This window comes from Aristolochia californica, unplaced genomic scaffold (genome assembly GCF_029961685.1).
Source record: "Aristolochia californica isolate CCGP_79_NKW_82.1479 unplaced genomic scaffold, dmAriCali1.0.hap1 SCAF_4, whole genome shotgun sequence".
Taxonomy (NCBI): Eukaryota; Viridiplantae; Streptophyta; class Magnoliopsida; order Piperales; family Aristolochiaceae; genus Aristolochia; species Aristolochia californica.
Window position 1 is genome coordinate 4,517,368 of NW_027182103.1, and position 70,635 is coordinate 4,588,002.

At 37.1% G+C, this 70,635-nt stretch overlaps 7 protein-coding genes across 12 annotated transcripts; 2 read left to right on the forward strand and 5 right to left on the reverse strand.

Annotated features, from left to right (window-relative positions):
- Positions 1–2,579: 2,579 nt before the first annotated feature.
- Positions 2,580–5,944, reverse strand: LOC137962052 (beta-galactosidase 15-like). The gene is made up of 11 exons (XM_068808768.1): positions 5,789–5,944; positions 5,583–5,678; positions 5,389–5,501; positions 5,231–5,297; positions 4,896–5,132; positions 4,622–4,816; positions 4,447–4,534; positions 4,246–4,364; positions 3,790–4,154; positions 3,053–3,694; positions 2,580–2,967 (listed from the first exon to the last, which is right to left on the reverse strand). The coding sequence occupies exons 1-11, from the start codon at positions 5,942–5,944 to the stop codon at positions 2,580–2,582; spliced, it is 2,466 nt and encodes an 821-aa protein (XP_068664869.1).
- A 10,334-nt stretch (positions 5,945–16,278) lies between these two features.
- Positions 16,279–18,183, reverse strand: LOC137962027 (chaperone protein dnaJ 20, chloroplastic-like). Its single transcript, XM_068808733.1, has 2 exons — positions 17,404–18,183; positions 16,279–16,584 (listed from the first exon to the last, which is right to left on the reverse strand). The coding sequence occupies exons 1-2, from the start codon at positions 18,100–18,102 to the stop codon at positions 16,438–16,440; spliced, it is 846 nt and encodes a 281-aa protein (XP_068664834.1). The 5' UTR covers positions 18,103–18,183; the 3' UTR covers positions 16,279–16,437.
- Positions 16,510–39,770, reverse strand: LOC137962026 (uncharacterized). Of its 6 annotated transcripts, XM_068808728.1 has the most exons (7): positions 39,612–39,770; positions 38,320–39,536; positions 37,061–37,571; positions 33,529–35,851; positions 33,302–33,378; positions 24,818–24,890; positions 16,510–16,584 (listed from the first exon to the last, which is right to left on the reverse strand). In XM_068808728.1, the coding sequence occupies exons 2-4, from the start codon at positions 39,281–39,283 to the stop codon at positions 34,087–34,089; spliced, it is 3,240 nt and encodes a 1,079-aa protein (XP_068664829.1). In that variant the 5' UTR covers positions 39,284–39,536; positions 39,612–39,770; the 3' UTR covers positions 16,510–16,584; positions 24,818–24,890; positions 33,302–33,378; positions 33,529–34,086. The 6 variants fall into 6 exon arrangements, with proteins under 6 accessions (XP_068664829.1, XP_068664832.1, XP_068664831.1 ...); XM_068808731.1 differs by lacking the exon at positions 16,510–16,584 and having other exon boundaries at positions 23,414–24,890; positions 33,905–35,851; XM_068808730.1 differs by lacking the exon at positions 16,510–16,584 and having other exon boundaries at positions 23,414–24,890; positions 33,830–35,851.
- A 7,436-nt stretch (positions 39,771–47,206) lies between these two features.
- On the forward strand, positions 47,207–52,241 carry LOC137962747 (GTP cyclohydrolase 1-like). The gene is made up of 2 exons (XM_068809790.1): positions 47,207–47,860; positions 50,628–52,241. Exons 1-2 carry the CDS (start codon positions 47,647–47,649, stop codon positions 51,866–51,868), a joined length of 1,455 nt encoding a protein of 484 aa, XP_068665891.1. The 5' UTR covers positions 47,207–47,646; the 3' UTR covers positions 51,869–52,241.
- Positions 52,242–57,489: 5,248 nt separating this feature from the next.
- LOC137963795 (uncharacterized) lies at positions 57,490–59,331 on the forward strand. The gene is made up of 2 exons (XM_068810997.1): positions 57,490–57,969; positions 58,102–59,331. The coding sequence occupies exons 1-2, from the start codon at positions 57,895–57,897 to the stop codon at positions 58,348–58,350; spliced, it is 324 nt and encodes a 107-aa protein (XP_068667098.1). The 5' UTR covers positions 57,490–57,894; the 3' UTR covers positions 58,351–59,331.
- A 3,390-nt stretch (positions 59,332–62,721) lies between these two features.
- LOC137963693 (PLASMODESMATA CALLOSE-BINDING PROTEIN 3-like) lies at positions 62,722–64,772 on the reverse strand. Its single transcript, XM_068810861.1, has 3 exons — positions 64,298–64,772; positions 64,095–64,128; positions 62,722–63,203 (listed from the first exon to the last, which is right to left on the reverse strand). Exons 1-3 carry the CDS (start codon positions 64,629–64,631, stop codon positions 62,945–62,947), a joined length of 627 nt encoding a protein of 208 aa, XP_068666962.1. The 5' UTR covers positions 64,632–64,772; the 3' UTR covers positions 62,722–62,944.
- A 954-nt stretch (positions 64,773–65,726) lies between these two features.
- LOC137963512 (uncharacterized) lies at positions 65,727–70,507 on the reverse strand. Its single transcript, XM_068810625.1, has 2 exons — positions 69,879–70,507; positions 65,727–67,281 (listed from the first exon to the last, which is right to left on the reverse strand). The coding sequence occupies exons 1-2, from the start codon at positions 70,115–70,117 to the stop codon at positions 65,883–65,885; spliced, it is 1,638 nt and encodes a 545-aa protein (XP_068666726.1). The 5' UTR covers positions 70,118–70,507; the 3' UTR covers positions 65,727–65,882.
- Positions 70,508–70,635: the final 128 nt, after the last annotated feature.

Consider the following 70,635-nt stretch of genomic DNA (forward strand, 5'->3'; position numbering starts at 1 on the left):
GATGATATTGTCTTAGCCGGTAGTGATCTCGAGGGCATTCAAAAAAACAAAGAAAAAATATGTGAAGAGTTCAAGACAAAAGATCTTGGACTACTTAAATACTTTCTGGGTATTGAAGTACTACAGTCCAAACATGAGATTATATTCTCTTATAAGAAGTATGTTCTTGATCTACTAGAGGATACATGAATGATGGGGTGTAGACTAGAGGAAACCCCTATGGATTCTAATACAAAATTATCTACAGGCACTGCAGAAGATGTGGATATCATAAAATATCAAAAACTTGTGGGAAAACTCATTTATCTCTGTGTAACAAGGTCAGATATATCATATGCAGTAAGTATGGTGAGTCAATACATACACAAACCACAATTTACTCATTGGCAAGCACTAGAAAGAATATTGTGATACTTGAAAGGAGATCCAGGAAGAGGGCTTCTCTATAAGAACCATGGTCACTTCAACATAGAAGGGTTCTCAAATGTAGACTGGGCCGGATCCCCGGACGACAGAAAATCTACTTCAGGACATTGTACAATGGTTGGAGGGAACTTGGTTACTTGGAGAAGCTAGAAGTAGAATGTAGTTGCAAGATCCAGTGCATAACCAAAATACAAGGTCATGCCACACACAATTAGTGAGCTTCTATGGATCAGATCCTTTCTCACTGAACTGAGATTCTATAAAGAAACTCTTATAGATCTACATTGCGATAATTAGGCAGCAATTAATATCACCTCAAATATGGTCTTCCATGAGAGAATAAAACACATTGAGGTGGACTTCCACTTTATACGAGAGAAATTCCAAGCCGGCATATTATTTCTCAAACATATCTCCTCACAAGGGCAAGTTGCAAACATTCTCACCAAACCAGTCACTCATAAAATCTTGTCCGCTATGTGCAGCAAGCTGGGCATCTACGATGATTTCTCACCCCCAGCTTGAGGGGGAGTGTTAGAAGGTGGGACCAAACCCACCATGCCCACACGAGGTGGCATGCCGAGTCATCATACAAGGTGGAATCCTCATCACATGAGTTGAAAAATTTGGCAATCTTCCTTGATTAATGTAATTGATTAATCTTTATTTGATTGACGTAATTTAGTTAATCATGATTGACGTAAATTGATTGAGGCGTTTTCCTCAATATGTAATGAAAATAGTATAAATAAGGGTCTTGGTTGAAGGATTCAATAAAACTCTCCTCTTCTCAAATTCATGGAAGAATCTCTCTTCTAGCCTAAAGTCTCTTTTCTCCCTTTTCTCTTCTTTCTTCTCTACCCGAGCTCTCTCTCTCTCTCTCTCTCTCTTCTCTACCCTTTTCTCTTCTCTCTTCTCTACCCGAGCTCTCTCTTCTTTTAAGTTTCCTTGATCATCATGTTAATAGATGATTTTTTTATCTCCCTTTTGAGTCAAACGAGTTGTATTGTGCGCCTCCTTCCTTTTGATGTATGAGAGCTATTTTTTTATCCACACCCTTAATTCCTCAAAGTAATTTCTTCATTTTGTGTTTGTTAAAATCATTTCAGAGCAATGCCTATAGACCCACTACCTAAAAGTATAGGAGTGTACCCAACATCTAGCTTGAATCAAGTCTATTATTCTCACCCAAGAGGTGATTTGTGTTTGAGATACCCTTAAAAAGTGAGTTGTCTTTTTGTTGTACCCTAAAGTTGTGCTATTTTTCCTCCTTTGAAATTGAGTAGACTTTGACCATTTTAACTGGTGTATAGTGTTTTGTCGTACGACTAGATGTGAAGAAGAAAAAGATAAATCAAATCAATGCAATCAAATTTTTTTCATGCCACACAAGATCTGAATTTCTTTTAAACACACAAGTTCTTAACCAAGAATATTTTTAAAGTCGAGTTACAAGCACCAACTTGACGGGGAGTGTTAAAAGATACCCACGTGTGTAGAGGTGGCATGACCAGTAAATAACGAAAACTTTCATAGAGACCGCCTAATTGACACCAACGAGTAAAATCTGCATAGAATTGTAATTATGCAAGTTGGTGTATGTCCTTTATGTGTCTATTTTCCTCTTCCTTCTCTCTCTTCTCTCTCCCAAGAGCTAGAGTTCCTCTCTTCTCTTATACCTTTAACTAAAAATAATAAAAAATAAAAATAGATAAAATCCTTAGGAGCCTACCTAAGTAACGGATGCCTAAAGTAACTACAATTAACAATATTAGGGGAATTAAGAGCATCAAACAAAGGATTAATAGGTACTCTTTTTACTCACAACATGAGCCTTAAGGAGTATGAGGAATAAGAATCTATGCCTCAAAGAACAAATGCATTGGTATGTGATGACAATGACAACTCCATTGATGATATTGATATGGATGACCATGAAATTGCTATGTTGTTAAAAAATTCAATTTTTTTTTCCATGTTTAGTATTAGGAGATGCTCATCCTTGATATTGCCCAAGACCAAATTTTTATTAATGTTTTGGTTTTTTAATTCTAAAACAATCCAGTCGTCCAAACCTCTATTCTAATTTCTGGCTATGGACACAGTTAAATTATCTAACAAAAATCTTAGAATCCTAAGAAGAACGGAAGTCTTCAGCAGACAGCATGCACCACCAGCCTCTTGTTCACACCAAGGCCGCAGTTGCTCGCCCCCAAATTGGCTTCAGATGCCTCAATCGAGCAGCTTGTCTTCCCCAAGCAGCTCTCTTGCACCGGGGCCATTGCCTCTTCAGACTCACAAGCACCCTTCACGTATGAACCACATGAGCCTGTGACATCTCCAAAGCTGGCAAACTCAATCTTTGAAATGGATCGTCCTCCTGAGCAAGACAACTCCAACAGGCCTCCCTCTGGTACAGACCCACAAGCAGTTCCCACTGTAACTGTCTGGAAGCTAACTCCAGTTGGATTTCCTCCGAATTCTTCGAACAAGGTCAGAATATTGTCATCTGTCTTCAAGAACGATCTGGGTACATGATACCTGCAAAATGTTTCAAATTTAAGTGTGAGAAGAGAAGAGAGAAGAGAAGAGAAGAATGGAAGGGTAGAGAGAGTTGGATCGCTACCATGTCTGAGTGGGTTGCCCACACTCGATAGCACATTTGTCTGGGTTATAGCTACCACGGTAATCACATTCGCCACATCCCTCCAATGCAGATGAGAAGTTGGACCAGAACCTTCCAATGCTGCGTCCATTTACCCAAGCTTCTCCCTTACCCATGGTTTGGAGATTGACCACAACTGGTTCCAACCCAAGAGGAGCTTTGAAGGTTGTTCTGTACCAAGACATCTTTCTGTTGACGGGAAGATTCTTAGAGTGCCATTTATGGTCGGACTCATCAGAGTGAAGCTTCTCATCTTCTCCATCCAACCCAACCTTGTATGTCCAGTTGTTGTTTGACAAATCTTTGACAACTTTTCCGTCGGCGATCAACTGGACTGGACCACCAGCAATGCCAGTTAAAAACATGTCAAAAGCAGCATTGTAGTTGGCCAACCCAACAGTGGCACTAAGCAGAGCCAAGTAATTTGTTTCTTGTGTAATGTGAATTGGAGCCTCGAAAACAAAATCGTATTTTCCATACGCAGGTCCATACTGGGAGCCAACAAATTTTCCATTGAAGAATGCATGCAAGACATGTCCACTGGAGTTCACCCTCAGTGTCACTTCGTTGTTGAAGATTGGATCGCTCTTTTCAATCCGCACACTGCGAAAATCCACAAAGAAAAACCATTAAGGCTTTGATTCGAAACTCTGCCTAAAGAAAAGAGAGAAAGGTAGAAGAAGGACGACAACACTCACGGAGTCATGTACCACAAGTAGTCACTGGCATCTCCGGTGACTGTGATTTGGTCAATGAGACGAGATGCGGTGAAAGAATCACGGCCAGCCCAGCCTTTAAGAACCTCAGCGAGACGTTCAGGTCTCCACACCCACTTCAATTGCTCAGGCTGATCCTCAGCCATGTTAGGCTGCTTGACCTTCACTGAAGTCTGAGTGCTTACCTTTGCTGTGTTGTATACTTCTTCGGAGCAATCGGGCAAAATGCTAACAGACCATGCAGGTACCAAGTATTGGTTTCCATTGAAAGTGATGGTGGCATCAGTTGTGGTGTTCACATTGCTCAAGAAAGCCACACAAGAACCTTCTTCAGTGTACACAGTGGACTAAAGATCCAAACACAGAACCGAACAGATATTAAGGTTTTACAGAGAAAAAAGAAACACAGAAGAAGATAGAAAAGCAGTAATGACTTACAGCAACTCCATTGCCCATGTCAGTGGTTACATTATCACCGTGAGTAAGAACCCTCTCCATGGACTTGATGACTGCATGAAGTTGCTTCAAGTGACCCCATTTAGGCTGATTCAAGTGACCTAGAGAATACATGTAACTAAGTTGAGAACTGTTTGTGAAAATGCCCCAATGAAGTGTCACAATGGTACTAAAGATTATTACCGTATTCATCAAGGGGTGCATCATAGTCATAGGTTGTGGAGATATATGGACCTCCTGCTGTTCGCCCAAAGTTTGTGCCACCATGGTACTGTAGATCATTTGAAGAAAAATAACCAGTTCAGGAATTGAGGTGTCATGAATGTGAGAGAGATCATTCAGTTATTAGAAACCTAACCATGTAATAGTTTTGGAAGACTCCACCAGTCTGGAAGAACCTTGCCACAGCGAAGGCCACATCTTCAGCCCTTCTGTGGGGGTCATTCTCTCCCCAAGCCTTGAACCAGCCAGTCCAGTTCTCAGTCCACATCTTCGGAGTGTTGGGATTGGTCGGAGTGAAGTTGTCACAATACCATCCATTGCAAGTGTTGATCTATAAAATGAACATCACAGAAGGTTAGTTTAATGAATAAGATTACACAAAATGAACCCATATCTTGGATTAAAAGTACCATTGGAACAGGAGCATCTGCTTGCTGGCACATAATCCATGGGATGCCTATATCGAATGATTCAGCCATGGTTGCACACCACTGAAGATACTTCTTCCCAGCTTCTCCGTAGTATTTCTGAACGTTTCCGTATTCGTTCTCAATCTGAGCGAGAATGATGGGACCTCCTTGTGAAGCGAACAGCTGTTCTTGCTTCATCATGTCCACTATCAAAGTCGTGAAGTTTTGCATTTCGTTCTGCGAAAAAAAACACAATGATGGTAAGAATCTTAGCTGTTCAATCGTTTCTTTTCTGGCAGATGGCAATGACAGGAGAGAAAATCAAAACCGATTACCTTGAACATCTCATTGTCTGTTCTAATCACCATACCAGGCATTTGATGCAGCCAAACTGGGAATCCTCTGTATATGTATATGAATGATAAAACCGAATTAAAACACGGAACTTTTGAAAGAGTTCCAAGATATCAACATAAGTGGAGCTTGAAGATACCCGTAATTCCATTCTGCACAGACATAAGGACCAATACGCAGAACAGCGTAGAGTCCGGCTTCCTGCACGGTCTTTATGAATCGGACAAGATCGAGGCGATCCTCGAAGTCATACTGCTCAAAAACGGAGAATTCACTAGTTAGAAATGGAGAAAATAACCTGATTTTCAATGTCAATTAAGTGGAGTATCAAACCTCTCGGCGACGGGGTTCATGGGCATTCCAGAACACGTAGGTTTCAATCGCATCAAGGCCGCCTTCCCTGGCTTTTTGAATAAGATCAGGCCACAACTAAGATCAAAAAGAAATTCAGTGAGGAGAAAGAGTGTAGGCAACGAGTCAATTGTGGAGAAAAATACATGACAAAGAAAGAAAATGGCGTCAAAATGAAGGAGAAGAACCTCAGGAGTGCTTCGTGGGTAGTGAATGGAACCAGAGAGGAGAACCCTTCTCTCGCCATTGATCTTGATGGCTCTTCCATCATAAGACACGTCAGTCGCCAACGATGCACAGGAAAGAAGAGCCAAAACTGCTAACTTCAGAACAAAAGACCCCATCCAGACTTCGATGGGGAAACTGTGTAACACTTGAGACAGTGGAAAGCTGCGTGAGAGCTTCTGCTCTCTGCTCTTCCATTAAATAGTAGGCGGCGAGAGAAGGAAGCAGCTGTGTCAACTTTCAAATTTGATACTCTCTGATAGCATGGGATAACGTATCAGAGAACAAATCTTTCACTATCCGACGATAATTATCTATATCTACTTGTATCCATACAAGTCACAGACGACGGTTCAAATCGCAGGGACAAAAAAAAAAATTTAATCCCGTGAAAATGGAACTGATCCCCACAGTTGCTTTTTCTCCACCTACTTTAGTTGAATTCTGCTCATCCAGTTTCCGGGTGGTGGTGGCGGAGTGGAAAGACGGAGAGGTGACAGTAAGTAGGGCGCCTGGAAAAAAAAAATTAAGAGCCTAGTAAATATTGTCTTGAAGTAGGTGTAGCTTATGGTAAAATATCTCTTTCTTAGTGTTCTTGATTTCTTCTCCCAAATAGATTTTTGTATATAGTTAATATGTTCATGAATCGTGTGAATATAAAATGATTAGATCATACTTAAGATAATGAACTTGTAAAGTTCTCACCGGTGGCCATTTAGATCATCATCTTAGACCTTCAACAATCAAGGACTTTCATCTGGTAGGAGGAGGCTCCCCCGACCCATTTTTTCTCACGGTTGCAGCTTCGACCACCAAGAGAATGGAAAGGCCCTCAACTACTTTGAAATGGAGCACATAGAGATGAGAAACTCCGCTTGACTATTTGTTGGAAGATATAGGCAAGCTTGGGTGTTTTTTTGTCTCTTCTTCACTCTTATTAGGGTGAAGAGTATACTTATAACATTTATACTTTTATCCTCTATAAATAAAGCTAAGGAAGGAGGGTTTGGATTAGTTCCATAACCCTAATTCTCCCCCCCACTCGTCCTCTCCTATCCTTCTCAGTCGTCCTCTCTCATTCTTTCTCTCTTTTCCTCCTCTCTTCTTCTCATTCTTTATTCTCCTCTTTGTTCTTTTAACCTTGAAGACTTGCTAGTAATGGAGTCCAAAATCTATCAAATTCTTTATCTAAAAAAGTATTTGTAAAGTTTTGATCATTTCCTTGAGGCCTTGAAGATGTGGAATTTGTGCCACTTTTATGCATGAGTTTTATATGGATTTATCTTAGATGATACATCCCCCTTATACATGAGAAAAAATGTTACGAATGGTTTGCTCTCTGAAATCTGGTAAAAAGCAAGAGGAGAAGGGGCAGCAATAGAATGATTCCCTTTGTTTGTCTATGTTTCGTCTATTGCTTGTATTTGGTGCATCATTTTTTTGAGTTCTGAATCTAGAACCTTAGTTGGACGTAGATTTCTAGTCTGTAATAATTCAAGAAATGTATTGCTAGTGTTGGTTTGATCTTCCATGATTGCAGTTTTGAAATAGGCAAGTTCCGATATGGAAACTTATCTTGCCTCAATCAAAATTCTCAAGAAAGAAGTTAAAGTGCTTCTCATCATTATTTTTAGCAAGCTTTCTTGATTTAAATGAGATTTACAGATTAAATCTAACGAAGTGGCTCGGCTTCAGAACTTACTTTCCCTCTTTGGTTTCCTTTTGAGAGTTAATTATAGTAGCAGATTTTGTATTTTGACCCTAGTGCTTGATCACAACACAACAGCTAGACACCTTGTCTCCTTCTCTGGTTTGAGGAATCCTTCAGCAGCTCTCGGACCCAGTAGCACTAAGTGCAAATACTTTTTGTTTAAAAGATTGACAAACACTAGGTTCAAATTATTATTGGCAGCTTCTTACTCAATTACAACTTATTACTTGGTGTACATCTTCCTTATTTACTGTTGGACTTGCTGAAAATTATTTCATGTATCCTTATTAAAAAATATTTCAAAGCCTATAACTATAAAGGATAATTGGACAGACTTTTTAGGGGTATGGTGTTGATCTATAAGAAATCATCTTTGATTGATTCAACAAAGGAATTAAGACACGGGATTTTTAGCCATGTTTGTCCAAAAAGCAAGGAATTTGTAATTCAAAAACTTGGAGAACTTGAAAAAAATATATATATATAAATCAATAAAAGATGGCTTCAACTAACAATCAAGTAGGGATTCCAAACTAGAGTGCAGCACACTTAAGCTACCATGCATGCATAAGGGCTGGCCTACTTGGCAATATAAACCTAGAATTTAGATGTTCATAAGACATGATATATCCATGCATGGGTGTACTCTAATTATCAAGAAAAAATTATGTTTATCAGGCATGAAAATATATAGGAAAACTCAACTTCTAGTCATTGAGAGAACTTCATGTAAAAACATATCGTTTGTCAATTTGATTTTTCTAAAGAGAGACATCTACATTGGAAGAATCAAAGGTATGTTGGTATCTTGTTGCATGTAAAGATCCGAATTTAAGTCGAATTTTTTGCTTCACTTTTTGAGTTGATAATGTTGATTGAGTTTCCTATTTGTTTTCAAAATCTACTCTAGATTTTACTAACTTTAGTATCTCTCCTTCCTTAAAAGTTTCTTTGTTTGATCTCACATGACATTAGTTTCCTAAAGAGAAGTTTTTCCCATAATGAGTTTAGTTTCCTTTTTGACAAAGTCTACAACTTTTTAATTAAAGAGTTTTGTTTCCTAATTCTAGATTCCAAATAAGTGTCCTAAATCTCCTTTATTCCATAATTATCTCTTGAATATTTTCTTTGTAAATTGGTCAAGTTGTGTTAAAAAGTAATTGCCTTATATGAGAAGTCTTTTTATAGAAAGTTTTCATTACTATATTTCATCTCAAAACTTTCTTATTGGGGTTTTTTTAAGGTGACTTAATCATCATGTTCATAGAGGAATTATATTTTTTACCTCCTTAAGCAAAACCTAGTCACTTTTTATCTATCTATTGGTCTAAAAGCGCATCCTTCTTACTTAGAAGTGTGAAGAGCTGCATTGTGTGCCTCCTTCCTTTTTAAGTATGAAACCTGTTATCTGTTTATTCACACCCTTAATTCCTCAAAATACTTTCTTCAATTTATATTTGTTAAAATCACTTAAAAGCAATGCCTATAGACCCACTACCTAAAAGGTATAGGAGTATGCCTAACATTCAGTTTGATTTAAGTCTTTTTATTCTTCACCCAAGAGGTGTTTTTTGTTTGAGATACCCTTAGAAAGTGAGTAGTCTCCTTATTGCCCTAAAGTTGGACTATTTTTCTGCCTTTGAAATTGAGTGGAGTTTGTTTCAGACTATGACTGTTTTAACTAGTGTATGGAGCTTTGTCGTATGGCTAGGAGGGATTTTTATTCTCTCACCATTATGTTGTGCAAGTTGGGTCTCTTGGTAAAGGAAAAAGAGATCCCCAGCTTGAGGGGGAGCAATAGAAGAAGAAGTATAAGATAGAGTAACCAACAATGAAGAATTCCACATGTTGTGATAATAAAATTTTAAGCGACTAAAATATCCAAGGGGGAGAACAATATAAGAACAAGATGAAGACTACAAGCATGATGTGAACAAGAAAAAGATGAATCAAATCAAGGCAATCAAAATTTCTTTTTTGAGCAAACAAGTCTCTTGACCAAGTTTATTTGCAAAGTGAAGTTACAAATACCAATTTGAGGGAGAGTGTTAAAAGGCAACCACGTGTTTAGGGGTGGCATGGCTAGTAAATAGGGAGAAATTTTATAGAGATGGCATAGAATTGTAATTATGCAAGCTGGTGTATATCCTCTTGTCTTTTTCATTTTGAAGCATGTAGTCTTAATGGCATTGTAGTCATTATAAACACTTTCACACAACTATAAATACAACCTCAAGGCATGGAGTAGAACATTCAAGCCTCTTCCTTTTGGCTCAAATTCGTCCATACACCTTTCTCTCTTTTCCTCTTCCTTCTCTCCCTTGGTTTCTTCTCTCCTCTCTCCCAAGAGTTAAGAGTTTATCTATTCTCTCATTCCCTTGAGATCTTCTGCGTTTATGTTTCAACCCTAGAAATTAACAACATGTTTAGTGAAACAGGGATGTTGGGGTTTCGTCTTGCAAGCACTCCTATGGACACTAATGTGAAATTATGTTCTTGTTCTAGAGAAGATATAGACATATGGAGGTACCAAAGGGTAGTAGGAAAATTGATATATCTCTAAGTAACTAGACCTAACATCTCATTTGTTATAAGTGTTTTTAGCTAGTACATGCACAACCTCAAAACTCTCACTAGCAAGCTCTAGAGCAGATTCTCTGATACTTAAAAGCTCCTAGATAGGGACTCTTATATAAAGACCATTTGTGATATTAATGTTGAAAGTTTTTTAAATATAGATTGGTCAGGCTCTCAAGACAACAAAAAGTATACCCCTTGCTACTGTACTTTGCTTGGAGGAAACTCGGTAACTTGAAATAGCAACAAAAAGAATGTAGTTGTCAGATCTAGTGCAGAGGCCGAATATAGAGGTATGACACATGCAATAAATGAACTAATATGGATCAAGTCACTCCAGACAAAGTTTGGATTCAACAAAGACACTCCAATGAAACTCTATTGTGATAACCAAGCAGCCACCATATTACCTCTAATCCGGTCTTCCATGAACGAACAAAGCATATTGAGGTTGATTGTCACTTTGTCAGAGAAAAACCACAAGCGAGAAATATAAGACTTGAGTATGTGTCATCCCAAGGTCAAATTGTTGACTTATTCACAACATCATTTGCTTCAAGGATGTTGATCTCTACATACTCCAAGCTAGGAGTGTATGATCTTTTTACACCACTAGCTCGAGGGAGGTGTTCGAAGATTAGAAGACTGATGACATATATGTAATTTTTGTCATGTTTTTTGTTCTTTTCCCAGCCCTTAGGTTAATGGTATTTATGTAATATTTATATAAGGACTCGATATAAGCCCTAATCCTCTCCTTCTCTCAACCCGTCTCTTCTTCACAACTTCTCTCTCTCTCTTCTTCTCTCACACTTACCTCACTTAAAGGTTCTCAAAGTGTTTGATAATGGAATCCTAAAATTCAACGCTCACGAAGATAACCATTGATAAAAACATTCTTAACATCTAAATTATGAATAAACAAATTGAAGTTGGTAGCAACAAAAATAAGAACACGTACTAAATCTAATTTGGTCATTGTTGAGAAAGTTTATTTCTAGTCAATGTCATTTAACTGAGTATATCTTCTTGCAACAAAATGTGTTTTAAAGAAGAGCAATGTTGCCATCAAGATTGTGTTTGATAGTTAAAACCCAATCTACATCCCGTGGGTTTCTTACCTATTGGAGGTTAGATTATCGTACATAGCTACCATATCCTCTTTCATAGCTACTTTCCTCCCTGGTTCTTATAGGGCCTCTTGATAATCTTTAGGAACATACACAAATGTCAAGTCTACAAAAAGTTGAACAACAACTTGAAGATAATACATGATTTAAAAAAAAATATTAGAAATAGGGTGAGAATTTTTAAACTTTTGTTGTACACAATAACAATAAGATTTCCATATAGTAAATAGTCAATCAAAATAATGTGGGCCAAAGGCAATTATAGATGAAGGAGAGTTAACCTTAGAACTAGTAGATTGCACTAGATAGTTGGTCAACAAGTGGAGAGGAGGATTTAGATAGTAGTTCATCCAATGGTTATCGTAAAGGCCGGTCCGATGGTACAATCGATCTATACATACCTACAAAAGAGTTAAAAGTTGGTGGAGAGGTAGCATGTTAGCAAAGAAAGTAAAATCATTCAAATGTAATGATAGATGATACCACACATACCCTTTTTTATTTCTAGAGTGCCCAAGAACATACATTTCAATGGTTTCAGATCAAGTTTATTTTTGTCAAGTGAAAGGTTTTGAATAAATCAAACACATTCGAATACTTAGTTGAAAGATGAATAACCATTAGAAGTAGACAAAAAGAGATGAAAATGGAGTTTGGTGACCAAAAACATTAGAAAGCATAGGATTGATAAGATAACATGTCAATGTTGACTCTCATCTTAATTTTGATGATAACAAAACTTAATTGATCTAATATTGGCAATTTTTAGCATTTCAAATGCAATCTTTCACGAGACACAAAAGTCAAGGTTTATGCAAATAACCAAAAAAAGCTTCTCAAAGACCTCGAACTACACAACCATGTTTAAGTGTTCTTGAATAAGCACCCTCAAAAGGAAGAAGTACACAACTAAAGGCTAAAGTCTAGGAAGTCTTGGGAAATTACAAAAACTTAGTCTATGTAAGAGAGCAGCCTCAAACCTTCTCACTTGAGGTACAATTGAAATTTTTAAGAGCCTTAGGACATAATTGTATCTTTACATGTTTTACTTATGCATACACAATTTTAAACATTGTGGAATCACTTAGGATCATTTTTAATCATGTTTTGAAATAACACTTAGAGAAATGGTACTGGATTGATTGATCAACATCTGCCAATGATCGATCAACCAAAAATGCATAGTCGATCAATCATGGTTGATTGATCAATCAACCAGAACATGGCCAAAATGTACTTCAAAACATGATCAATCATTACCTATGGACTGATTGATCAATGTTGTCCAAGCAATGTAAAATTATGTTTATTGATTGATCATGCACTTGACATTGATCGATCATATAGAAGTTGGCAAACCAAGGACATAAAGCATGATCAATCATATCAATACCAATAATCGATCATTCTCAACACATTGATCGATTAACTTAAATTGTTAGACCCAATGGAAGAATGTTGATTGATCATTGCATAAATAAATAAGTCATTTTTGACAAAAATATAGTTATTACACTTAATTGTACTTGATTAGTTGATCGATATTTTCCACTAATTAATTGATGTAAAGTTAGTTTTTTGCAAGCAGGCAAAAAAAGACTAGTTTTGCTTGGAAAACTTAGAAAATACCCCACTAAATGTTGTTTTTAGAAGTTAATGAGCATTTATTGGCATGCACAATGCATTCAATACTTTCAATCTTACTTCTTTAATTCTTTTGGTCAAGCTCCAAATCCATTCACATTGTGCACTAAGACTAAAGGCATGGTTAAATCCAAAGGAGAAGGTTGTCTCTCCAAAACTCAAGCGTGTAAGCTTTTATCTTTTCCTGTAGTTTTTTTATTTTATTTAACAAGTTCATCTAGAACCTTGAATCTAGATTGAAGAGCTTGCTAGAGCTAGGATCTAGCTCAATCTTAAGGGAGATTGTTTTTAATTGTGTATTTGAGCATACACATGTCGTAAAAGAGAGTCGGAATCACTTTTGTGTAATTCCAATGTAATAGAACTCAAATTAGTCAAACTTTCCAAGCACAAGATCTTGGGCGATGAATATCGGTAGGGGAACATAGATAACAAAAAAATTAGGTATTCATTTATTTAAATTTGTGCACACTTGTTTGTTTTTTGTTTGTTTAAAACTCAATCACACCCTAGGCCAACAACTGGTATCAGAGCAGGCTTAAGCACAAAATCAACTTGATTTTTTGAATATCTATTCAAATGGCATCCCAAGACAAATTACTCCTTCTCGAAGGACAATTAACCAACCGTCCCCCTCTATTCAATGGTGTAAACAATGGTTATTAGAAGGTAATAATAGAATTTTTTTCTCCAATACATGGATTGGGACATATGGCATTGCAAAGAATTGCCCATTTGAACCACAAAACATAGAGAATGGCCACCTTGTCATAAAGGAGTTCAATGAGTTGACTAGGGAATATAAGGAGAATATCAAAACAAACTCCAAAACCATCAACTTGTTGTTGTATTCCTTAGGACCAAATGAGTTTAACTGGGTCCCCACATGTAACACTGCTAAAGAAATTTGGAACAAACTTGAGGTCACACATAAAGGGACAACTAGAGTCATAGAATTAAGAATTAGTTTATTGATTGCCTAATACGACAAATTTAAAATAAACAGGTGGATCAATAGCTAAGATGAACTCTAGGTTCACTCATATAATCAATTAATTGAACATTCTAGGAGAAGAGATCTCCCATTATAAGCAAAATGACAAGTGTCTCAAGACACTTCCAAAATTATGGGACATGAAGAAGACCACCATTCATGATAATGTTAACTTTAGGACCATGAACTCGGAAGAACTTCTAGAAAATTTTCTAGCATATAAGATGAAATTTGAAGAGAGAAAGGAAGAGCAACCTAAGAAGAAGGCTCTTGCTTTAAAGGCCAAGATTAGAGTTGAAAATGACACTAGTGAAGGAAGTTTGGGTGAAGTGGGTTTCATCACTAGACATCTTCAAAAGATGTAACGAAAGAAGAAGAAAAAAATAAAAGAGGCTAATTTAGAACTCAAAATGACAATTCATTTAAGAAAAGTGATGTTTGTTTTAAGAGTGGCAAACCAGGGTATAGAAGAAACAATTACCCTAAACTAGAAATGAGAACCTTATCCCCAAGCAAGGATCCAAAGAATAAGAAGAAGAATTTTTTTATCTCTGTGCATGATGTTATGAAAGAGGAATCCAACAATTCCAAGGAAGATGATAGTGATGCGACTCATGACAATTGAAGACGATGACGAATCCACCACTTCAAGAGAGGTAAGTGACTCAAAACTATGAAAATGAGTTAGAATTATTTTTAGGAAAATCTATTCATAGTCTAAAAAAATACGAGAAAAAAATGAAATGCTCAAAAACATGACATTGCAAAGCTCGAGAATGATATCATCACCTTGAAGGAAGCAAATGAAAGTCATGTGACTAATGCTTCAAGGTAATGTGGCGTAATAAACAAACTATCATGTGATAGACTATATATTGAGAAGAAGAGCATTGAAGTAGAACAACAACTCAAAGCTCTATCACAAAAAACCACACCTAGGAGGAAAGTTGGGAAGAATAAGAAAAGTCAAAACAAGAAGTTCACTCTCATTCTGCATATTTGATGACACCATTGCAACAAAGTGGGATACTATGCCCACATTTTCCAAATTAAAAATGGAAATGGCATAAAAAAAAATGATGGGTAACCAAAACATCCGATAGGGTTGTGGTAACCCACAAAACCTTGGGCAAACCAATTTGGATGCCCAAATCATGTAGCACTTCAAATGTCATCCCAAAGGGACCCAACATAAAATGAATCTCTAAGGGTCAAATATCTTGTGATGTAGGTTCATCTCCGAGCCAAGCCACCAAAGAATGTATGCATTTTGGATAGCATGTGCTCAAGGGGATAGACGGTGGTCATATAACATTTGGAAACAATAGCAAAGGTAACTTAAAAGGAATTGATGAAATCAGTACCTCAAACTCTTTCATATCCTATGTCTACTATGTAGAAGGGTTGATGCATGACTTACGTAACATTAGTCAATTTTGTTATAAAGGAAGCTAAATTTCATTTGAGAAGGACAAGTTCTTAGTAAAGAATGAAAATGATGAACTAGTTCTAGAGGGACACAGAAATAGGAATTTCTAAGTTGTAAACATAGTTGATTTATCAACTAGTGCCATCTGTTTGGGTGCAAACATCGATGAGTCTTAGTTATGGTATAAGAGATTAAAACATATAGGAATAGACTCCATGAACAAACTAGTTCAGAAAAACCGAGTGAAAGGACTGCCAAACCAAAAATTTGGAAAGCAACACAAAAACTCTTTCAAATCCAAGAACGTAGTTTCAACCTTTCGACCTCTTCAACTAATCCACATGGATTTAGTTGGACCTACTTGAACCTTAAGATTAAACAGAAAGTGTTTCACCTTAGTTGTGGTGGATGACTATTCTAGGTTCACATGGGTAGATTTCCTAGAACATACGGATGATGTTTTTTCGGCTTTCACAAAGCTATGTGAAAATGTCTAAAAAAAACAAGGTTGTAGTATTATCAAAATTAGGAATGATAATGCAAAAGAATTTAAAAACTTACAATTTGATTAATATTGCGCAAAGCATGGTATACACCTTATATTTTTAACTCCCCAGACTCCTCAGTAAAGTGTTGTTATTAAGAGAAGAAATAGAACCTTAATTAAGATAGTAAAAGTTATGTTACATGCATACAATTTGCCACATAGATTTAGGGCCAAAACCGTCAATACCATAAACCGAGTAAGCATAAGGCCCTTTCTCAAAAACATTTCTTATGATTTGTATACAGGCACCCTTCCCAACATAACTTATTTTCGAACCTTTGGATGAGAATGAGAAGCATTTATGTAAGTAAAAACATCAACATTAGTAATTTTAAATGAGGTGTAGTCATATTAGAATTTAGATAAATTCATGTATTTACCTATGTGCAACCTTATTATATAGAACAAATAGAGTGAAAGCAATTACATATCTGGTCTACATAGATATAAAGGGTCTACCCCCAACGCATAAAAAAAAAAAATCTTCTCCTTTTTTTTTATGGTTTTGATTGACATAATGTGTTCATCTGTTAAATGAAGAAAAGCAGATATGTACAGTTTGCATTCCAGAAGATGTAATTTACTCTTCGAAGGATTGTTTTCTCATCCTTCGCATTCTAGCTCCCCATGACATGTTCACTTCTGAAGCTTTGCGCCTGCTTCTCCACTTCAAACCTGCAACTTGATCTTGCCAGCGGTTCCTCCATGCTGTTTTCTCCTCCAGTTGCTATCCAGAAGAGAACCCAGTTCAGATGGAGGAAATAAAGAACACAGAAAACCAGGAGACTAAACTATATATATATAAGAGCAGTGAAGAACATCTGAGATGAAAAACAAACCAAGTTCTATGGAACTTCAAACAATCTAAAGAACAAAAACCCTTTACTATGAAAAACACAACCAAAGATGTGACTAAATTTGAAAGATTTGGTGAATGAAAGCCCAGGATTAAATGTTCTCCATTTGAGAAGAAACAATCAAGTGGTTGTATTTCTTCAAGTTTTCAACTTGTTTTATATCCCAAAGTATCAAAAAAGACAGGAAGTTTAGTTTACTGGGATTTTGCCCTAATTAATTAGTTTGTCTTCTCAAACATTACAAACAAATGATCTTAACTCTGGGATGCAGGAGCAAAACAGATTACCCTGAGTGAATGAATTAATTAGGTAGATGCTCTAAAATATCCGTTCCAGGAAAAATCAGCATGCTAGATCTAATTCCAGAGGAATTATAATCACTGTGATCTGGGTAGACTGCAAATTCACAAGAATGGAAGAAAGAAAGCTTCAAATCATTAATAAAAAAAAGAAAAAAGAGAGAAAGGGAACCCCCCAGCAAACCATATTAATTCAGAGAAATAGTGAAAGAGGAAAGCTGCAATAGCAAGAGAAGCCTGGAATTTGCTCAATCGAAGGGGCACTTCAACTAATTGAAATTGAAATTGAAATTAAGAAATTAAGAAATTAAGAAATTGAGGTTGGAAAATTCAATTTTTTTATATTATATTCCCTCCTTTGAAAAGAAATCTCAAAGATCACCATGTTACCTGATCGAACTGCTTCCTTACGGAGAATGCGCAGTGCAATCCCCTAGCCAAATCTCTATCGTAAATCTCTCTTTTCCTGGCATCAGAGAGCGTCTCATACGCCTGCTGCAATCGAATGAAACGCTTCGTGTACTCCTCCGTTCGATCAGGCGGGGAGACGTCAGGATGATACTTGAGGGCCATCTGCTTGTACGCTTGCTTTATTTCCGAAAAGCTCACATTTTCTGAAATCCCGAGGAGCTCGTAGAAGCTGGCATCGGAGCTAAGATCGGTGAATTCGTCGCCACGGATGGAGAAGGTTTTGAACTTGGCCGATTGGGGAGGCGGGTAATTGAAGAACGTGGACGCATTAGGCATCAAATTTTTGTGAAAAGCATCAGATTTCAGCGTAAACACCCGGACATCGAAGACCAAGGAGAAGGACCCATTGCTGATCGAGCTCACCGGTGAAAAACCGGATCTCGAAGACAGATGAGCGCAACCATGGAGGAAAACCGAGAATCTCCGAGTCGAGACGGAAGCACGTTCAGCGGCTCTGGATGGCAGAAGGAGTGGAGAAGCTTTAAGGGTCGGTTTCTGCAAATGGGTGCCGAAGGAAACGATGAGAGAGCGCGTCGAATTGGTGGGGAGATTGGTTTCTTGGGAGAAGAAGTGGAGAGGGTTGTTGCTAATGCCGTCCGAGATCAGTCGGCAGCTCATCTTTGCTTTTTCTCTGTTCCTTGCTGAGAGAACTCGAAGCAGGAAGAAAAACGAGACCCACGTATCAACCTTTTTTTCTTTCTTTTTTAGTCCCAGTTCTCACAGTTTCCACAGTGTTCTCACCTTCGTCCTAAACTTTCATATTATAAATTATTTATTTATGAAAATATATTTATAGAGAGTTTTGGTCGACTTAATCACTCTACGACTTGCTCGTTCAAGGTATTGAAAAATTTCATGCTTCAATGGTTTTGTGAGTTGATTGTATATATTCTACATCATCAACTTCTAATGGAAGACATATTGAAGTGGTATCAATGTAATTACCTTCCCCACATCAAAGAGGTCGCAAAGGAGGTAACTTAAATGCTTTCTCATAAAGATGGCACAAGGGTATAATTATCTAAGAAGATGTATGTTTACGTATGTCTTTTCCTTTTCAAAACTTGTAGCCCTAAAGACATTATAATCATTGTAAACTTTATTCCACAACTATATGCAGAGGCTCAAAGTATGGGGTAAATCATATTAAGTCTCCCCTCTCCTCTCTCAAATTCTTCCTTAGAATTGTCTCCTCTCCCAAACTCTTTCTCCATCTCTCTAGCCAAGTTCCCTCTTCTTCCTCTCTTCTCCTTTCCTCTTTCGCTACCTTGGTCAAGGACCATGTCATAAGATCCTAAATTCAACATGATATCAAAACATTGGATATAGGGTCCTCACATCAAGATGAAAATTTTAAAAGCTCTATTGATCAAGCTTCATATAGAGTTCTTCTTGTTAATGAAGCAGTTTTCTCTTGAAGTTGAGTCAAGATAAGTTTTTTTCTTATGAGATTATTGTTGATAGTTCTTTATCTCTATAAGATGGTTTATGGATGGCTTTCTCATCTACTCTAAATAAGGAGCAGGTGATTATATTCTTGGCTTTGAAAGTGGCTCGTCCATGGTGATTATGCTCAATTTTTATTCTCCGTGCAAGATCGATTATGTTATTGCTCTCTTGCATAGTATGATGATGTTTGTGACTAGAATTTTTGTATTAATGAAGGTTCACTATATCTGTTATTGGCATCCAAATTTATTATGAGTTAAGCTTGTTGTTCTACCATTTTTTTTTAGTTATTATATCGATTACTTGTTGCTCCTCTTGACTCTTCCCAAAGAGCTCAGCAAAAGATTGTATGAAAGGGTGTCAAGAAGAATTTTTTTTTATAAGGTTGTTGATCTTCACAACTGTTTTTTGGTATTTCATTGGTTGTCTTATCCACTCTGGCATCTTACCTAAAAGATTTGAGGGAAAAAGAGAAAAAAAGGCCAAAGAAGGCATGATTCTATCATCCAAAGCAGTTTACTAATTGAGGTGATTAGTCTTCCATTCTTGTTTAAAACTGCATAGTAATTTACTTATTGTCTTCTACTAAATCTCGAGATAGAGGAGCTTGGGAATCTCAAGCTTTCTTCATACCTGAAAGCTCACACACAGTCAAACAGCCTGCTTACGTTAACAAATTCTGGTTAAAAAATAGATATCTCGGAATTCAATGGGCAGTCAACAACCTGCTTACGCTAACAATTCTCTTAAATAGAAAACTACAAGGAAAAGACATTAAGAAAGCCACTCTCGTGCATGAAGAAGACAGGAACAGAGCCAGGAGAAGTGTAGATGAAAGCTTCCCCTCCCCCAAGAACAATTCAGATAACAGTTCTCGAACGAAAAGGAACTGCCTTAGAACTGCTGCATCTTATAATTAAATACAACGATTTGATGTAATGTAAAATATAATATCATCATTCGTAGTGCTGATGATCTTCCGGGATTCGCAACCCGATGAATTCAGTATTTTTATGATGAGGATGGAATATAATAAGCATGTTTAGGTGAGATTCAGATACAGCTGTGGGCGCTGAAGTATGCCCATTAAACAATGAAATACAACAATAAAGAAAAGACTATACAGTTTGACAATTCTGCAGCTTTTGTAAACCAAGTGATGGACTCAAATTAGGGTGGCCTCTCTAACTTGGTTCTTGCATGAGGATTGAAAGTTGTTTGCTTCAATTGGAGACAAATCTTGCTTCAATATAGATTGTTTTCTTCTACTAGTCAATACCCATTGGTCTGATGGGATGATAGATGAACCTTAGGAAAACTTGGACTTATAACGAGGGGTGGCATCGATTCGAGCCGGTTCGTGAGCAGCTCGACCTCGGCTCTACTCGATTCGATTTATCTCGAACTAGAGTTCGAGATTCAGATCAGACTCATTTAAGTTAAAGAGTCAAACTCAACCGAACCTTGGTTCAGTTCGAAAGCTCGCGAACCAGTTCGTTAACTTAACGAAGGCCTAGGAGGCGGGAGCCGGGAGCAGGAGCTGTCTTCGACTCTTCAAGTTCAAAACAACTCTTCATCGTTGGTGGCGGAGCTAGGGCGGGAAGAATTGCAGGCGTTGGTGGCGGAGCTAGGGTGGGAAGAATAGCGGTCGTTGAGTAGAAGGATGTTGCAGGTGAAAGAAGAGGAATCGTTGGAGCTTCCATTGGAGTCCCTCAACTCGGTGGTGTTGGAATGGGAAGAAGACGAAGAGCTGGAGGAAACTAAGAGAGTCTGAACCATGTCAAGACGTGAAAAAATATGGAGGGGTAAGAGCTGACCCTTGTAGAAGAGCTCATCTTCGGGGCAGAGATGTGAAGGTTTCTTGGAAGTCAGGGAGAAGGAGATGGTGAACTCGAAGTCGGAAGAAGAGGAGGAAAAGAAGGCGCAGAGGAGAGGGAGAAGGGATTGAGGTTTGGATCTATGTTGCCGATGGATTTAGCCATCTTCTTCATCTTCTCCTCGTTAAAGTTCCATGGAAAAAGAGAAGAATCAAATGAAGAGTAGAGAAACATGTTCTAAATTCAAGATCATGTCCTATCACAAGCCTTGTTCCGTATTTAAACCATTTTGGTTGACTCAAGATTCAGGCAACTCAACATAACAAAGACGATGGATTAGAGACGGATAATAAATCGAGTTCCATGTGTAACATGCCAGAGCATCGGGCCCACCAATCTTGCTGGCCTAGTTCATTTCAGACCCTTCTCCAACAAAGAACCTTCACGTAATGAAATGATGACTTTGATACTCAAAATTGCTCAGGAAATTTTTTATAAACTTGTTTGAAGTACAAATTGGTAAAGAAACTACATGATGCTGGATGCAACAGCAATTTGTCATTCCTCTTATTGTTTAAGGCGCTTTCTTAATGCTAACTCCACTCAAGTTTTTCAAAAGAACAAATTAGTAGTGTTTTATAAATGCAGCTGTATGAATCCATCCTCCAAGAAAAAATGAAAAAGGGCATGCGATTAAGTCATCCAAAACCATTTTTTTTATACTTTTTCTCTGTCTCGATGATCTGGTTTTCCAATCCTTGAATCAGAACTATCTGATTGAATACAAATGGACAAAACTAACGTTGTTTTTCAAAGAAATATTTTTGTGTTTGATTATTGAATAAAGATTATGCATAATTATGCAACTTTTATGAATAATTTTATGCATAGTGTATAGATAATTTTATGTAGGGTTAATATACAAAAGTTATGCCCAATTTTATGTAAAATGTATGCATAATTTTATATACAATTTATTTGACATGTATTATATGCAAAGTTTTAAATGTAGGTTGGAGCTCGAGCTCAAATTCAGTTAAAATTATTGGGCTCGAACTCAATTACAATTTTTGGCTCGAGGCTAGGTTTAGCTTGAACTCAAATTCAAAATATTTAAATCAAGCACGACTCGAACATAGGCAAGTTCGGGTTCGGCTCAATTCGATGTCACTCCTACTTGTAATTAAGTTATCTAGAATATGAGGAGCCAAGGTAACTTGTAACTCAAGTTCAAATAGCCCAACAACTTATTCAAGTAAGATGTTTACTCTTCACTTCTCTCGTGAAGGTGGGAAACCTATAGCCACCAAAAATATGCAAAAACAAATAATATATTACCCTCCAATTACCTAAATGTTATGTGACTAATAGATTGAATCTTTGGTAGCTTGTATGAATTGTCTCAGGAGTCGGAGCAATTTAATGAAATCAATTGCGGTTGTGTATTTCTTGTTCTTCAAGCTAGCTTATTTTACCATCTCGTTAATTTATCACTTTAAATCCTAATATTTTAATACTTGTAGATATTTTAGTTCTTAGTCACTATAATAATTTGTCATATCATTTTATTTTTTTAAATATTAATAAAAAAAATTCATTTCTATTTTTCTTGTGCATTCAAATAAAAGAAACTATTTTTCTCTTTTGTTTTCTCTCACATTTTCCATGAGCATCTAAGAGAAAATAAACTTCTTTCTTTTCTCTTCTTTTTCTATTTCTTTCCCACCCCCCGTGATGCACCCCCTCATCCCTCAACACGATGGAGCTCTCCCTTTGTGTTGGAGGGTGAGGAATTCCCACTGCCTTCTTGGTTATACTATTTTTTTATTGTAACATTGTTATTAAAATATATATAAAATAAGTAATTTTTAATAAATATTTTATAGTAATTTATTTTATTAAAATCTAATAACAATTTTACTTCAATTGTCTATTCGTATTACAAGGCCATGTTTAAAAATGCAACATTTTAATAGGTCATATTAGGAAATATGAAATTTAATATAGTTGTATTTAAAAAATCCAAAAGAATAATCAAAACAACTAGATTAGAAACAAGAGATTTAAATTTTAATAAGAAATATTTTTTTTTTGGAATTCCCTCTAACAATACAATACATTACAAGTATGATCAATCAATGGACTTTTCATGATCAACCATGTTTTATGTCCCTACTAGCAAGTTTCTATTTGATCGGTCAATAATGTAAGATAATAATTTATTCAGTGTAAATTTGGCTTACCTAGACAATATTGATCAATCAATCCAAATGAGATGATCGATCATACTTTATAGCATCAAACCATTATCTAGATCATCGATCAATCGACTTACAATTGTGGCATGTGCACTTTTGGATAATAAATCATTCTAATGTCAATTCATTTAATTTAACTTTAAAAGCATAAGAGCGATTAAATCTAAGTGTTCTAACATGTTTTAAAAGATGTGTTTAACGTTTTAAAACACATACGAATGCAATGAATGTCCTAGTGTCAGTTCATTTTATTTAACTTTAAAAGCATAATAGCGATTAAATCTAAATGTTCTAACATGTTTTACAAAATTTTGTTATCATCAAAAGCAAGAAGAGGGTCAACTTATGGTCAATAAAAGTTCCAGTGATAGAAATAAATTTTATAAAAGAAAAAGAAAACTGGTCACTAATGTCTTATTTCGTTGTTAAACCAACTTATATTGACGAAGAAAAACATGCAGTGGCTAATACCAAGTTTTTGGGAAAAATTCCCACCTCCACCCAAAGACCTTTTAGCGATAAATGCAAAACTTCACCACTAACACAAACACAGGCAATATAACAATAGAAACAAAAACAAAAAAAAAAACATTTGTTGCTACATGTCACATAAACATCAACTTTAATATTTTTTGTTAAAAAAGCTACTCTTCTTAATGACAAAGTGTCATGTTTGTCACTAAATTTTTCCCCTCCCACCACCACAAAAAAATTTCCCCTCTACTTTTTTCTCCTCTCCTTCCCTAGCCCAAGTATAAGCTTTCACCCATGGGTGAGTTACTGCCTTAGAGATCCTCCTAGCTGCCTCCATGTTCGTAAGAGAGGAAAAGTGGGAGGAGAGATTTGGTAAGGGAGAGGGGAAGAGAATAGGAAGGGGAAAGAGGGAGGGAGAGAGTGGGAGAGAAAATCTACCAAGGGCACTAATATATTTAGGCGTACAATGCATGTCTTGGTTGCTATTTGGAAGGAGCGACAACACTCAATTTCTAAAACATAAGCCATATTCTGCAATTCCGAACTCTTCAGCTTAAATAATTAAAATCAGTGTCTTGATTTGAAAAGTTTACTGTGTTTCGCAGCCAGACGAATACATTGGCAAGAAGATAACACAGCTGTCGTGACGGTAAAAAGAATAGCACAAAAAACACGACCTTAAAACGACAAATTAAAATCACTTTTTGATGAATCCAACCTTAAAATGTAACCAGGGTGCTTCAAACAACACGTTGGAACCTACTCTTTCAACAAGATTCCAAAATAAATAAATACTAGGTACAACCTAAACAAAAACACGCAGAGAAAAGAAAGGAAGCTACAACTTATCAGACAAGAGGTCTTAAACTATTACGAAGAGATAAAAAAATTGAGGATCAAAATAAGGTGGGTTTCTGGCTACTGAAGCACCTAAAGGCAAGTTCTAATGAAGTGATCCCTCCTCATGGTTTCAGTCAAAATTTCTTATCAAGTACTAATTTTTTTAACGCATATTAGGTACTAAATACATACATTAAATGGAAAACAACTGGGAAATGGAGCAGTGGCATGTAATATAGCTGCCAAGATGCAGACGAAGGTATTTGTAAATGCATCTTTTGTTTGCAGTTATGATGCCAAACCGATTGAAGAAGACTATGTACCAAAGACATACCCTTGACTAATGAAAGCAAGAACAGCTGGTTTTTGTCATCATAACCTAAATATGAAATGGGCAAACGAGCGAGACCTAATATCTTTGGTATCCAAGGCAAACTTAAATTTCAACTTTCAGCAACAAAGAAGACATGGCCAGAGCTCCAGAGCTTTTCGTACCTGGTTCAGGGACCAAACTCTCAGCTTCTGCTTTTGATTTGTACCATCAATAGTTTACCCTAACGAAAAGCAACTGAAACAAGGGACCAAAAAGACAAAAAATAGAAAAAACCAACAATTTCAGGTGATAAACATTATAAGTTGTAAAATATACAAGGATTTCCCATAATCATATTTTACAGATAGCAGAACAATCAACAGAAACCAAATAAAGAACAGAAGGTTTTCGTAAAACCCCTTCATCCTCATTCATTTTTATCCTCATTTAATCAATTTTTTTAGATCAAATACCCCATACCTAAGATATAGGTCCCTCTCAGATGTACATCATAATGCAAACTAGAACTAAAGAATTACTATTGTTATTATTGCTATTATTATTATTATCACCATCATCATCATCATCATCTTCTTCTTCTTAAAAAAGATTTAAGTTATTATGTATAGTATGTCAACAAGTAACATTTAAGGAGGTGACAAGAATTCAGGTGGTCCTACAGCCAAACAAGGAAATACAAACCAGAAATGAACATAATTGAATTAGAGATGTTGCACTGACAAACAAGAAGATAACAGAAATCATTTGACACCACCTGAACTGTGACAACAGCTAAAAGCAAATTATTAAAAAAATTCGTCTATGTGGAACTTAACAAAGTCACAACCAAGCAATGGAACCTAACGTTGTTGTTTCACATTTACTGTTACTCAAAACTGAGTGAATTCAACGCAAAACACATAAAGCATATTGAAGTTACTTTCTCTTCTTCTTCTGTTTTTTTTTTTTTTAGAAGATCGTGTCTTGGAGCATTTTTGTAAGGAGATGAGGCTTGATTGTGTAAGTGAAGGCATTTTTGTAATTTATTGAGACTACTTAATTAAATAGAAAAGGGGTCATGCAAGAAGATCTAATTTTGAGCTTTTCTCCATTCTCTCCTCCCTCTCTCCCTTCTCTCCTCTCATCTACTTCTCAATCTTCAATTCTCACATAGTATCAGAACAATAGATTGTGTCTCGAAGCGTCTTCCATCAATCATCATAATTTTTTTACGGGAGTAATCTCTTAGAAGAGGGATTTTATCAAATCTTTTGGTTACTGGCTGGTAAAAACTCAACCTTTTTCCCTTTTTTCTCTGCCATAACCCTAGGTTACTAGTTCTACCAATCATTGAATGATCTCTTATGATTTGATTGCCCTAAGAGGGTTTATTTGTCTCCTTGGGATGTGCATCACCTATACCTATGGCATCCTCCACTAGGCTGATGTCAGCCCAATAAAGGGATATTTGGTATTATTTTCTTGGAAATTGGTGTTTATGCACTCAGTAGAGGTGTTTGAAGCGAGCACATCCTATTTTTTGCCCTAACCCTAATTTCTCAAGGTGGGATGAACTACTTGGGAAGTGTTCTTGTGTAGATTTGTGATCTCATACATATAACATGGCAGATTCAGGTGAACTATACCCCATCTGGAGAGGTTTCAAGGTATGATGGAAAGGGTACAATTACTATTACTTCTGAGAAATTGATCCGGTCAAATTGTCTCAATTGGGCCAATTAGTCAAGATGTACTTGAAGACCAAGAAGAAGACAAAATTCATTCAAGATGATCCCCCAATTCCAGCTGATGATGATTGAGAAGTTGAGAACAGTCAAGTTATGACTTGGATCGCCAATAGTATTGATTCTATACTGAGAAATCAGGTAATGAATTGTGAGACTGTAAAGGCTATGTGGATGTCCTTAGAGTCTATGTATGCTTAGAAGAGCAACCTTTCACGTGTGTATGAATTATACACAAACTTCTTTGGATTGAAAAGGGGAAACAGAACAGTTATAGAATATTATAGTGCATTTGTGGGTATTGGTAGGAGATCAATGTTTATTATCTATTCACTACGGAAGAAAGAGAATTAAGAAAGCAACAAAATCAGCTAGTGGTAGCAAAATTTCTTGATGGTTTAGGTGCCCTATTTGATTGAATCAAAGCCCAAATACTAGCCTCTGATGAGATGATTACATTATCCATCACTTTTAACATGATTATGAGGGTTGAGAAGACAATTGTACCTAACGTGGGTAAAAATGTTAAGGTGGTGGAAGCTACTGCTCTTAATACCTTAGATATTGTATCATGCTCAGTAGACTCCTCTAGACATCATACAGGTTCTAGCAAAGATAGAGGTAGAGATGGCCCAGGCCGAGGTGATGGTAAATCTGAGAGGAAGTGTGTCTATTGTGGACGTAACAACCATTACTCAGATTAGATGGTGACTTAAATTTAGGAACCTGCATGGACCAACTCTACTCTCCATGGTGGCAATGGGAATGTATCTAATGTTGTAGCATTTGTTACACCGGGAGCCACATATGACATGCAACAGTTAATCTAGCAGCAACAGCAGATTGCACAACGTATGGCTTAGATTTCAGTTGCTTCCTCTTCAGCGTATGTGGCTCATGATTTTGTTCCTACTCCCACCGGCACCAGTTTAGGTATATCAGCTTTGCATGTGCGTTCATCACCATCCTGGGTTCTCACTTCAGATGCCTCTAAACATATGTCAGGTATGTCATCTCTGTTTTCTGACTTGAAGGAGTCCTTCAATATAAAGCATGTTAATCTTGGTTTTTTTATAAAGGCGTGTTAATCTTGTTGATGGGTCTATTTCATCAATTTAGGGAGTGGGTACTATCACTTCAGTGTCTTTCATGTCACCTCAGTCAGCCTTACTCATCCCTAATTTTCCTTTGAATCTATTATATGTTAGTCAGTTAGCAAAGTCTATGAATTGTTCCCTAACATTCTATACTACTCGTTGTGTTTTCAAGATCTCATGACGAGTAAGACAATTGGTTCCATTGGTGAGAGAGGCGGGATTTTATTATTTTGAGAGCCACCTTCCAAAAAATATTTTACATGCATTACACTCAATAGACTCACCTCTACAATGGCATATGAGATGAGGTCATCCATCCACAGCAAAATTGATTCAAGTATTTCCAAAATTTCCTTCCAACATTTCTTTTAGTGTGAGTCGTGTCAACTAGGCAAGCATACAGGAGTTTGTTTCCGGTCTCACATCATAAATCCAGTCAACTATTTGAGATTGTACATTCAGACATTTGGGGTCCTTGTCTTATGACTAGTTAGTTTGGCCATAGGTATTTTATTTCGTTTATTGATAATTTCAGTAGGTGCACTTGGATTATCTCCTTAGGGAGAAGTCTATTGGTTTTGATGTATTTCAACTTTTTTATAATGAAATAAAGAATCATTTTGTTGCTGCAATCAATACTTTGCATACTACCAATGGTCTTGTGTTCATGAATCAAAATTTTCATATTTTTTGTCCAAGACAAGTGATCACTCATCCTTGTGTATTTACTCCTCAGAAAAATGGAGTGGTTAAGCATCAAAACCGTCACTTACCTGAAATTGCTCATATTATGATGATTCATGTGAATGTCCCCAAGTCATACTGGGGTGATGTCGTTTTTCCTACATATTTTTTATTAATAGGATGCCTTCTTTTGTTCTTGAAGGAAAGATTCTTATTCAGGTCCTATTACCATATGTTCCTTTGTTTCCTGTATCACCCCGTGTGTTTGGTTGCGTTTGTTTTACTAATGTTTTGGAGTCTTCCAAGGATAAATTGTCTCTTCGGACTATAAGTGTATCTTCTTAGGGTATTCTCAAACACAAAAAGGATATAAACGTTTTTGCCCATTTACTAGAAAAACATTTGTATCTGCAAATGTTACATTCTTCGAAAATGTTCCCTTTTTTTAGTCTGATTCTTCAGGGACGGTACCTACTATTCCTCCAAACCTTGGATCGATTATTATACACTCCCAATTGATGAGTGCATTCAACCTTCGCAAGGTGTCACTATTGAAACACCTTTGCAGGTGTATTGGCTTAGACAGGCGACTTCTTCTCAAGTTCCAGATCCCTCTCTCACATCGGACCATGACTCTGAACTGTTTAAGGATCCTTAGGTAGACTTACACCTTCCTATTGCACTCTTGAAGGGTGTCAAAAAAGGTACTCAATAACCCTTGTCTCACTTTGTCTCTTTTAGTTCCTTGTTTGATAGTCACAAAAAGTTTGTCTTGTCCATCTCTACTTGCACTATTCCTTCTTCGGTGCAGGATGCCCTTTTGTTCCCCAAGTGGAAGCAAGCCATAGATATCAAGATGGAAGCATTGGTAGACCAAGGAACCTAGCAGTTATTTGACTTACCTCCAGGGGCTGCAATTGTTGATCGCAGATGGGTATATACATTGAAGTATAACGTAGATGGGTCTATTGAGAGGTATAAAGCTAGACTGGTAGCTCAAGGGTACACCCAGACACACAGTGTTGATGTCTTTGAAACTTTTCCCTTGTTGCTCGACTATCTTCTATTCGTATATTGATTTCTACTGCAGTGAATCAAGGATGATCCTTGTACCAACTAGATATCAACAATGATTTCTTGTATAATGATCTGCAAGAGGTGTATATGGAGCATTCTACAGGATATGTTGTTCAAGGAGAGACATAAAGAAAGTAGACTCAAGAAAGCTATTTATGGCTTAAAACAAAGTCTACGGGCCTGCTTTGAAAAATTCAGCCAAGTTATGGGATTCTCTAGAAGCCAGTGTGACTACTCCTTGTTTGTAATGAAAAGATCATCTAGGATTATAGTATTGCTGGTGTATGTGAATGATATTATTTTATTTTTTTAGAAGAGGTGTGAATATATTACTGAAGAAAAAAAATTACATACCTTGAAGCTAAAAAGACATTTCCTCCACAGCAAGATGTTGGAGGGTAACGCCTTTTTTCGCTTGAGCATCGGCCAAGTCATTAGCAGATCTTGGAACATGTTTCCAAGTGCATTGTAAAACAGAAATTAACTTAGAAATTTCATCAAAAAGCTCCCAATGACGCCAAGGAGGTTTTGATGGCTTCGAGCACCAGTTAATAATGACTTGAGAATCCCCTTCAACCAAGAGAGCACCCTCCTTTTTTTGCTTGAAAAGTTTCAGTCCGTTGAACAGCCCATGCAATTCCGCGCAAGTAGAGTCAGATACTCCAATTGGACCCGCTTATGTGAAGAGAAGATTCGCTTGATCATCGTGAATTACTCCGCCAAACCCAGCTGGCCCCGGACACCCGAGAGCACTTCCATCAAAATTTAGTTTAAAATGTCCAGGAGGAGGTTTGGACCATTCAACCATTACAGGGGCCTTCGATGGAACAGACATACCCGCAACATTTCGCCAATTTTCACGCATGTTTGTCGCTTTTAAATTACAAAATTCTTTGCGAAGGAGAACCCAAGAGCTAACTTGACCGATGATCTACTCACAAAGAATATTCCGAGGGAGGGCTTTCTGATTGAATTTACGATTGTTTCTTTCTTTCCATAAATTCCACGCAATGTGTCCAACATAGCAAGAGATCAAAATTTTCCCCAACTTTGGAAGATGCGAGCTAACCAAAGTTAAGATAGTGTTATGTAAATCTTGCGATGGGCAATATAATAAACCGATTTTGTCCATTAATTCGGTCCAAATCTTATGAGCATATTCGCAATGTAGAAGCGTGTGATCTGCTGTTTCGAGGGATGTGTTGCAAAAAGGGCATTCTATATTAGGAATATTAGTGCCACGTCTTTGCAAAGCGTCAGAAGTTAAGATTTTCTTACAACATACCGCCCAGATGATTAACTCGAGGAGGAATCAGGAACGACCATGCAAAGGCAGCAGGATGTTCTGCGTGGGGAGGCGGATACGAAATCATATGATGGTACGTAGAAGTTGTAGAGAACATACCTTGTTTGTTCGGCATCCAGATGAGTGTATCGGTAGAGCTTTTTAAAGTCACATTAGAGAGCAAGTTGACCAGGCAAGTGGCTTCAACAGCTTCGGAGTCATTCAACGCTCACCTGAGATGAAGACTCCAGCCGCCCAAAGACTACCAATGGTCGGAAACCATTGTGCTACAAGATCTTGACAGTTGATATAAACGTTGATGACTTTCCTTCAAAACAACTTGACCCTATCCACCAATTTCGTCCAGAATAGAGTATCTGTACCGCTCCCAATGTAGCATTTGACGGCAGATTTGAAGCTAGGTAAGAGTTTGGCAATTTTCTTCAAATAGGGGATAACATGTAAAATCTTCCCCCGTCCGTCCACCAACCATTGTCTGTTCCAAATTTTATTGCAACCATTCGGCGCCACAGCAGATTGGGTTGCATGTTGAACTTCCAAATCCACTTTAAAAGCAGAGCCTTGTTTGTGGTAGCAATGTCCCGAATCCCGAGGCCCCCATTACAAGTGGTTTACAAACATCTATCCATTTTACAAGATTAAACTTTTTTTCCCCATTTGGCCCATCCCATAGGAATCTTCTTTTCAAAAATTCGATTCTATCCCGAATAGATGATGGACAATGGTGCAAAGATAAAAAATAAGATGGGATACCATGAAGGCATGATTTGATAAGAACCAACTTACCAGGTTTGGATAAAAATTTCCCTTTCCAAGAAGCTTCTCAAGCCGCTCAACAACCGGAAACCAGGAGTTTTTCGTAGGCAGGAGAGTCAAAGGTAAGCCCAGATATGTGCTCGGAACGGACGCTACCTTACAACCCAGATAGTTCGCCATTGAGTTGAGAATAGAGGCTTCGATATTAAATCCAAAAATTGATGTTCCCAGCTTATCTTTTGACCGGAGGTCAATTCAAAGATGTTCAAAATTGCTTTCATGTGTTTTATTCAGTCAGGTAATGAAATACTTTATGGGGGTTGAAATAGCAAGAAGCAAAGGAGTTGTCTTGACACAACTGAAATATATAACAGATATGTTACAAGAATATGATCTTGTAAGAGCTAAACCAGTTGATACTCAAATGGAGGTTGGCCATGATCTCCATGATGATCAAAGTGCATAATTGAATGATAAGACACTATATCAAAGATTAGTGGGTAAACTTATACATGAAAAAGTCACTAGACCTGATATCTCATTTGTAGTAAGTGTAGTGAATCAATTTATGGAGCATCCACATAAAGTCCACCTAAAAGCAGCACCGAGAATTTTAAGGCATCTAAAAGGGGCACCAGGAAAGTGTCTTTTCTTTAGACCTGGTGGTCATTTGAAAATTGAAGCCTCATTTGACACTGATTATGCTGGTTTCAAACTAGACATGAAGTCTACTGGCTATTGTGTTTTTCTAGGGGGTAATTTAATAATTTGGAAAAGTAAAAAGAAAAATGTGGTTGCTCGGTCTAGTACTGGAGTTGAGTATATGACAATAACTCACGCTGTCAATGAGTTGATGTGGGAGAGATCAGTCTCACAGAAGTTAGGCTTCTACCAGAATGAACCTATTACAATGTTCTATGACAACCAGGCGGTATCTTTACTGCTAGTAATCCAATCTTTCATGAGAGGACAATGCACATAGAGGTGGACTATCACTTTATTCAAGATGTCATGATGGAGGAAGTCACCCCATATGTTCGATCTGGAGACCAACTTGGAGATATTTTTACTAAGGCACTAGGAAAGCATGATTTTTAACTTTCTATAACAAGTTGGGTCTCTTACACATATACTGCTACTTGAGAAGGAGAGTTGGAAAACAAGTCCAGGGGTATTTTGGTCATTCCATCTCATCAATAGATTTATTCTTCTATGTAATCTTGTTCTACATGTTGAATTGTCTATGGTTTAAGTTTCATATACATAGGGCATATAGAAAGTGAGGGCATTTTTGTAATTCATTGAGACTCAATTATATAGAGGGGGCCATGCACGACCACCAAGAAGCTCTAATTTTGAGCTTTTCTCCATTCTCTCCTCTCTCTCTCTCTCTCTCTCTCTCTCTCTCTCTCTCTCTCCCCCTTATCTCCTCTCTTCTACTTCTCAATCTTCAATTTTCACACATTGCTTACATAGTTAAATGAAATTTAAGAGATCTGCTAATTCGGCAGCAGATGTGCTTGCCAAGGAGGGAGCTTTCCTGCAATCTCTCGTTGTAAAGGATTTGCGCCCTCCGCTTTTGAAGTTTTGTAGTTTTTTCTTCCTTCTTTTTAATAAAATTACATCTTCAACAAAAAAACAAAAAAAAAAAGTTAAATGAAATTTATTTATCTTAAAAAAATTGACATTGTTGTATAAATAGTAACTATCCGTATATTAAAGATAAGCAGAACTGTTGAGCACTACACGAAAAGGAAAAAATAATCAGAAAGAAAAAGGAAAATGATTGTCCCCACATAAACAATCTATTGAGCAAAACTAGTCTAAAAATGTATTGGTAAGCTCAAGACCATTGAATCCTGAGTCTATCAGTTGCCTAGTAGTAATACCTAGACAAGAAATATTGAACAGACTAAAATATGAAAAAGAACAAGACAGACTCATAAGCCATTCCTCAACAAAATCTCCCATGTGACTTTGAGACTTAGCGGGTCTGCATACCTTCACAAAATAAACGATGATGAAAACTATGTCAAGTTGTTCAGGATAAGCTCCAGACAGAGGATCCATGTAAAAACCTGCACAGGTTCCAAATCAAAGAGACCATAACCACATCAAGGGCAATTTATGAGCCTACAAGTTTGGCATATCATAAAAGCCCTAATTCTATTTAGGTAACCAACATAAGAAAAATTGAAATTAGAGAATCTAAAGTGTGAAGGCTTAACCACCATATATTCTGTGCAAAACTAATCTATTGTGCAGGTTAGCCTTGTCAAACATCATCTTTGAAAGTTATGAACGCAAACAAGATCAACTTATATAAAATGAAGACAATAAACTCCTGTCCCTCATATAACAGCACCCTGTAACCCACCAAAAAAAAAAGGAAGGAGAAAAAAAAAAGGAGAGGAAAATAGTGATCTTAGCAAGATAACAAGGACAGGAAAAACAATAACCTTAGTAAGGTCACAAAAGATATAACAAGTCCACCCATTCATTGCCATATGGAGAGAGAAATAAAAAAACCTCTGCAAAGTTGAGACTTTGGGAATTCATGATATGCAGAGAAATGACAAGCAACTCAGCAACAGTCTCACTTACAACTGGAGGCCAAACTCATGTCACAAAATACTTGGCCAGCCATAAATGTAGTGTTCCCACTTCATAGCCTGCAAAAGCGACCAACCACAAACACAATTATGAGATGTCAAAACTAGAGTAATCTTAGGTCCTTGTTATAAAAGCTTTTTTTGGGTAGCCAAATTCCACTGTTTGGCTTCTTCCTATTCTGAGGAGCTCTTCATATGTTCCTTGGGAGAAGATTCAGTAATTCCCACTTCCTTTGATTTCCTTGAATCCCTGGACGAAAGACCTAGTGCTTTAATCTCCTTGGTGTTCTCAGACCTCCTGTGCCTTGACTTCACTTTCTCAGGATTCCTGGAGTCATTTTTATCATCAGAAAGATACATATCATCTGGAGATCTGGATCGCCTTCTGTGACGAGATGAGCTAATGTGTCTATCTCGTTTGCCTTCAGATCGGTACTTATCCTCAAGAGATTTAGATCTGGATCGCCTGCTTCGTTTATAGGAAGACTGTTGTCTACCTTTTCCATCCAAAGAACTGTACCTGCCCTCAGGAGACTTAGATCTTAACTGCCCTCTCTGCCGAGAGGTCTCTCTGCTTTCTTTTATGTCAATATAGCAATAACTGCCCTCCATGGATTTAGATCTTGAACGCCTTCTGCGATGAGAGCCATTCCGACTCTCTTTCCTATAACCAGAGTAGTGTTCATTCTCTGGAGATGCAGACCAGTCGTGTCTCTTCTTCATAGAAGAGACCGTTCGGGAATCTTCTCCTGTATCACCATCATGACAATTAGCCTGTGAAGAAGTGGAATTAGACTGCTTCTTAATTTTAGCAGCAGCCCCATAAGTATTCTCAAAATCATTAACCTGAAGCATAGCCTCAGGAGACCTGGATCTCAAGTGCCTACTGCTTTTAGAAGATTGTATATTAGCCTGGCCTCTTGTATCATCAGGTGGATTCTTTGCTCCTAAAGAACTTGACATGGAATGCCTCTTGTTTTCAGTGACAGTATCTCGAGCATCTTTTGTCTCATCCATGTGATGCTTAACCTCCGGGATCTTGGCCCTGGAGCCCAAGCTGCTTTTTGAAGGTGAATCACAAATAAGATCCTCGCCATCAACTGAAAGACATTTAGCCTCCACGGATTCTGATCTGGAGTGCCTTCTGCTCACTAGAGCAGGCACACTGGCATAATCTCTTTCAACATTAGATGGATGCTTAGTTTCAGGAGATTTTGATCCGAAGTGCCTTCTACTTTTTGAATCAGACCCATGGTTAACATCTCCTGAGTCATCAGAATATTTTGCCTCTGGTGATTTAGATGCGGTGAGATTACCGAGTTTGGAGGGAAGCTCCTGGATATTACTCTCCTTATCATCAGTCAGCAGCCTGTGCTCTGTGGATTTGGAATGCCTTCTGCGATTACGAGTCTCATGAGCATTTTTGGTATTCCTATCTTCAGCTGACTTTGATCTAGCCCTTCTACTTTGTTGAGAGATGGCTCCATGACTGCTTTTCTTATCATTGGATTGATCTCTACCTTCTGCAGATTTAGATCTGGACTGTCTACTGCACCTTGGAGATGATTGAATTCCTCTATGATAACTAGGGGACTTCAAACTAGCCAGAGATGATTTTCTCATTTGAGGACTTGGGCTCCTACTTTTCTTTCTCCTTGAGGAGTGGCCCTCACCTGATTTTCCTCTTCCCCTTGCCCTCTCCCTCTCCCTCTCCCTCTCCCTTTCCCAGTCCCTTCTTCCAACCCTGCTATAGCCATCTCTTGGATCTCTGTAAGATAATCGCCGGTCATTGAAGTGATGGCGAGATCTTGGTGGTGATCTGGATCTGCCATCTCGGGAATACCATGAAGGTGAGAAAGAGCGGGACTGCATTCGACTTCGGTACTTCACAGGTGATCTTGACCTGGAGTCCAAATGATTTTCAGTAGGAGACGGTGACCTGTTGATGAGTAAAACTAGTTCAGTTACCACAATGAGAATGTGATTAGAAAAAAACTTAAGTAGTAGTTGATCATTTACTACAAAAGAAAGATTAACACTTGAAGACTACAAATGAAGAATCAAGGACACTGCAGTAACTACTGACTACTGATTGATCTGTGATTATTTCACTAATAATTGTTCAACATTGGGAATCCCAATACCATGATAAGATCCACCAAGGTGGTCCAAACCTTGCATATCGCAATATAATGGAAAAGTTGCAGGCTGTTGAACTAATCCATAAAATATTTGTTTATGTGGTCAGGCGCCTACAAGGCCAGAAAAAAACAAGGCTAAAATCAAGACATGCCAGGCTGGTAACAATATGTAAATCTGGAAAACTATGCTCCAAATTAGCTAATCACCTCAGTTGGCAGGATATCCAGGTAGTAAAGTGAGTTAACAACTAACAAAAACTATGCTAGCCAACTTCAGTGACTGGATGTTCCACCACACAAAAGTAATAAGGCTATTCTAAAGGTGCATTTGGTACTTTACAACATATGGCAGCTTGGCAAGTGCAATGAGATCTGGTAGTTCACTGTTTACAATTGGTTTGTCATAGCTGAGGACTAACATATTTGGAAGACAACCCAGCAATGGAGGATGATCCGTCATGTTGTCCCATATCTGGGACAAAGCTGTGATGATGATGAAAGAAGTTTACTAGTCCCGTGTACTCCCTTCAATTCATATGTTTCAGAGTTCCATTGTTAGTGTGACTTTCAAGCTATTGAATCTTCAAACTGAGGCAACTTAAATGAGTAGCAAGTACCATATTAGTTTCAAAATGCTGGGCATAAAACATTTGTCCAAAACAGGGCAACACTAACAGAAGACATTAAAAAAGTTTAGAAAACATACAAATATATGAGAATAGAAAGCATATCTGGGAAACTCAAAACTATCATAACAGAGGAAAGCAGAAAGACATTACTACAAAATAAAGATTCATACACCTTAGGGAGACAACTCTAACATCCATCACGAACCCATATCTCAAATAAATATGTGATATAAAAAAATTTAAAACAAAAACATCACAACATCATTTCAGAAGACTTTGGAAAACAATGATAAAGCACTATTTTTTATTTATGCATTTACTGAAAAGGTAAAAACATTCACAAGACATGGTATGAAAAATGGCTTGCAGATTAGATACCTGGACTTCTGTTTCACTTCATTATCTTCACTTCCCAACCCATCTGCTTTCAGCTTTTTACTTATTTCTGCCGCTCTGCTTGATGCCATCTCTATCGCAGACTTCATTGTAGCTGCTCGATTTGCAGCCTGCTGCGATGCCATTGTCTGTTGCATAAGCAAAGCCTGCTGAAACTGCATTTGTTGCATAGCGACGGCCTGTTGCATAACCATAGGCAGCGCAGACTGGCTTGTAGAAACACCAGGTTTTGAAGGGAGAGACTTTGCCATTTCAACATTTAGAGGACGACCCCCAACATCCATATTGTTTAGTGCCAATGCTGCAGTTACTTCTTCAGGCTTTGAGTACTCTATGTAAGCAAAATGCTTTGAATCAGTAATGCTGCAATCCACAACTGTACCACAGTAGCTGAATAGTTGTTTCAGCTGCTCTACAGTGAGAAGAGGGCTGAGATTACTGACTTGCAGAGTCCTCTTCAGGGTATCAGATTTCTTCGCTTTATCAGGTGAGCCTAAATTAGGACAGTAAAAAAGCTGAGTAATTCATCACTCCTACAAAATAACAAGTAAATCCTGGCAGTGCATCGCAGCAAAAGAGTTTCAGTGATGTTTGTAGAGAGATAGAAAATGCAGCAAGAATGTGTTTTCTAAAAAGTAGTAAGCATTTGAGGGAAATCCCTCCCCCCCGCCCCCCCCCCCCCCCACAGGGGCAAGCAACCAGCCCTACATATAATATCTCAAATATATTCATTGAGTTTGTTATACTTTATAAGGGGCTTAATTACCTAAAAGTAAATTATCGCCAAAGTTATGCATGATAAGATATTATATTACATCATACAAATCAATTATTAACTCAAAAAAAAAAAAAAATAGGAGCAATAAGCCAGCGCAGTTCTTGTTTCACAGTGTGAGAAGGGGTTTATTGTTGCACAGCACATCCCTATCTTATGTACAGATAAAATATAGGAAAAGGCCAAATATGGCATGAATCGAAGTGGTGCAAAAGACTAAGAAAGTAGATCCAGCACCAAAGATAAAGAATGACAGAGCAGAATAGAAGAGGAGTCCTGCAGCCATCCCAATGCAGTTGGGACAAGAAAAGGCAATGATATTATATAGAAAAAAATTACAAATCAGATACAAAAGCAGCATAGGACTTACAGATATAGAAAATCACAAGTATTTATTTTCTCACAACTAAAGAGACAAATCAAACATAACAAAATGCTGAAAGAAAAGCCAGGACAGAAGTCAGACCTAAAGAATCATTTGTAGACTGTGCTTGTGCTTGCACCTGTGCTACATGAGCTTGCAGAGCTTGTGCAGCCACAATAGCTTGAGCAGCCGCCATTGCAGCAGCAGAAGGGGCCATTGGAACTTGACTTAAGGTTCCCATTGTAGTTGTGGCCGCCAAAGCAGCCATCAACAAATTCTGAGGCGGATGGTTAAACTTGCAATCAGTTTTAACGCACCTACCATTCAAGAACTCTCGACAAACTTCCCCAAGTGAGGCTCCAACCCCAGGTAAAACCACTCCTCCAGACGCTCCCGGCATGATCCCAGGGATCATCCCCAGAAATCCAGGAAATGCTCCTGAAATCGTTGCAGAGTAATTTGGCATATTGGGCATAGTTTGGTTAACGGGGTTAGGATATGGAGACGATGTGGAGAGACCCACTAATCCCCCATTAGGCCCTGTACTGAAGAACACCGGAAATGGGCTCCCCATGATTGACTTCCCGTTGCACTCGACATGCACCATATAGTTCCCACGTTTTGGAACAGCGTAAGTCACAGTATAACTTCCATCCTTCATGTCCTTCACCATGCCCTCCTGGTCAGTTCCCCCTACTCCTACTCCAGGCGAGACCTTGACTTTGAGTTGCGCACCGCCAGTTGCGATTTTCCGGCCATCAGAGTCTTTAGTGACAACCACAAAGGAAGACAGTGCACAGGCTGTTCCACCAGCAATACCGGCGCCAGCGGCACTGCATTTGGAAGGATCAACTGGTCCGATAGGCTCGTTACTGAGGCCCTCCGACTCCTCGACCTCACTGTCGGAAGAAACAGGTTCCTTTTCCGCAATTTTATCCACGTCTTTGAAAGTCGCTTCGAAGGCGGCTTTAGCTGCAGCAGTCTTTTCAGCTTCACTCTTTAATTTCGCCTCTTCCGCCTGTTTCATCCATATTGGACGGGATACAGTTACCGCGCGATCTGCCATCACCGCTTTTTTTTCGCTTCTTTTGCAATTGAAAATCTTAATAAAGAACAAATAATCCAATCATCTAACGAACAACTTCAATAAAAAAATTATCTTGAGCTCGCGCCAAATACTGTCGTCGCAGTCGGGATCAAAATCCTACAAGTCAAGCTCAATTAGAAGAGCCTTCTCGAACCTAGTTATGTCACGAATCGACCTCGACTAGGGTTTTTCAATCTACGCCCAAATTTTCCCCCGAAGCCAACCCCAAAACCTGCAAGAAACTGAGAGAGTCTTATGACAACATAGAAAACTAAAAGTCGAAAATTCTCCACCAAATTGCCGTTACCTTTTTCGATTCTAGGTTCCTCTCCACAGGTCCGATCCGACAGGGCAAAGGGACGATCCGAAGAGGCAAGACGCACGACGGTGTACTAACGTGAGACGATATGGCAAACCGCAACGAGATCCGGATCTGTTGATTCGTCAATCGCTTGACTAGGGTCCTGAAGTGTTGACACAAATGAGCTTCAGCAACGGAACCAGTATGTCATGCCTTACTATCTAGTATGTCCAACATGTTTCGGCCTGCTTTATGTTTTAGGATTGAATATATTACATGCAAAATCAGAAGCTCTAATAATTTTTAAAATTTTGTAATAATTAAAAATATATACAAGCCTATGAACTAAAATATCTATAATTATTGATATATTATCAATAAATTTTTATTTATCAATTAATATCAATATTAACTATAAAATGTTATTTATAATTTTATTATAATAGTAATTATTATTATTATTATTATTATTATTATTATTATTATTATTCTAAAATAATATTCCTAAATAATAGTTAGAGGCTCTGATTATAAAATACCTCAATCTAACCTAAAAAGTAATTACTAAACATAAAAAAGTTGCAAGTTGAAAGTTCGAGTCTACTTGGCACAGGTCAGGTTTCTCAAAACCCGAACACGACCTCGATCCCTAGTTAAACTACCCAAATCCTAGTTACACCCAAACTACAACTTCTAAAATAATTAAACAATTGTTACATAAATAGAAAACTTATAAAAGTAAAAATCTTCTTATTTGTGACTTCTTTCATGAAACTCATAAAAGACTATAATATTAATCTTGAGTGTGAGACTCCTTTACGATGAGAATCACATAAGACTTCTATATTTGTTTTTTCAACAAACATATACCTACTAAAATAAATTTAAAAAATTATATATAGTCGACCCCGTCTTAATTTGGAATAAAAATTGGAGTCAAGCTCTATTTTGAATTTGTCAAGGAGTCAAGCCTAGAGACGAGTAGTCGACCCCGTCTTAAAGAATGTTGATTTCTAGAACCAACACATAAACATAAGAGATCTCAAGGGAAGGAGAGAAGAAAGGAACTCTAACTCTTGGGAGAGAAGAGAAAATAAAGCAGATGAGAGAAAAAAGAGGAAAAGAGAGAGAGGTGTATAAAAAATATTTAAGCCAAGACGAAGAGGTTTGAATGTTCTACCCCATGCCTTGAGGCTCTATTTATAATTGTGTGAAGGTGTTTACAATGACTACAATGCCTTTAGGGTTACATGTTTTAAAAGAAAAAAGACATAAGATGACATACACGCTTGCATGATTATGACTCTTATGTTTTCTCTGAAAGTTCTCCTTATTTACTAGTCATGCCACCCCTACACAGTTAGGTGTCATTTAACACTCCCCTTTAAACTGTTGTTTATAATTCCACTTTGCAAATAATCTTGGTCAAGAAACTTGTATTCTTGAAAATAAATTCCAATCTTGTGTAGCTTGAAAAGAATTTTTGATTGCTTTGTTTTGATTCATATTCTTCTTGTTCACATCTTGTTTGTAGTCTTCATCTTGTTTTCATCTTGTCTCTCTTATTTGGATATTCTAGCCACATAAAACTTGATTACCACAACACATGGAATTCTTGATTGTTGGTTATCTCTGTCTTGTACTTCTTCTACTTTTCTCCTCAAGTTGGGGATCTCTTTGTTCTTTACTAAGAGACCCAACTAGCACAACATAATGGTGAGAGAATAAAAATCACTCTTAGTTGTACGATAAAGCTCCATACACTAGTCAAAATTGTCAAAGTTTAAAACACACTCTGCTCAATTTTAATGGCAGAAAAAAAAACCCAACTTTAGGGCATAACAAAGAAACTACTCACTTTATAAGGGTAGTTCAAACAAAAAACACTTTTTGAGTGAAGAATAAAAGGACTTGACTCAAACTAGATGTTGGGTACACTCCTACACTTTTTAGGTAGTGGATCTATAGGCATTGTTCTGAAGTGATTTAACAAACATAAATTGACGAATGTATTTTGAGGAATTAAGTGTGTGAATAGAAAGATAGAAGCTCTCATACTTCAAATGTAAGGAGGCGCACAATGCAACTCCTTCATACTTTCAACTAAGAAGGAGGCACTTTTAGACCAATAGATGATAAAAAGTGATCAGGTTTTACTCAAAATGGAGGTAAAAAAAAATACTTCTCTATGAACATTATAATTGTGGATACTCAAAAAAAATTCTCCAATAAGAAAGTTTTGAGATGGATCATCATAATAGAAACTTTCTAAACATAAACTTCTCATATAAGGCAATTACCTTTTAACACAACTAACCTAATTTGGAAAGAAAATATTCAAGAGATAATTTCTGGAATAAGGGAGATTTAGGATACTAAAATAGTTGAAATTTAGAACAAGGATACCAAACTTTCTAATTCAAAATTTTCAGACTTTGTCAAAAAAGGAAATTAATGTGATGTGAGATCAAATAAAGAAAACTTTTAATGAAGTTGGTAAAAAAAATTGGAAGTTTAACCAACATTAGCAACTCAAAAAGTTAAGCCAAAAATTCGGATTTTCGCATCCAACAAGATACCTGCACAACTTTTGATTCTTCCAATGTGGATATCTCTATATAGAAAGAACATATTGAGAAATGGTTTATTGTGATAGAAAGTTTAGATATAATTCTCAATATAAGTTCTCAGTCATGTTGGTACAAACCGTTTAGAAAATTGAGACTTTCTGTTGCTATGTGAAACTTTTCTGCTACTTGACCTTTGTTGCTTTAGATGTTGATTTCTTTTTCTAGAAAAATTCGATTTCAAAGATTCTTGTTGAGTTGGAAAATATACTTAATGATCTTTCCAATGGTATATAATTTTATATATGAAACATATGGTAAAAGAGTGCAATATCTAATGAAAAACAAGAATTTGGAAAGAAAATCTTAAGGAAAAACAAGAAATGACTATTTTTTCTTTTTCTTTTTCTTCTTCTTCTTCTTCCTCCCTTTCTTCTCCATCTTCTACTCCTTTTCTAGATCAGATCTTTGCCCACTCTGATGTCATGTTGATTTCTAGAGACAACACATAAACACAAGAGATCTCAAGGGAAATAGAGAAGAGAGGAACTCTAACTCTTGGGAGAGAGGAGAAAAGAAACCAATGGAGAGAAAGAAGAGGAAAAGAGTGAGAGGTGTATGGACGAATTTGAGCCAAGAGGTAGAGGTTTGAAGGTCCTACCTCATGCCTTGAGGTTCTATTTATAGTTGTGTGAAGGTGTTTACAATGATTACAATGTCCTTAGGGTTACATGCTTCACAAGGAAAAAGACATAAAAGGACACACATCAACTTGCATAATTACAACTATATGCCATCTCTATGAAAGTTTTCCTTATTTACTAGTTATGTCACCCCTACGCACATGGGTTATAAAACTAAAAGACTTCTTTCCATGAAACTCATAAAATACTCTACAATATTAATCTTGAGTGTGAGACTCTTTTACCATGAGAATCATATAAGATTCTCCTATATTTATTTTTTCAACACACATATACCTACGAAAAGAAAATTTTAAAATTATATATAGCAAATATATTCTTAATTATTAAATTAATATTTTATTCTCAACAATTTTATTCTCTATTAGCTTGATCAATTGAAATCTAATTGATTGACATTGTTGTCCCTAACTAACAAGATTTTGTCTAATCGATAAATCGTGTGTGATGATTGATCATTCCGTGTAATTTTTGCTTACCTAGATAATAATGATCAAGCATGCTTTATAGTATGAAATGATTATGATCTGGATAATGGATCAATCAACTTAGGTAGATCGATCATGCTTTATAAATTTAACATGTGAACTTCTTGATGATCGATCAATGACAGACGCTGATCAATCATTCCAGTGCCAGTTCAACTAAATTGACTATTAAAGCATGAAAATGACTACATCTAAATGCTCTAACATGTTTAAAAAATGTATATGATGTTTTGAAACATGAGTACATGCAATGTATGCCCTAAAGCTCCATGTTTAGCATTGTACCTTAAGAGAAGAAGTTTGGAATTCTCTCTTACATAGTAATTGAGTTTTGATATACATCAATGACTCCTAAACTCGACTCATCCCATTGTCTTCTTCTTTAAGGGTGCTTCTTCAAGGGATGTCTTACAGTGATGTTTGAGGTCTTGAATTGGCATGTTCGTTTTGAAGCGTTAGACTTTGAGATGCATGTCTGTTGAAGGTAAAGTATCTGAAATACTCACTTTAAATTTTTTTAGCTTTATTAAGTTTTGTTATCATCAAAAGCAATAAGGGAGTCAACCTAAGGTTAACATCATGTTTGTTGAAATCAGTATAACTCAAGAAAAAAGATGAAATACTTGAAATTTTGGCCATTGAAAATAAAACCACAAGGACTTCCATTTAAAGAAGACATACAAACATACTTTGGACTAACCTAAGGGTAAAGGATCAGTCTGACTCAATTAACTAGACAATTGCACAACTTATAGATTGAATTCATGAAAAAACACAAAACCATACATATACAAGGCTTATCAATGTAAGGGCACAAGTATGACTTAGCTTTAAAAAATCTTTATACTATTAAACCAACACTCTAAACAGCCTTAGAATATTAATAATTAGGCTGAATATTTTAGAAATTTTTTTTGTTGATTTCAAAGATAATTCCCAACACTCCATCAACTTCAAACCCCAACTTAGGGTTCCATGAAACTAGAGAGCAAATAACTTGAGAAACGAGTGAATATTTAATCCAAAATTCTAGAGGAGTTTTCAAATTTATCGAAGTGAATTTATGGCATGATAAACCATTCAAAACAAGGTAGCAATAAGGACTTTCAGAAAAATTCGAATTCAGCCATGATTTGGGCCAAATTGCACTCGATTTTGCATAGATTGTAGAACTGGTTCTAAAAACAAATTGTGATTGATTCTAAAATTTCAATAAATGAGCTTAGGCAATAAAAAAGGGATTTAACACATATTTAATGTAGGGCCATGCTGAAACTTCCTCTAATAGCTGTAATTTATCTCCTTTTTGCATACTTCAACACCTTAGAGCAACTCTGCTTTAAGAACCTAAAAGTTTGGATCTGATACTATGTTAAATTCTAGGGTTTCATCACTAAAAATTCTAGGTTTAAGGAGGAAAAGAGAGGAGAAGAGAGAAAAGAGCAAGGAGAAAAGAAGAGAAGAGTGGGGACGAGTATGAGGGAACTAGGGTTTCAAGAGGGGAATAATGAGAACACATATGAAGCTCTCCCTCTCACCTCTTATTTATAGTTTGTGAGGGTAAAAACCCTAATACACGAGTAAAGAAAAAGAACTTAAGTTATTACATAATTATCTCTCATGTCACTCACTCACTTAATTACATACAATGCCACTATCTTCTTTAATAGTTTATAGGTCTCCATATTCTGTAAGTGACCCACTAACATATTCAATAGTTAAAATAGGATTTACTGACTATTTTTGTGAATTTTGGAGCATATTTTCACCTGTTTTTATAAAAATACAAAAATCAACCTCTCCACTCTAATAACTAGTTTTTGAACATTGAGAAACGTGTTATATATGTGAAACTTGATCCAAACTTCAAGATATTATTGTTCACACAAATTTCAAAGCTCTCGAGTGATTTCTCAAAGTACTAGTGCCTTTAAGAACAAAAAAAAAAGTAATCTATGTTAGGAACTAGACACTCTAATTTAATACTATCGAGAACAATAATAATGACAGAAGAAGAAATAAACAAGCATGAATACACAATATTTATATAGGTTCACATCAAGGTGAAACTACGTCTTGTCCTTCCGCCATTGCAATCATTCACTATGATGAAGAAGAAGTTTACAAGAGAAAATCTCTTTGTGTTTTTCTCTAACCTCTCTCACACCAAACTCATGATCGTGAAATCGCCCTAATAACAAAGCCCCCAAATGCTAGGAGAAAACTAGAGCAACCGAGATACAAGTGTGAAATCCTTAAACTTCCCTTATAGATCCACATGTTAACTCTACGTAAGACATTAATTAGATCCCACAACTTAACAATTTACAGCAAGTTTGCTATTGAAAGCTAAGTATTTATATTCTTTAATTTTTAACTATATTTTGAATACTTGCTTTTTTGAACCGTGGTTGGTGGTTTTGTTTTTTAATGCTTAAACCATTTTAAGTTTGATCTTCATATCATTTTATTAAATTTTAGTAATCCTTCCATATAGCCAACTTTTCTAAAGCATTCAAAAGCCTTGACCTTTGAAACTCATCATTAGTATTGTTGAATATTATTGATAGATTCACCATAGGATTGGTGTAATCACTTTGATTCTTAATTGTTAAATCTGCCTTTCGAGAGGTATATGTGTAGTTTAAATATTTAAGTAAGTAACCCTTGCAAAATTTGTATAATTTGATTGGAGCTTGTACCTAGGAGATGTTGACCATAAGTCCTAAGGGATTTGGGTTGAAGTTATATTTGAGTATCTTGAAGTCCAAGCTATAGATGTTGTTTGGCTTTTATAGTGGAACATATTAATTATAGGGCAAAGGTTCCTTAGAAGTGGAGTAACAATTTGAAATATTGATACGTGAACCACTATAAAAATCTTCGTTGTAGTGGTTAATTGACTTATCTTGTGTATTGATTATTTCATGTGTCATCAATTTATACATTAGGCATAAAAATTTTAAAAAGCGATTCACCCCCGCTCTAGGTTTATCCTTCTAGGGCCTATCAATAACTTATTTATAGAACTTGTAAGTCATTAAATAAGTGTATAGATTAAAAACTTATTTATAGAACCATTTTTTCTTGCCATACACAAGGATAGGTTAAAAACCACAAATTATCCTTCTCTTTATTCAAGCGATCGAGTACAAAAAATCATTTATCCATATATGATCTACTTAGTCAATAAACAATGTGTGGCTAAACAAATAAATTGTTACATGGCTAAAGATTTTCATTTATATTCATGTATGAACATAAGGCTAAAATATGAAAACAATAATAAAGTAAAATCGTAAAGGGTGGTAATCAAAGATAGGTTAAGCGGGGAACCACCTAAACCAAGGAGGGATGATTATGTAAAAATATCCCATCAATTAGGAATTAGGCCACTCTAAAATCCCCATATGGTTAGGAATTATTTTTCTATTCATTTATGAACATAAGGCTAGAATATGAAAACAATAATAAAGTAAAATCGTAAAGGGTGGTAATGTTATGGTCCTGGATTAAGTACCTATACCTTCCGCTCCTAACAGGCCGGGTCTTTTGGGATGTATTGGCTAGGTGCTTATCAGGTAATAAAAGATAGATTAAGTGAGGAACCACCGAAACCAAGGAGGGATGGCAATGTAAAAATATCCCATCAAATAGGAATTAGGCCACTCTAAAATCCCCATATGGGTTCAACCTTAGAGGGATTTATTTTGCATTTGTTCATTATTTTCATCTAAATTTCACAAAGGCTAAGGCAAGGAGAAAGTGGATAAGGATAACCAAGCCTTGGTCACATATAGAATCATGGATCTGAGAAAGAAAATATTAGATCCGCACAAAAAACACGAAAACCATGGATCTTTTATCTGGGTTCACATCTCACTTCCTAACTCCATTGCTTCCGCCCTTCGTCTGCCTCTTGTTTGGGAGATAAAGAACTTGTGGTCTGCTCCAAGTTGCAGATAAAAACCGCCCACGAAGCGGGCGCTGCCCCTTCCTGCACAATCGTGGGACAGGAGTGGCGAAGCTTCCATTCAAGAGCCACGAATACCTAACTTATAGCTTCTTAGTCACTCGTTGTTGTCCGACTATGTATCAGTAATTTGATCGTCTTCCTTATTTAGTTGTTTTCTGATCCAGAGCCTTTCGAATATTTCCTTTGAGTCCTTTTATTTCTACGTCCACAGGTCGTGTCTTCTAACGACCTTTCCTCTTTGTCTCTTCCTCGGAGATTTGCTTCTAGATTTCCTTCATTCGGTCTTTTTGTCATACTACGCTGTCAATGGGTGCTTTGGATGTTGAACATCTGGATGCAGAGCTAGAGACAGTCTCTAAGATAATTCCTGTGGAACTGGGATTGGAGGAAACGTTGGAGACAGGCATCATCGAAGAGGCTGTGAAAGTTTTGCTTCAAGGCCTCGAGGAAGATGTAACAAGAGAGGGTCTGCTCAAAACTCCATTACGTGTTGCGAAGGCCCTTGTAGAAGGAACTACAGGTAATTTCCGTTTACTATTAATTTACTTCCACAATTTATGACTAATCTAAGAAGTTCTTTCAGTTCTTTTAGTTTGATTCTACTGACGATTGCTGCTTCTGAATAGTTTTTTTTTTTTTTTTTGTGTGTGTGTGTTGGTTTCATTAGGTAACTTGTAACTTATAATTAATAATTTGGTTCAAATGGAAGCATTTGGTTATAGCTTTGTTGTTTAGTACAGAAGATGTGTGAGTGGACTTTGAGCAATTTCTTTGCTAGAATTAACTCGCTTGAAGGGATGACCATTTCTGATGTTTCCTTACTTAGTCAACTAATATCTTCAATGGATTTGTCTGCTGCTAACTAACTTTTAATTTCTCCGTTTTATTCATATCCCTGAATTGTGTCTAAGTTTTCAGTTTGTAGAATTGATCTTGTGAACTTTCTCGATTATAGGCAGTTTCAGGTAAATGTCATTTTATTTATTTATTATTTTTTCCAAACACTTTCCATTGGTCTTGTAGAAGAAGTGGAATGTTTCCTAGTGGGCTATGGGGGAGTTCTGTTTTATCTTTGCAAGGTAGTTTAGAAATGAGGAATCGTAGCATTTAGGGAGAAAGAATAGAAAAGTAGATTACTCTGCTAATTGTTGGAACGCTTATCGATAATTCCAAGAGCACAGGTTTTTTCCTTAGTTTTGCCACCGATAATTTGCTTTTTACATGTAGATTATTTTCTTTTTAAGAAAGTTGTATAAATTTCCCTTTGCTGCTTGAGTTCCACGGTATTTTTTAGCTACAAATCCTCAAAAAGTGGGGGGGATACCAGTATGCCACCAGTTACCCGAGTTTATACTCAGAGGCATAGGGCCCCATCAGGACCCACGACATTGTGGTTGGGTGATTCTGTGTTTTTGTAATTCATTTATTTTGTTTTGTTTTTATCTTCCTAATTTTACAAGATTTATCAGTTAGTGATTTTATCTCTTTTTTGAATTTTGAATTTGAATTTCAATATCTCTCTTATTAATGGGTTGTAATCGGATAGGAGATTATTGATGATGATAAGAAAATTTTCCTCCTTCCTGTGTTTCCCCTCCCTATCTTTCTCTTCTTCCTCTCTATTCTTCTCTTCCTTCTCTTTCTTCTTCTTCTCAATTCTTCTTTTCCCTTTCTGTTTCTATTACTTCCTATTCCAAACTCCACGATCAGAACCAGAAAATTAAAGGATGTGCCTCGTTCCTCATCAAAAAGACTTGACAACTAAGAGCACATAGCCTTCGCTCAGTGGCCACATCTGGGTTTCTGTCAATGAAAGGCCATTGTTAGCTATGTAATTTAATGAAACCAACCTCACAAATAACTAAAAATAATAAAATTAAAATACTTTACAACTGATTAAAAAAATTACAAGTTCCATATAAATGATATAAAGACTTAAAGACTTAAAGAACTGCTAGCATTACTTCATCAATTTGTATTGGAAACAGACAGTTTGAAGAGAAACAATAAAAACCATTTATCTTAGTTAATTACTCAAGGTGAAAAATTATTTAGCTTGGACAACTCTTTGCTTCAGATTACTCTGTATGTAGTTCTTCATGTTAAATGACTCAGTGGATGTTCCTATTGGTAAGGAATGGAAATCATTTATTGTCTCAATAGATCTTTGACTATTAAAGTTTTTCAATGTTATGGTCTCCTGAGAAAAGAACATGCATGCTATAGGGTCATCTATGAAATGGGGCTACCATCTAGCTTATATGACCATTTCATCTACCATATGCGATCCATAGCATCATTTAAGAGTCAGGCAAAGGAAATAATTGCTCTGGATTTTTTTTCATTAATGGTTGGGGTACAGGTTCGCTGTTACAACCAGCATCTGTTAGTTATACATGCAGGTTTTTTTCTTTTTTGCAATTGAGTTATACATGCAGTTTCATTGCAGTATTCCATGTAAAAAGTTGTTAATTTGATCCTTTAATTAAATCTATGTTATTATTTTATTGGTGTTGTCAATCTAGTGGGTTTTTGTTGTAATTGTCCCGAATGCTTGCCAAAAGCCTCATTTTGATTAAAGGAAATATGGCTTTAGATAATCTGGTGCCTTGCAAGTGTATTATTGATTGATTATTTTTCTTTGCCTGCTCTTACATCATGAGTCAATATGCAACATCTTGGTTTTATTTGGTTTTGCTTTATTTCTAGATGCCCCCTTGAAATTTCTGCAGATGTTTGTCTTCCAAGGACTTAGGGTTATTAAGTTATGGGAATTAAGGTTGTTCAGAAACAAAGAAAGTTTTGCGAATAGTACTTTGAGTTTTACTATGTCTACTTTTCAAAAAGAAAAAAAGGTTTACTATGTTTACTCTATTAAGACAAATATAAAGTGCATTATTCAATTTTGGATTTAATGTCAGATCTTTTCGCACTTTTCATCAACAATTTCTTCATAGTGCTTTGTAAGGTTTATCTGTTTCAAAAAAAAAAAAAACGTTCTTTCTTTTTCCATCTGTCTTACTAATCTTTAACAGGCTGTATATTCTTCTTTTATTTCTATTGGTTCTGATGCCAACTATTATTCTTTTGTATGATATCCTCTTTTGGCATGTAGAGCTGAATTATGGAGAACAGTGATGCCATCTATCTCTAGCTCTTCTCTTCTTCTGTTTATGTTTTGACTCAAAAACCTTTTTTGGATGGTTGGACCTTTTTTTTTCATCCATTCCTTTTTCATTTTATCAATAAGAATATCGTTTACTCAAAAAATACTTCTCTTTTTCTAGGTTACAGACAGAAAGTGAAGGACATTGTTCAGGGAGCCCTATTTCCTGAAGCTGGTTTGGATAATGGGACTGGTCTTGCAGGTGGAGCAGGAGGACTTGTAGTTGTTCGAGATATTGACCTTTTCTCCTATTGTGAATGTTGCTTGCTCCCGTTTAAGGTCCAATGCCATGTGGGTTATGTCCCTTCTGGCCAGCGTGTTGTAGGTCTAAGCAAGCTATCTCGGGTAGCTGATGTTTTTGCAAAGAGGTTGCAGGATCCTCAGAGGCTGGCTAATGAAATATGTGTGGCTTTACATGATAATATTAAACCAACGGGTGTCTCTGTCATGCTTGTTTGCTGGCACATTAAGTATCCAACACTTGAAGAGACAACTCGTAATCCTACTCACCCTACGAAAGACCCCATGCAAGGATGGGTTCCTATCTCAGTCTTTTCAGGCTCTGGTGTTTTCAAGAACGAGACCAGTGATGCTTGGGATGATTATTTGGCTCTTCTTAAGTTTCAGGGTATTAAAGTGGAGAGAAATGCTACTCTAGAGCAGTTCTGGTGCCCTTCTGGGTCTCTCGAATTCCCACTTTCTAATGGACATTTCACGAACAACTTATTCAATGGTGGTCCTCTTTCTAAGGGACCAACCAGCTATCCTCCCATGATAAATGCTGTGGTTTCAATTCTTCATTCCCTTGGTGAAGACCCGTCAAGGAAAGAGCTGGTGAATACCCCCCATCGTTTTGTGCTGTGGCTGATGAACTTTAAAAGATCAAATCTAGAGACAAAAGTTAACGGTTTTAACCTAATGGCTCTTGGAGGAATTTGTGGCAATGTGTCTTACAATCAAAAGAAGGTCCAGACTGAGCTTAACTTACCATTCTGGTCACAATGTGAGCACCATCTTCTCCCATTCCATGGTGTAGTTCATATATGCTTCTTTCATAGTGGAGAAACTGAAACTGTTGACAGATCCTTTTTGCAATCTATTGTACACTTGTATGGTTGTCAGCTTCAAGTGCAAGAAAGGCTGACTCGGCAGATTGCAGAGACAATTAGTTCCATTTTTCACTTATTAGGTGTGATGGTAGTGGTGGAAGCTAGCCACATTTGCATGATCTCCAGAGGAATTGAGAAGGTGGGAAGTAGTACGGCAACTATTGCTGTGATGGGTCAGTTTTCTGCAGACCCCAAAGCAAAAGCAGCTTTTCTAGAGGCCATTTCAAGCAGTACAGCTTTTCAAGGACAATAGACATTATATGTATGTCATAAACTGATATATTTGCCTGCCATTACTGCGCCATGGAGGAACAAGTACAGGAAAAATCCAGTTTCTGTTTAGATTTTGAGAAGGAAGCAAGACTGCAGAAGTTCCATTTCACAAGCAAGTGTATTTTACAACACATTATTCTTGGGTTGATATCAAGAGCAATCTCCCTCTCAAAGAGAATTTTAAGGGAAAAGTGGGTTCATTTTACTTGTTTTAAATATACTTCTTATTTAGAATTTTAGATAGAAATCATTGCCCTCACAATATCCATGTAATAAATGAAGAATAATTGAAGGAAAATAAATATTTGAGGCATGTTTCATTGATGAGGTATGAAGTGTTTATAGATTTACATCTCTTCAGTTATGTGTTGTAGTTGGATGCAAATTACAATTTGAGTCTATCTCTATCTTGTATTGGGATCATCTTTTATCCTTTTTACTATCATGCCCTCGCAAGATGGAGTTTTGAGAGGAGAATCAAATCTTGGTCTTTAAGAAGATGAAGCGTATTCGTGGAAGCAGTTTGTTGAGAGCATCTACTAACTGATAAACAAAGGAGACACGAGTAAACTGAAGAACACCACTCTGAACTTGTTCTCGAATGAAGTAATAATCTAAATCTACATGTTTCATACGTGAGTGAAATATTGGATTGGAACATAGATTTATAACATTGATATTGTCACAATAAAACACCGGTTGGTGTGGAAGAAAAACACCAAGTTCAGTGAGAAGAGAGCAGATCTAACAAATCTCAGTTGTAGTAGTTGCAACAGATTGATATTCCATCTCAGTAGAGGATCGAGCCATAGTTTGTTGCTTCTTAAAACTCTAAGAGATAGGATTGCGACTTAGGTAAACAAGATAGACACTTGTGGAAGTGAAATCAACCTTGTTTCATGCCCAATCATCATAAAAAAACGCATGGAGAGACAAAATGTTGTCAATGTTATATAATACCATGATCTAGAGTTCCACAAAGATAGCACAATAATAGTTTGACAACATCCTATTGGTCAGTAGTAGGACAATGCATAAATTATGATAATTTACTCACCACATAAACAATGTCATGTCGAGTAAGAGACAAATATTGCATACTACCAACAATAGTTTGATATTCAGATGGATTAGAGACTATTGTGTTAGACTGAAGCGTGACTGTAGATGATGTGGCAAGAGGCGTAGGTACATGCTTTGTATTTGTCATACGTGTGCGAGCAAGTAGATCAGAGATATACTGGCGTTGAAATAGAAGTAATCCTTAAGAATGAAGAACAACTTCAATTACGAGAAAGTAAGTCAAGGAGCCAAGATCCTTAAGTGAAAATCCTTGAGCAAGAAGGTAGATGAATGTTGTCATATCTTGATCATTGTCTCTTGTAATAATAATATCATCCACATAGACCAAAAAATACAACACAACAATACCTGTGTGAGACAAAAATAAAGAGGAGTTTGCATGAGAGTTGGTGAAGCCAGAGGAGACAAAAATAAAGAGGAGTTTGCATGAAAGTTGGTGAAGCCAGAGGTGATGAGAAACTGGCACAACTTATGATACCTAACACGTGGAGCTTGCTTGAGACCTTAGAGATTCTTGCAAAGTTTGCATACATGATGGAGATGATCACGATCAATAAAACCTGGTGGTTGTGCCATAAAAACATGCTCAAACAGGTACCTTGAAAAAACACATTATTGACATCAAGCTGTTGAAACAACCAACCACAACTTATTGCAAGGCTAAGAACAACTCAAATAGTGGTAGGCTTGACAACGAAACTAAAGGTTTCATGATAATCAACCCCAAGACGTTGGTGAAACCCTTTGGCAAGCGAGCCTTGTACCTATCAATAGAGCCATAAGAAAGATATTTACTACAAAAAATTCATATGCAACTAACCAAATTCTGCGAGTGATCCGAGGGAACCATTTCTCATGTCCCATTTTGAATAAGATCATCATACTCATTGGACATAGCCTAATGCTATCTGGGATCGGTGAGAGCTTGAGTCACGGTTGTTGGTTTGCGGTTGGAAGATCTAGGAAGCTGGGCTGTGAAGTTTAATTTTTGGATGGGCTTGTAAATGTTGTTCTTGGATCTAGTGACAATAACACGGGGAGGGAAGGAAGTAGGTAGGGATGATGGGTGTGACTTGGCTAATGAGGGAGATGTGTGAGTGGGGTTAGGTACGAGGTTTTGAATGAAGCTTGTATAGGGCGCAAGGATCGAAGATGTGGTTGATGTGCCGGTAGCCGAAAGTAAGAACACAGAGGAACACCGGTGGGAGAGTGTGTTAAATGAAGGACGGTCAAGGTGAGATTGAAGTGTAGTGGAGAAAAAGATAGACTTAATTAATTTAACGTGATTTGACTTATAAAGTCAAGAGGTGATGAGTTCAAAACATAGATAGGCACTTTGACTGGTAGAGTACTCAAGAAAGTCATATGGGGATGAACAAGGAGTGAGTTTGTGGGAGGAATATAGCTTGAGCCATGGATACCATAAGACAAACAAATCTTTCGAAGTTTAAAGTAGTTGGGAGGGGTGCCAAAAAGTTTGGCATATGGGGATATAATATTAAGCATGGGAGTAGGTAGATGGTTCAAGAGATACACAATAGTGGAGAATGCATATGACCAGTAAGATAGAGGTGTGAATGCATGAGAAAGAAGACACAGACGTATTTCGATAATATGACAATGTCATTGTTCGAAATACCCATTGTGTTTAGGGGTATATGAAGGAGACGTGGGATGAGAAATACCATTGGTAGCCAGAAAGGAAACCATTGTTGTATATTCTCCCCCATTATCAGAATAAAGTGTTTTAGTCCGTTTACTAAAGAAATTTTAACAAGAGATTTAAATCATTTTCTTACATATAAACAAGATACATTCTTCACATAACTCCAAATCAACACTCTTAAAGCTTGGTGGCTTCCCCTTCACCTTTAACACCTTCATACCCTTCTCTAACATATGACCAAAGCGTCTATGCCACATCTGTGTATCTACTTCATTTGATGCCATTGAGATAGAACTTCTACTACAACTAGCCAATAGCTACAAAATATCAATTTTCTTCCCATTAGCTACGACCATAACTCCTTTGCTTATTTTCCAGTTATCTTTCGAAAATTGCGTGGATATACCGCTCATAGCCAATTGGCCAACATATATAATGTTCTTAGTTAGACAAGGCACATGTCTAACATCTTTGAACAAGAACACTGAACCATTCTCCTGCAACAGTATAATATCACCCTTGCCAATAATTTCACATGCCATGTCATTCTCCAAATAAATTCTACCTAGATCCCCAAAAATAGTGTTCCAACAAATCCTTTCTAGTTGTAGTATGAAAAGATGTACCACTATCTACAATCCAGGAATCACATTTATTTTCTACTGACAAAATCATACATTCCTCACTATCTTGACAACATTAACAGTGTTAGTATTTTTTCTACCCCCTAATTTTTCCAATCACATGTGATGTGACCCTTCTGTCCACGGTTATATCATGTAATATTTTTCTTCTTTCCCTTAGACTTGCAACGTCCCTTTTGGGACTCCCCCTATTTCCATATTTACCACGTTGTGACTCATCCCCTAGCATCTAGGGCTAGAGCAGAACTTGATGGGGATGCACTACTTTTTCGATGAGTTTCCTCAACCAACAATAAACTACATGCCTCATTCAATACAAACTTCCTTGTCGAGTGTGAACTATGTACCAGTCTCTTAAAAGATTTTCAATCAGGCAGTAATGACTTCAACAAGGCAATTGATTGAATATCCTCATTGAATATAACATCGATAACCACTAATTGATTCAGTAAATAGTAGAAGGAATTCATGTAGCTAGAAATACTATCACATTCTGTCATCTTTAAATAAAAAATTGAGTGACAAGATGTAACTTATTTGTAGAAGAGGAATTTGCATACATCGACTCTAGCAAATCAAAACATTCTTTCGTAGTCTTTGCTTAAATAATATTTGAAGTGATTGATGAGGAGATTGAAAGTCGAACTGCCGCTAATGCCTTGCGATCTAGAAGCTTCTTGTTTGCATCTAACATCTCCTTTGATTGCTCACCAAAAATAGGAAGATGCAAATTCTTTTGGTAGGGGTAATCTTCAATTTGCATTCGCCAAGATCATAATTTTGATTCATAAACTTCTCAAATTTTTATCTTATGTCTTCTGACATGTCTTCGGTGATGAATTTCGGTGTTTTTCCAATTTTTGGTGATAGAATCCGGCGACCTCCTAGAGTTCCGATGACTAATTCTAGCAATGTATACAGAACCGGTGACACGTGGCTCCTCTCCTGTCATGTGCAATCACTTCTATGGTGTAGAACCCTACTCTGATACCAATTGTTAGGGATCGAACTGTTTGATAGAACACAAGCAATCAATCAACCCACAATGGAATAATGGATCTTGCATTATATGAGATTGTAATATAAAATTTAAAGAGAGATCATTTTTTTTTATGTGGTTCAACAATATGCCACTCTATGGGATCACAGTAGCTTCACTATCTCTTGAGTGATTACAGAATGCATCAGTGATGATGAGAGAATGGTCAGGGGCATTCCCCTTTAAATAGACTAAGAGTAAGTATGGTTACACAATTAGAAGACTTCCAAGTTTCGGATTTTTCCTAGAATAAAACTCCTTAATTAGAAATCTATCCCAAATTAGGACTCCTTCCTGAATAGGACTCTAGTGGAGTAGGGCCTACTACAAGTGGTATTCACTTTAATAAAAAAGATTTGTCATATTTAAATATTTCAAAGTTCCTCAATAAAGAATCAAAGAGTGATTTTTTAGAGTGTCATGTTCATGTTTGTAACTGAAACCTGTTATTTTTTCATCTTTTTTCAGCCATTTAAGTTTCATAAAGTCTTTTGCTTTGACAAATTTATTCATCAAGGACTTTACTTCAATAATTTCAGTTAAAGATAAGGATGAGACTTACTGCAGAGGGGTTTGACAGGGTTATTGCAACAAAACAACTAATCAAACCTTGTACAACATCACTTTTTTTGTACCATTTTGGACATATGGGTAAGGCTTAAGAGTTTCTTGCAACAAAACCAACCTACTCCCATTTTAAAGGGTCATGTTGGCATCGGTGAATGTGATGGAATCACACCGCATTACGAAGAATCCCTCTATTGGTTTTTTGGTTTTTTGAGTTTGAGAAACGATGGACCGGAGATAAACAAAGACAAGAGCTCGAGAGTTCAAATTTTTTTTTTTATTATTCCACAATAAACTTAGGTTACGAGAATATAAATAATTTAAATAAATTACAGAAAAGGTCTAAACAAAATCTGTATTTATAATTGAGTCCCGACCAAATCAGGATCCTCTGCTCTTGAAATGGACGCCGAATTCACACTTATCTGCTGTCGTTATGTCAGTTTACTGTTCATTGATTTGTCCAGGGTAAGTGGCGGGACAGACTTGGGGTGGGTCAGACCCTCGACAGTCTGCATTCTTGAATGAAAACCAGAAGCCCTTCTGCCAGATGCATACTCTACCCTGTCCCAGGTCCCAGACACAGTTCATCATTTCACTCTCATACCTTATTACCATCGTCATACCTTATTACCATCGTCAATGACTCGTAGAATTTCCTGGTACAGTTGTCACTTGTCCTTTTTTTTTCGTCATGCTGGGTGGGTCGTTGGAGCCCTTATTTCTCAGTCACTGGTTGTCAGGTGGGGAGAAGAGGGAACCTCGCTCTCCATTCTCTGTCAAACATTCACTCTGTACTTTTCTTCAGTTCCCTCTTCTACGAATCACCACCGGTCGCGAAACACATTTTTTCCAATTTAAATTAAATTCCGTCGAGCTTTCAACCCTTCAAACTTCATTTAATAGGCTTGAACCCACAACACTGGAGACCCAATTGCCTCCTCCCGGAAAACAGACAGCTTTCCATAATACGGAGAAGCTAGAGAAAGCAGTGTAATTGTCACACCATGTCTACCTTTGCCGCCCTGTCTCACCTTCTTCTAATCTTTGCCTCTATCCTCAATGGAGCAGCATATCTTCATGTGAGTCTCTCTCTTATCCCCAAATCTTTTTTTTTTCTTTTTTTTCTTTTTTGTTTTTTGTTTTGAGCACATAGTTTTATCTGGGAAGAAAGATCTCCGTTTATGTTGCTGAAGAGACTGAGCTTTGGGCAGGAGGTGGTAGAAGGGTCGGACATGGTGCCCTTGGCTGAGCAAGGATTTAGATCTTTGGTGCTGAATGAAACAAGGAGAAGGCTTGGAAGCTTCCAGATATGTGCTCTCTGTACTTGTTGTGGAGGGCCCAAAGGGATCTGTTTGCCTTCTCCGTGTTGCTATGCCATCAACTGCAATATTCCTAATAAACCATTTGGATTCTGCTCTTTCACACCCAAGACCTGCAATTGCTTTGGTTGCCATCTATAGTTTTAATTCCCTTTTCCTTTACTTTCTTGTAAACCGTCTCTCTTCATTTTACTATATATTTTCAGATGTTGTGATTCTGTTGGGAGCATCAATTGAAAAGAATATCCGTTTTTGCCTCTTTGTTTAGTGTTATCACATAGATACTATGTTTTTCTTGTTTCATTTAATAAGATGGATTGTCATAATAAAAAAATGAAATGTTTCTTGCTCTGCCGTTGAATTCTTAAGAAGTTTCAGAAAATTGAGATTTTTGTGTCTGAAACCTTCTTCTAGTCTAGCAGAGGTGATGGTTGCAGAAGAAGGTTATGGATTATTTGGTATATTTTGGTGTCTAGTTAAAGTTGTCATTAAACTAATATAATGCATTGGGATGCTTGATGTTTTTTTTTTCTCCCAAGTGGTGGTATATGAAACTTCCAAGCTAGTAGTAGTAATGGCTGTTGGTGACTAACATGGTATGATTATGTCGTTTTTTACTTTTCTTCCAGTTCATAATGTCATCAGGTCAAGTTTTCCCTCTGTTCTTGTAATCACTTTAAAATAACCCTGTAAGAGTGTTGGTGACTGAAATGGGAGATCTCCAACCAAAGGGAATTATTGGATTGTTTAGTATTTCAATCTTTTGCAGTGGTTATGATGCTGATGGCTGACAGAGGGGTATCTCACTACCCTTATTTTTAACATCAACATCGTTTGATTAAGCTTTGTAGGTGACTGCTGCCCACCAGGCTCACTACTGAAAAATGATGAAGATAAAGTTTTTTTTTCTGAAATTTGATGTGGTGAACTGGGAGGAATGCTGTTACAATGCCCCGAGGATTGAAAAGAGAAAATGGAGAATTGAAAAGCTTTTGATGTGGTTTTTGTGGCTCTCCTTTGATTTAATGGTTATATTGAGAAGAGAAAATGTTTCCTTTGTAAGCAGTATCATTGTGAGTATAATACTATTTTTTTCTTTTTTTTCCCTTTCTTCCTATCATTGTAAGCAGTAATCATGGAGCCTTTCAAAAGAGTTGGAAGGTTGTGTGGATTGTGATGGATTCCTGCTCAAAGGCTTTATTATGATGTTATCCTTGTGTCTTTTTTATGGAAAGGCCTGTCTGAGGAGTAAAGAGTAAGAGGTTTTTTTAAAGAAACTCTCTTACCTCTTCTCTGATGAAGTGTGCCTCCCATGTGCAATGTGGAGAAGAAACCTTTGGTGAGAAGTGACTATTGAGCATGTGATGTAGCTGGTGGCTACCACTTGGGAAAAAAATACTTTTTAAATCAACTCAAATGACCCAAGGCCCATGGCACCCACATCCTAAATAAATGGAGGATAAATGTCCTAACCACTTGAATTTTTTATTTTTTTGCTTACAACTTAAACAAGTGACAAACAATACAAGGATGTTGCACTTTATGTGTATACTAAAATTGTTTATTCTTTTCATCTGTGTTAGCCCAGTGTTTCATATTATTATTAACCTATTGGTTTTGATGATAATAAAATACATAGCTGAAGTTGTGTTACTAATTCATGCATTTAGTTAGACACAACACGTTTTACAAAACATTTTTATCGGTCTATGGCAAGTGAAAGGAGAAAATCATGGAAGACTCAAATTATGAAGATTTAATATCTATGAAAAAGTTTTAGCCAATGAAGATTGAAGACCAAAAATCTTTTCCATTGCAAGTTGAAAGTATAGACTCTAACTCAAGGGAGTGTTGAATAGCAGATATAAAACAGTCTTACATGACTCTCACAGTAAGAACTTTCACAGAGTTAAAATTAGTACGGTAGAGTATAAGAAGAGTCTCACGGAAGAAGGTTTCACATAAGAGTTTCAGTTAAATGTGTTTTAGCTATATTACTCGTATTTTTATGTTCAATTGTTTAATTATTTTAGAATTTATCTTAAGTATTCGACTTTGGGTGTAACTGATACAAGGATAGTTTAATTGTAATTAGATTCTATTTGTTCCTCTATTATAAAGGTTCATTGTACTCAAATTATAACAAGTAAATGAAGTATTTATATTTTCTAGAAATTTAATAAATTTTTATGTAGATCAAACACATAATAAATATTTTAAGTTTTTGGTGGACCCATCTATTGTTATGATATTGATGAGTCCCTTACCATCATTGAAACTCAAATTCTCTTTCTAAATTTCACTTATGATCTAATAGGTTTGTATGGCACTACAGAGACCTCCTTCTGAATGCTGCATGTGATTTTGGTAATTTGCGTCTAAGAACCACATTTTGTTGGTCCTCCACAACAACATCACATGTTAGCAACAATGACTTTTTGAGGTCTATTGTCACTATCACCTGCCCTAGACAATTTGGTATGTTGGTTGGAGCCATCCCTTTTTTGATTTGTGCATTGCAATCTATAGTGTTTATGTTGCTTGCACCAACAATACTAGATGTGAGACTTATCTTTGCCCTTTCCAGCCTTTTTATCTATGTAATCTCTCATTTTGTTGACCACCCTTCTTACTAGAACTACCTAGCACTTTTGTTCTATCCTTTTATTATATCATCCTATAGAGTCAATTGACTCTACATCCTATAGAGTCAATTGACTCTACAAAGCCTCCTCGATCAACAATTTTAACTTCTCTAGGAGTCTATGCTCATGTATGTACAAAGATCCCATTAATGTTTGAGGTCTTTGGACTAAAAAAATATTGTCTCTACATACTCAATTTGCACAGTAAGTGATCGAAAAGACTTTTTGAAAAAAAAAAATTCTCCACAATCTCCTTTTTATTGGTCTTTGCCTAGTTGACCAATGCTCATAAATGCATGAAAAAAATTAAAATTCATTCCTTACTTCGCGTTCGGCAAACACTGAAAAAAATTTCTTCAAGTTCTATCTTGAAGCTCTTGTACTAATGGTATTTCGTTGCAAGTCTTAAAAAAATTGTCCCGCACTCTTTCACAATCTTTGCAGAGACCACCTTCTTAAAGATGGTAGGACTAATGACTTGCATAATAAGATTCAAGGGTTTACATTCTTTCTTTGAATTCTTGTGCACAATCTTATGCTCCGATAATAAAATTGTCACATACATCAACTCAAACCTCCAACAACTTTTGTGACATTTACAAACCTCAACTAGTGTACTTAGAGAGAGGCCATGTTGGCCAAGATAGGTAGATTAGAGAATAAAGGAATTGAGCTCCTATGTGAGACTAATAGGATCAAGTCAAAGTTTAGGAGTCTTTAGGAGGTTTAAGTCCAATGGCAAACATAAAGGTCAACAAGAAGGTCGAAAAAGATGAGGAGACAAGTCGAACCAAGAAGGAAGGGAAAAATTGTCAAAATATGTCATTGAAAGGAGCAACAACAATGGAGGTGTAAAGGAGTCAAAAAGATTCTAGTAGGTCATCCAAAGGCAAAAAAATCTAGAGAAATTCTCTATAAGGGGGCACTAGCCAAGCAATGTAGAAATATACAGAGAATTTTCCAAAAGGCTCACCAACTAAGCAAAAGAATCTAGAAGTGTCCACATTGAATGTATGGTTTGGAGAACAAGTAATCCCATGCCCAACCTCAGTCTCACATAGGAAGATTTGTAGAATTGGCTCATCTCTCCCATAAAAAAATAGGGAGTTCCACAAGCATTGTAATCATCTTTTATCAATGCAACCCTCTTCATTAACATGAGCACACTAAAACCGTCTTAATCGACTATTTAAAGGTCACTCAAACGACAACCCTCTGGTTAAAGGGTGTCTATCTTCACTGAGGAGGTTCTACCCTTGGAAAAGGTAAGCCAAGTGGGTTTTCTATCCTTTTGACTGTATTTTAGTTTTTGTCTTGTAGAGTGTATTTGATTATATCAGTTGGATACAAAATAGTTTAGTGGGTTCATGTGTGATAAGTGTTCTTTACTAAGTGAAGCTTATCTTCTCTAATTAATCATAGTTCTCTTCAAGGTTAATTTGGCATTCCTATTCTTTGTTATGCTCCCAATTGTGCCCAACTCTATCCAACCAAGTCAGAATCTTCTCTGGAGCTGTATTTTTGAACTGGGATCATAAGAATGAGTTTCTGCAATCCAAGAACACCAGCAGAGGCTAGAGCTTCACTGTTAAATCAGAAGAATTTTTACCATTGGAAGATTAATGTAGTTCACTGTTTACAAACAAAATCTCCCTCATTCACAAAAACGAAACAACGACAAAAAGACTGCAGAGAGAGCTTGCCATTTCTAAATTTCTGTAGTTCAACGTCGAGGAGACGATCATCTTCCCACTCTCAGGCAACATTCACGGTCCTCCAGATTCTTTCCGTCGTTTTTCAATTATTTCACTTCATATTTAATCTCTTGTCTTATTTTAACTGTACGAAATCTCCTGCACAATACTTTTCAGGTTTTACATGACCCAATCAATTCAAACACTCGGCGGTGCTAATAAGCAATATTATCAGATCGCAAACGATGGTACAGAAGAAAAAAGTTTTTAACCCTTCCACCCTTTCTTCTCCCAAGGAAAAGAGAGCAAGTTTCTAGCTAACAAGAGATCTCCTCCTGACAAAACCGTATGATACCTGATAAAAAAAATTCATTTTACTCTTGTTACATTCGGTATTCATAGAACAAGTGTTAGGAAAAGGAAGCCGAAGGTGAGGGGGAAGCAGGAAAAGGAATTTGAAGAAGCTCTCGATGGCAGCGTATTCGTCGGGCCGAGTGGAGAGAACCCACCACTGACATTGGTGCCACCGCCGCCACCAGTAACAGTCCCACCTCCAGCTCCACCTGAACCACCTCCTATAACGGGGCCACCACCTCCAATAGGAGCAGTACCAGGTGTGTTTGCTCCAGGGCTGGTCACCGTCCCTCCTGCAGTGCTGCAAAGAGAACGCGACAAGAAATTGCAATAGAGAGTTCATCACCATTTTGGTTAAAACTGGAAGTTATAATAATTCAGTATGGACTGATTATCAACCTTATGATAAAGAGTTCAAGGAAAAGAAAAAAGGAAACGAGGTCTTTTAAAAAAATGATCAAATAAAGGTCCAATCTTCGAACCTTCCAGCTCAAGGATGCTTAAGGTAGCAGTTGGGTTGCTATTCCTGTAAAAGCTGAGTATCTCTTCTCACAGGTATATGTTTATTTATTATTATATTAGCAATCAAATTTCCTTAAGGAAAAACAAGCACATCAATAAACTATAAATTTCTCTACGAAAATCTCAGTTGAGAAACAGACGCAAGAGAAAATGACAGTAACAGATCAGCTGAATGACAATGTCTTTATATTTTCATAAACGTTAAATCTCTCGAAATTCCAGTTCATGATTTTGGGAAAGGAGGAAGTAAGGAATGTATTATCACAGAGAGGATACTGGAAAAAAAAAGAAGAAGATTAGAAACGATTCCCATTCCCTCAAAAGAAAAGAATGGCACTAAGGCAGAAAGAATGGCTTTTTTGGGTTACATCCCAAAGAGGAAACGTGGCTTACAGGAAGGAAACAGCATGCATCAGAGTTTAGAAGTTGATAATGGAAGAAGAAAAAATCAAGAAACAAGAAAAGAAAACGAAACCATTTGGAACTTCAATCTGCAAGCTTTAGCCGAAATGGGGCCTGGTAAAAAGCTTTGCTTTATTGGATTGATCGTAAACAAAGAAAAAAACAGGCAAAATGAAAACAGCTGCAAGAATGCATAAGAAAGAAACCGTTAGAAATTCGATTTAGAAGGCGTTCATGGCTTAAATTCAGAAGAAGAGAAGGCACATACCTGGGAGAAGATGGATAAACGCAAGATCCATAGCCTACATTAGAAGGGGGAAAAACAAAACTTTCAATGCAAAGGCAACAATCCAGAAACACAAGAAATAAATTAAGAGAGGAAACAGATAACCAGAAACGAATCCCCTCTCAACAACCCTGAAAAGAAAAAGAAAGAAACGGTTTAGCTTTTTGATCCACTCCCGTACGTACTTGGGTCAGTCATTGCCACCACGGCGGTGCCAGAAAAGTCACAAGAACCCGGCGCCGTGGCCTTCCTCTGGTAGAAACTGTTGAAAGCATACGAGGCGTGGGCAGGCAGAGTGTTGGGAAGATAGCACAAGCCGGTGGACTGAATGGGTGCGCAGTCGGCACCGGCGCCACAGGCATAGTCCAGAGCCGTCTGCAACACCTGTTCACTCACGTTGCTGCGGGCAACACACCAGTAGGCTCGGGCTCTCCCCGCCAACTGCCCCACCACCACTGCCAACAGAACCGCCAAGGGTCGAAACAGGGTAGTAACTCCAGAAGAAGAACTGGCAGCCATGGCGAGGAAAAGAGTTCACGAGAGCAACAAGAAGTGACTACTGATAGGAAAGCGGAAAAGAGCAAAAAGGAAAGCTAGCGTTCTCTTTCTTTTTCTCGGCGGTCAAGAGGCTGGAATTCGGATACGCCAGACGAGCACGTGTAACGTGAAACTAAACACGTTACAGTATGCCGTCTCGTAACGGGTAGGAGGAAGAACTCTCGAGAAGGGAGAGGCGAATGGAGGCCGATTTCTCGTTCTTCTCAATTACGTCAAAGTCACCTGTGTATCCCTTCGATTAAGTCCTGGATTCATCCTGAAGTGGCACAAATGTAAATAAATTCACCTTAGTCCATGATCATAAATCCAAAATGATATCAGAATAGTGGATTTAGAATTCCAACATTAAGATTGCGATTAAGATTATCAAGTTTTGTGTGGAATACTTTTGAAGAAGCAAGGATTAGGTTGTGCCGAGATAAGTTTTGCTTCCTTGTTATTTTTTTTTTCTCTCCAATGTCATTCATTCGTTGCAAAGCTTCGATCTCAGCAAGTTGAGCAAGGGATGATGATTCTCGTTTAATCTGGATAAAAAGCTTAAAAGTTATATCTCTTGCTTTGGTGGTAACTCTTTCATGATATTTTTATACTCAATTTGCAAAATCTAGTTCAATTGATCAAGCTCGACTATGCTACTCTTGTGCATAAAAAAGTTGATATGATTGTTTGGAAAATACAAGTGAACAAACTCTTATGATTTACATAATCGAAGCTTCATTGATCTGGTGTGTTTTTTGAGATGTTGTTGCTTATCCATGAAGAATTCGTTTTTTTTTTTTTTTTTTAAAATGGGAAGATGTTGAATCTAGAAATAATTCAAACCTCCCAAGATTTTTTTTATTTGATGAATGTTTTTTGACTAAAGTCAAACTCGGGGTTGGTTCCTCTTTCCCCTCTCGACGGGTATTTTGGTTATTTTTTATATTTTCTACATTACATTTTTCTCTTATAATATGGCTATTAAACAGAAAATGTCTTATTCTATCACTAGTTAAATTTTTATTCAATTTAGATATGTATTTTAAGAAATATATAATTTTGAGCATCGAGAGGAGAAACTTTTACTGATGAGATTGTTTAGAACAAAGTGGACAAACATACCACACCAGCCTGTGTTTGGATAAGGAAACCTATATCCAGAAGAGTAAACACTGAGGCACCTCTTCTGTGCAAATGCCAATGCCAAGGCTCTTCCAAGTACAAACAATTTCATTAAAAGTTCCATCTAGGAGACAATTGAGCCACGTTTGCCTGAGGTCTTGCCAGGTTCTGTTCTGAGTTGTTTCGCTTTTTCATGAAAGAAGAGACAGTCGGGCTGAAGTAATCGAGGCTCCTAGTTCTCTGGGAGGCTCCTGACTGTGAATACACTTTTCTTTCTTGGATTAGGCTTCTTTGTTTTTCCAATTCACTACCACGGGCAGTAGAACTTCTGTGAGAAGGTCCCCATCTATTATAATTTACACAACTCTGGCTCCTCCCCACCTGATAAAACTTTGCCTCTTTTGGACTAGGACAATTTCTACTCTCCATTGTTTCTGCAGAACACATTGTTTCCCCTTCGCTACTATAATCATGATGGAATCCATTCACCTGTGAGACATCTAAAGGGGAACTAGATTGGACTTCACTGTGGTCCACACTGGAAGAGTCAGTTGGGATTATAACAGGATCCTTGACAAGATTCAAAGGGCTAGTTCTTTCTATAAGGTTGTCCCTAGAAGGATTGCTGGATGCAGGTTTCTTAACAATATTTTCATCAAAACTTGGGAGTAACTGTCTAATTGACAGAGGAAGGATAATAGGCTTGGGAACCCTAGTAGGAAAGTTAATGTCCAAAAGCTGAGCTGCCTGGTTGTTTTCCTTCTTCCTAAATGGACATGCAGTCAGTCTTGGGGACTCAAAGATCTCTGGAGTTGGAATTCCCTGTTCATGTGAAGAACGCACCTCAGTAATAGGGTGGTTTTCCTCTTCACAGATATGTGCTGGAAGAGTTTTAGGTCTTGACATTCTTTCCGATGAAGTGTTATCTTCATTTTCACCTTCTGCTGGCTTAAATACCCTTCGTTGAGTGAAGGAAGCAGAGGAATAGTCACTTTTCTGCCCACTGGACATCAGTCGCATTAATGGCAATTTGGGTTTGCTAAGCTCATCCAAGCTGCCTTCCCAATGCTGACTCAACCAGTCACAGATGATGGGGATGGGGATGCCAAATTGCATCTGAATATCTTTTTTCCATGATGATGATGATGATGATGATGATGATGAAGCTGAAGATAATTTCACAGCTGGCGATGAAGCAAGCTTCATGGGATCACAAACTATGAAGGCAAGATTACCTTGGGCATCAAATCCAGCGGACCCTGCACTCCATGTAACTCCATCTGTTGACAGTTTGATGAGATTATCAGTTGCTATAACCACTTTGCCCTCACCAACTGTTAGTTCTTGTTTGGCAGTGTGACCTAAAATGTAGACCACACTCCCTAGATCCAGACTTGGATTAGAGCAGGTTTTCAAGTAATGGGGCTGATGAGGCTGAGAGGTCGACTCGCTGTCCAAGGCATCAAAACCAACTATTGTGAGATCAAGGACAGAGCTGGTAATGAAAAACCTGCAAACAGAAAGAAGAAAAATTAATCCTTAAAATCTCCAGAAACCTATTTCTGACAGAAACTTACATCGATAAGCAGTCATCTTCATGGTTTCCTCATTCAAGTACCCAGTATGAAACACTTTTAGAATGATTAGTTGAAATGGTCATGCAGACCCAGTTTCCTTCAGATGCTCGGGAGCATGACATTCAGTTAATAACATCTGCCACATCAGTTCCATAAAAATTCTATATTTATAGTCATATATACAACCAGCATCAATAGTTTATTCTTAGTCAGAACATGGTGATTTGTTTTGCAAGACTGAAAATGAAAGAAAAGGTCAGTCCTCTCTTCTTAAGCTTGAAAAAATGGTTAATTTCCAGAGTTGATTTCCCATTCTTAAGTATTCTGAGGGTAGAACATCATTCACAGAATCTTCCTGGACAAATGGTGACTTAATGGGTTTCCATTCACGACCTCATTGGTTTAGTAGCCTAAGACACTTTTCTGCAGTCTTCATTGCATGGTATGTATAGAGAGTTCAACAAAGGAACAATTACACTTAAGAACAAAAAAAAGTCAACTGAATCAGTTATACCATGATTAAGAAAGATGATTCAAACTGACTGAACACAAATTCGTCCATAAAGCTGTTTGTGCTTGCATTTTTCAACTTCATTGACATGGACATAAATGACATTTTATCCTAAAAACCAATAGAATTATCTATTGAGAAAAAGAAATGTCATGTCATCATCAATTCAACTGGATTGTACATTAGGACACTGACAACGACTTCATGGACAAAATAAAAGAAGAAACCCAACACCTTTTTGCTTTATTATGAAATGTTTTAGTGTTCGGGGGTTGAGACAACTATTTGACCCAGTTTGTTAATAGAGTTAACTAAGTAACCTAGTTGCTCTTCAAAATCTTGAGCTTAGAAAACCTGTCTAGACAACCTTGGAAGTCTGGTTAACTATTGAGGGTGTTACCATGCTTACTATCTGAACCACGCTCTCCTTCAAATTTTAGCTTTGCTCTGACAGTGGTAAATCCTGATCATAATAGGAATCATTCACAGCAGGCTTTCTGGGCCAAGCTAAAGAGTAAGTACCATGTAGTTCTGTAAGTCAACTAAGCAGTAGATCCGATCGGTTCTGTAACTCAGCCAACTACTAAACAACTTATTACAAACACAAGACAGCTAAACTATGATGTTATCAAGTCCCCTGTTCTTCATGTATGACTTCAGCATTGAAGAACATGTGCGAGCGTGTATTTGTGATGCATTCAGATCGTAGGCAGGAACAAATGAGACAAAATTTCCAGCATCAATGACAAGTACTAAAGAATAGGATGGAATGGACAAACTCCGTTAAGTCACAACCTGGTGGCTGTCGACCAAACACTTGATCCACTTTTAACTTCCTCTTCATTTTTTCATTATTCCGTTTTCAAATGCTACATCGTATGACTCCTTACAGGAAACCATTTTAACAAGCTACCGAAAAGAAAAACATTTGAAGAAGTTGAGCCTTGACTATATCTTCACTTTTCACCAACAGAAAACCATGAAACAAAAGAGAAAAGAACAATGTTGGAGTCCATGATCCAACAATTTATGCAAGTTGTGTCTCCTAATAAACAGCATGCTCATCCATCACATCCTTCACAATCTTCCAAGAAGGACAAAAGTCATGAATCACCAAACACCTACATAGCCATATACATCTAATAAGAGTGGTGGAGGTCGCCCCTCCTCTAGTCTTTGGCAGTCTTTTATGAACAGCAACAAACAACCAAAAATAGGGGGAAAATAATAGATTTATAAGTGGATAACATGCTTATATTTGAAATTCCATTTCGTGAGCAAGAACCTTATAATTTGGTTTAGCCTAATAAATTGGTAGAATGACAATGGCAACTAGTGGCATAGCATCCTATTGAACTGCATCACTGTATCTTAATCCGACATCTTCATACTTTAACAAGTTTTCCAGACTTACTCTGAAGGTGCAAGAAGTTGAAAATATGGGAGCAAAGTAGATAAATGCTTACCCGAAGAACCCATCTGTAACCCAGTAACTTAAAAAGCATATCTCCTTCCAATAAAAAAGATAATAGGCCAAGTTCATCTGACCTTGCCAAAGATTTTCTAGATTCTACAAGTTAGAAAAAGATTGACATACCACAACTATAGTTATTTCAGGGGATTGGATGCATCAAATGCCTATTAAGTTTTCAAAAAAAAAAAAAAACTATTAATATACCTAATAATTGGATCTCCATCGGTCAACCAGGGCTAGCTGTTGACTACTGAAAATAAAAAACATGAGCACCACAAACAACAACCGCTATCAGATTTGATATTTCCACTCAAAACAAGATAACCACTTCGAAACTACAGAACGAATAATACCACTGATGCAACTCAACCAACTGGTTCCTCACACCTCACACCGTATCCAAAGTAAACTATCAGGAAAAAAATATTAAAGAACCAAAGAAAAGGAAAAAAAATAGGCAAATTTAAGAAAATTTTAAGTTACATTTTGGAAAATAAAAATAAATAATGCATGAAACAGAAGTTAGGAGCAATCCCTTCACTGACCTGTGTGGAACGAGACTTGCGGCACTGAAATCCTGCAAGCAGATATCAGTAGTCTCAGCAGCGGAGACGGAGGGAAGATTGGCATGAGTGGTAAGCAACAAGTTCCTATGGATCAGAAAACCAGTGCCACCACGAACTCTGGCCATTGCAGTACCTCTGCTGCAGAAAATGCTGCCCTTAATCTTCTCGGAGCGGCTACCACCGGAGCAGAAACACCATGTCTCCCCACAAACCCTCATTTTCTCGGCAACTAGTTCAAGATCTCAAATCCCAGAATGGCGTATTTTCCTAACATGGCAGAAATCAAAAGAAAAAACTTGAAAACAAACCGAAAAAGCGGTTTTCTTTTTCCTTTTTCCCGAGTGTGATCACTCGAATACTTCAGTCAGTGTGTAAAGTATCCGTTGCTTCAGTGAGTTCAGTTACGGAAGTGGATTTTAATACAGAGAGAGAAGGAAGATGCTCATGAAATGCGCGAAGCATAATTTCTTACCAAGTTACATTGAGGGAAAGAGAGAAAGCGAGAAGAAGAGGAAGAGGAGGAGACCTAGAGGAGCAAAGGTATTTAAAACTGCTCTGACCATGATGACTTCGGATTCGGATAAAAATGTGAGAATGATTTCTCGAAAGAGATGTCTGACTGGAAGAAGGAAGGATTGCCCGATGACAAATCTGTATGTTTCTCATACACTAGCCGTCCATCTCCGTCTCGCTAGTCGCTCTAGCGCATCGGAGCGGTTTTGCCTTTCGGTTCGGA

Coding starts and splice junctions, on each gene's coding strand:
- LOC137962052 (XM_068808768.1), bottom strand. CDS start 5,944: ATGGGGTCTTTTGTTCTGAAGTTAGCAGTTTTGGCTCTTCTTTCCTGT. Junction 5,502..5,582: donor ATGAACCCCGTCGCCGAGAG/GTTTGATACTCC, acceptor GTTTTTGAGCAG/TATGACTTCGAGGATCGCCT. Junction 4,817..4,895: donor CAGATGCTCCTGTTCCAATG/GTACTTTTAATC, acceptor TTCATTTTATAG/ATCAACACTTGCAATGGATG.
- LOC137962027 (XM_068808733.1), bottom strand. CDS start 18,102: ATGAGCTGCCGACTGATCTCGGACGGCATTAGCAACAACCCTCTCCAC. Junction 16,585..17,403: donor TAAGGAAGCAGTTCGATCAG/GTAACATGGTGA, acceptor TCTTCTGGATAG/CAACTGGAGGAGAAAACAGC.
- LOC137962026 (XM_068808728.1), bottom strand. CDS start 39,283: ATGGCAGATCGCGCGGTAACTGTATCCCGTCCAATATGGATGAAACAG. Junction 37,572..38,319: donor GTCTACAAATGATTCTTTAG/GTCTGACTTCTG, acceptor GTCCTAATTTAG/GCTCACCTGATAAAGCGAAG. Junction 35,852..37,060: donor GAAGTGAAACAGAAGTCCAG/GTATCTAATCTG, acceptor ACTCATCAACAG/GTCACCGTCTCCTACTGAAA.
- LOC137962747 (XM_068809790.1), top strand. CDS start 47,647: ATGGGTGCTTTGGATGTTGAACATCTGGATGCAGAGCTAGAGACAGTC. Junction 47,861..50,627: donor CCTTGTAGAAGGAACTACAG/GTAATTTCCGTT, acceptor CTCTTTTTCTAG/GTTACAGACAGAAAGTGAAG.
- LOC137963795 (XM_068810997.1), top strand. CDS start 57,895: ATGTCTACCTTTGCCGCCCTGTCTCACCTTCTTCTAATCTTTGCCTCT. Junction 57,970..58,101: donor ATGGAGCAGCATATCTTCAT/GTGAGTCTCTCT, acceptor AGCTTTGGGCAG/GAGGTGGTAGAAGGGTCGGA.
- LOC137963693 (XM_068810861.1), bottom strand. CDS start 64,631: ATGGCTGCCAGTTCTTCTTCTGGAGTTACTACCCTGTTTCGACCCTTG. Junction 64,129..64,297: donor GGTGGCAATGACTGACCCAA/GTACGTACGGGA, acceptor CTTCTAATGTAG/GCTATGGATCTTGCGTTTAT. Junction 63,204..64,094: donor GTTTATCCATCTTCTCCCAG/GTATGTGCCTTC, acceptor TTCTCTTTGCAG/CACTGCAGGAGGGACGGTGA.
- LOC137963512 (XM_068810625.1), bottom strand. CDS start 70,117: ATGAGGGTTTGTGGGGAGACATGGTGTTTCTGCTCCGGTGGTAGCCGC. Junction 67,282..69,878: donor GCAAGTCTCGTTCCACACAG/GTCAGTGAAGGG, acceptor TTCTGTTTGCAG/GTTTTTCATTACCAGCTCTG.